General features: G+C 41.0%; 1 protein-coding gene and 1 pseudogene across 2 annotated transcripts; both read right to left on the bottom strand.

The window, feature by feature from the left end:
• Nucleotides 1-13,464: 13,464 nt before the first annotated feature.
• On the bottom strand, nt 13,465-48,588 carry Akr1d1 (aldo-keto reductase family 1 member D1). Of its 2 annotated transcripts, XM_052172469.1 has the most exons (9): nt 48,496-48,588; nt 45,845-46,009; nt 42,691-42,807; nt 28,980-29,057; nt 24,353-24,475; nt 22,113-22,222; nt 21,188-21,353; nt 16,128-16,210; nt 13,465-13,507 (listed from the first exon to the last, which is right to left on the bottom strand). In XM_052172469.1, the coding sequence occupies exons 1-9, from the start codon at nt 48,586-48,588 to the stop codon at nt 13,465-13,467; spliced, it is 978 nt and encodes a 325-aa protein (XP_052028429.1). The 2 variants fall into 2 exon arrangements, with proteins under 2 accessions (XP_052028429.1, XP_052028430.1); XM_052172470.1 differs by lacking the exon at nt 24,353-24,475.
• Nucleotides 25,625-25,726, bottom strand: LOC127679626 (uncharacterized; annotated as a pseudogene).
• Nucleotides 48,589-72,089: the final 23,501 nt, after the last annotated feature.

Below are 72,089 nucleotides of genomic sequence, written 5' to 3'. Positions count from 1 at the left end.
GACCAATTTCCCTTATGAACATCGATGCAAAAATACTCAATAAAATTCTTGCCAACCGAATCCCAGAACACATAAAAATGATCATCCACCATGATCAAGTAGGCTTTATCCCGGGAATGCAGGGTTGGTTCAATATACAGAAATCCATCAATGCAATCCACTACATAAACAAACTCAAAGAAAAAAACCACATGGTCATTTCATTGGATGCTGAAAAGCATTTGACAAAATTCAACATCCTTTCATGCTTAAAGTCTTGGAAAGAACAGGAATTCAAGGCCCATACCTAAACATAGTAAAAGCAATATACAGCAAACCAGTAGCCAGCATCAAACTAAATGGAGAGAAACTTGAAGCTATCCCACTAAAATCAGGGACTAGACAGGGCTGCCCACTTTCTCCTTATCTTTTCAATATTGTACTTGAGGTACAAGCTTGGGCAATTAGACAACACAAGGAGGTCAAAGGGATACAAATTGGAAAGGAAGAAGTCAAACTATCATTATTTGCAGATGATATGATAGTCTACCTAAGTGACCCAAAAAACTCCACTAGAGAACTCCTACAGCTGATAAACAACTTCAGCAAAGTGGCAGGTTATAAAATCAACTCAGATTATGTTTTTTTTAATTCATTCTAAGTGAATTCCAGAAAGAAAATGAGAAGGAACAAAGAACTTGGTTAGCCACTTAACTGACTGACCAGTTAACTGATAACAAACAGCAAGCATAAGAACAGAAGAGAAAAGGTGGTTATTATGGTCTAGGAAAATCAAGTCATTAAAGAGAAAGTATGGAAGTTCTGAGAATCAGTGCAGTGTTGACCGAGGCAGTCCAAGAAGTTAGCCAAGCACATAAAAAATATGTGCTGGATAAATTAACAAATGCATTTTCTCTATGCTGTATAACAATAATATATTGTGAGAAAAATATGAATTTTCAAGATTGATCTTTGCTGAAAAGGAAAATATACAGAATCTCTATGCACAGAGATAAATATCTGAGACTAACATCCATAATGCATTTTTATTCTATTTATTTTTTATTTTAATTAATTAATTAATATATTTAATGCCTATGAGTACACTGTAGCTGTCTTCAGACACACCAAAAGAGGGCATCAGCTCTCATTACAGATGGTTGTAAGCCACCATGTGGTTGCTGGGAATTGAACACAGAACCTCTGGAAGACCAGTCAGTACCTTTTTTTTTTTGAAGATTTATTTATTATTACATGTTAGTACACTGTAGCTGTTTCAAACACTCCAGAAGAGGGAGTCAGATCTTATTACGGGTGGTTGTGAGTCACCATGTGGTTGCTGGGATTTGAACTCTGGACCTTCGGAAGAGCTTTCAGTGCTCTTAACTGCTGAGCCACTCTTCAGCCCTACCAGTCAGTACTCTTAACTGCTGAGCCAACTCTCCAGCTCCTCCCTAATGTACTTTTACATATTAAAATTATTTATTTATTTACTTATTATGATTATGTCTATTTGTATTAATATGTGTGGACATTGTGGAGGTTGGAGGTCAGAGGTCAGAGTTCACTGACAAATGTTCTTCCTGTTCCTCAATTCACCACCTTCTTTTTGAGTCAGGGTCTCTCAATGAATCTGGGACCTGCTCATTCAGCTAGACTAGTGGTTGTTCAGTAAGTCCTAGGGATCCTCTTGTTTTGTCTTCCCCAGCAGTAGAATTTGTACTGAAGGTACTTACTGCTGTGGTAATAGCAACAGAATTCAAGTCCTCAAGCTTGTATGCCAAGAGCTTAACTAACTGAGCCATTTCCCCAGCCTGCGAAATGTTCATCTCTTGACATGCATGTCAGGAGAGTGTGTATGTATAGATGTGAAATCAATATCCTTGATCTGCATGCTGCAAATTCATGGACTCCGTGTACTTTGCTCTGTGTGTGGATATGTCCCAGTATGTTGTACCTTACTATGAAGGGCTTGTGTGTGGTCGAACACAGGGCAGAACTGTGGAGTGTTCCAGCATTGCTTAGTTTTGCTAAGTCCTTCCTTGTGAAGGTTTTTTTACTTGTTTCCCATGAGGATATTTGTTTTTGTTTTTGTTTTTGTTTATAGTTTATTTGAGACAGGGTTTCTGTGTAGCCCTGGATGTCCTGGTACTCACTCTGTAGACCAACCTGGTCTTGAACTCAGAAATCTGCCTGCCTCTGCCTCCCAAGTGCTGGGATTAAAGGCGTGCACCACCACCGCCCAGCTCCTATGAGGATATTTCATGAAGACTTCTCTACACTTTAGAACCTCTGGTTGTAGAATGGGTAAGTGCTTAACACAACCCTGGAAGGAGTTATAGTTCTTCCCCAGCTCAAGAGCACAGGATTCACTCTAAGATATTTAAAAAAAAAAAATCCATCCAGTATTTGAAAAGCATGAAAGGAACTGAACTGTGTACTTTTAGTACTATGGGGGCATTGTCCAGCAGATTGTCTCACACGCTGCCTGGGAAACCCCAGGGTATCTTTGTTGGCTATATATGCATGCATATGAGTGTATGTGTGCATGTGTGCAGTGTGTTTGATTCTTTTTTTTTTTCTTTTTTGGTTTTAGTTTTTTGTTGTTGTTGTTTTTTTTTTTTTTGTTTTTTTTTGTTTTTTTTTTTTTTTTTTTTTTTTTTGAGACAGGGTTTCTCTGTGTGGTCCTGGCTGTCCTGGAACTCACTTTGTAGGCCAGGCTGTCCTCAAACTCAGAAATCCGCTTGCCTCTGCCTCCCAAGTGCTGGGATTAAAGGCGTGCGCCACTGCCTGGCCTCTGTTTTCTGAGGTAGAGTCCTATGCTAGCCTCAAATTCACTGCAATCCTCTTGCCCCAGGCTCCCAAATGCTGGGGTTACAGGAATGGGCTACCATTCCCAGCTAGTATACTTGATGTTCTGTTAACTATTTGTGTCAAGGGTCTGCCCTCAGAATCAGTGACTTATTACAGTAACTCACAGAACTCAGGAAAGCAGCTGTACTCATGGCTATGGATAATTATAACACAAGGGTATAAGTTGTAATTGGCTAAGGTTCAAGAAACACAGGCCAGAGTCTATGTGGGAAATCAGACACAGGCTTCTGCTGTTTTCTCCCAGTAGAATTGCACAGACAGTACTTAACTGCCCTGAGCAATCATGTATGACAATTCATATTCACTATCGCCAGCCAGGGAAATCCATCTGAGGTTTGATGTCCAGAGATCTTCTGTTCAACCACGTAGGCATAAAGCCCTGATATGGCTGAGCCTGGTCTGTCTCCAGACTCTGTAAGGTAAATTAAGACCATATGATTGAAAGTTCTCATATCATCATTTATTTCCATAAACTATCCAATGCCCCTGATAACCCAGATATGACAACCTTCTTCTCGAGAATGGTATTCCAGTGCCATCTTCCTTGAGTGGTTAAATGGGTGTCATGGATGTGTCTCAGGATAGCCAGCGTAGGCAGGTCAAAAAGACTCTGGGGTGGTAGTTTGTAGGGAAACCACGGCAAACTATCAGTAGCAGCATGGCTTGAGCAACGGAAAATGATTACTTTAGAATTCTCAAGGCTAGTTGTCTGGGATCAAGGTATTTGTAGGGTTGACAGTAAATTCCTTCTGAAGGAAAATCTCTTACCTAGTTTCAGAAAGATGGTAGCAATATTGGTATCTCCTAGCTCATAGAAGTGTCATCCTGACCTCCATATTCATGTCATCTGGCTTTCTCCCCATGACGTCTGAATGTCATCTTTAAATTTACTTTTAATTAATTTTTTATGAGGATATCAGTGATTTTTAGGTTAAGGGTCATCTTTCTCCAGTCTGACCACATATCATGACCCTTATCAAGTAATGTCATGTTTTGAGGCACTGGAAGTTGAGTTTTTAACATAAACTTTGGGCAGGGGAGAGAGACGAGTAATTTATACTGTAATAGATGAAATATCAGACTCAATTCTTTCCTGACTTCCCTATTTTCTGTCTCCAACTCTTTTTCCTCCATCTCTTCTACAGTTAGGATAGAACTTACCCTTCTTTTGATTCAGGAATATGTCCCCTAACAAATGGTAAGACCCTTCTTGAAAGTATCTACCTCTAGAAATGGTTTGTTAAAGATGTTAAGCCTAGCCTTGCCTTCACATGACCCCTCATGAAGAACTCTAAAGGGCTCCGGCAATGGAAGTAGGCTCAGATTTCTCATTCTGTACCCTTTTCTTTCTTATCTTCCCAAAGCTCAACCTCAGGCCCTTTCAATTTACTTTTATGAAGATGTGTCTCCCCTACTTTAGAAACAGAATGGAGATTGTGTGCTAGAACAAATTATCAGTATTGTATTAACTCTTGTGAATAAAATATTTTCCAGAGAACAACATTGATAACAAAATTGAAACAAAAATGATTCGTGTTGATCACATTTTTAAGTGATAATTTCTCAAAAATGTTTCTCTTTGGGCCATTTCATTTCATCTATTGATATTAAAAATGTATTATTTTTGAAGAATTCTCTCATCCTTTGGAAATGATCTAATATAAACAAATGCACTGTATTTTTAGATGAACTAAAAATAGATACAGTTGTAATCATTTAATTCACTTTTTATAAATTTATAGATAGTAAAATCACTTGCACTCTTTTAGAACTTGCAGCTTTGTCAAGATTCAGAGAGCTTCCCTAATATTTTCATAAGATCTTAGAAACTACTTTTACAAAGCTTTTCTTCCAGCATTTCTCAGATCCCCCTTTAAAAGAATTAATAGTAGTAGTAGTATTAATAATAATGATAATGATAATAAGAATAAGAATAAGAATTTGGGGGCTGGAGAGTTAGCTCAGTGGTTAAGAGTACTGGCTGCTCTTCCAAATGACTTGGGTTCAATTCCCAGCACCCACCTGGTAGTTTACCACTCTCTGTAACTCCAGTTCCAGGAGTTCTAACATCTTCATACAGATACACATGCAGCCGAAACACCAGCGCAGATAAAACAAAAATAATTTTAAAAAATTCAAAAAAAATGAAAAGAAATGGGATGTTTAAAAAATCGTTCATTTAAAAATCACCATCTTGCCTCCGGTTTCCAACTGTGACCTGGAACTTAACCCTGTGCCACAGCTCTCCATACCCGAATCCTGCCTGGAGAGAGCTGGTCTCCCATGATTGCTGGTACACCTAAGATTACAGGCTCACAGGAGGGACAAGCTAAAACCAGAGGTAAACACTTGATGAGAAGCAAATGCAAGAACATAAGTAACAGAAACCAATGTCACTTGGCATCATCAGAACCCAGTTCTCCTACCACAGCAAACCCTGGATACCCTAACATACCAGAAAAGTCAAATTACCATCTTCAGACCATTTTATGAGACAAAGCTTGATTTGTATATATTGATTATTTCTTGCCAACTTGCATATGTTTTGCTTGATGAGTGTGGGCAAGAGTGATTTTTTTTTTATATTCTTTGTTTCCATTCCAAATGATTTCCCATTTCCCGGTTCTCCCCTCCCCATAAGTCCCATAAGCCCTCTTCCCTCTGCCTGTTCCCCAATCAACCCCCTCCCACTTCTCTGTCCTGGCAATCCCCTACATTGTTGCATCAAGCCTTTCCAGGACCAGGGCCCTCTCCTTCCTTCTTCTTGGGAATCATTTGATATGTGAATTGTGTCTTGGGTATTCAGAGCTTCTGGGCTAATATCCACTTATCAGTGACTGTATTCCATGTGTGTTCTTTTGTGATTGGGTTACCTCACTTAAGATGATATTTTCCAGTTCCAACCATTTGCCTAAGAATTTCATGAATTCATTGTTTTTAGTTGCTGAGTAGTATTCCATTGTGTAAATATACCACATTTTCTGTATCCATTCCCCCATTGAGGGACATCTGGGTTCTTTCCAGCTTCTGGCTATTATAAATAAGGCTGTTATTAACATAGTGGAGCATGTGTCCGTACTGCATGCCAGGGAATCCTCTGGGTATATGCCCAGGAGTAGTATAGCAGGATCCTCCTGAAGTGTCAGGGCAAGAATGATTATAGTACAGTTCAAGTAGGGCTTATCAGTCACATGGAAGTTCAGGGCATTAAAAATGGAAGAAAGGGGCGGCGGCAGCAGCTGCAGCGGCAGTGCAGCAGTGGCTGGTCCAGCTGAAGGGCCATCAGCAGTGGAACCAAGGCGACACAGGGTCCAGTTAGGTCCTGCGCCCACGACCACTGACCTTCGCTGACCAGCCGGGCTACAAGCAGCTGCGGTTTTGCAGCGCCTTTCACTACACGGAAGCCACTTCAGAACTCGGCCTCCCACCAGTCAGGAGAGGCTTACCTCCATCTTGGTTTCGGACTCCAGAGATATCAGACAGACTGAGGTACACAAACATAATCCGAGGCTAACATCGCGGGGGTCTGAGCCCGACGGGCGTTGGCCTGCACCCAGGCCCTGGGCTGTTCGGGGGGCCATCGGGGTGCCAACCCAGCCAGGAACTTTTTTTGCCCTGGCCTGCGCGCACCGCCATTTTGCCTACAGGACGACAGAGAGCTCTGGCGGGCAGAGCTGTAACGGCCATAGCCTGAGGCTAACAAAGCGGGGGTCTAGGCCCCAAAAGGTCCAGGACTGACCCCAAGAACTGGGCGGCTTGGTGGGCCATCTGTGTGTCAACCCGCCCAGGAGGTTGTTAGCCCAGCAGACTCTCCCTGTCAGACGCCTGCCTTCCTGATCACCTGGCAGACCCAATTAACAGTCATAGCCCTAGGGGAACTTTGCTCCGACCTTGGCCTCCCAGGCTTTTGCCTGGACTCAGGGCCTGGGCGGCCAGGCTAACCTTGTGTGCGCCAGCCCGGTTGGGGGATCTGCTGCCCAGCAGAGTGATCGGAACACAGGGGAGGTCACAGCAGCATACACCATCTGCGCTCCCTGGGGGTGCACACAGGCTCCATCTGGTCCACAGACACAATCTGGGACAAGGCCTCAGGCGGGAGCCCTCAGCTCAACTCTCTCCGCTTCCGGATCCAGATCAGCCTGGGCGGCAGCACCATATCTCCAGGTCCTGCAAGAGGCTAGAGGGGCTTCCAGGCGGCCAGCTGGGAGAAGTCGGTGTGCTCTGGCGAATCCAGTGGGCCACAGCGGAAGCCTTCTGGTGCTTGCTTCGGGATCTGAACAGCCTGGGCAGCAGCACCCTGTCTACAGGCAGTGCAGGAGGTAAGCTGTGCACCAGAGGCCAACTGGGAAGGGGCAGCTTGCACTGGTGAGTCCAGCACTGACAAGACAAACTAACACCAGTGAGAACTAGACGGCAAAAGGCAAACGCAAGAACGTCACTAACAGAAATCAAGGCAATATGGCAACATCTGAACCCAATTCTCCTCTACCAACATGTCCTGGATACCCCATCACACCAGTAAAACAAGATTTGGATCTAAAATCACTGGTCATGATGCTGGTACAGGAACACATGAAGGACATACTTAAAGAAATTCAGGAGAAAATGGATCAAAAGTTAGAAGCCCTTGCAAGGGAAACACAAAAATCATTGAAAGAAATCCAGGAGAATACAAAAGCCAACAATGAGGAAATGCAAAAAACACTTAAAGAAATACAGGAGAACTTTGGTCAACAGGCTGAGGTCATCAAAGAGGAAACACAAAAATCTCTTAAAGAATTACAGGAAAGCACAAACAAGCAAGTAAAGGAGCTGAGCAAAACCATCCAGGATCTAAAATCAGAAGTAGAAACAACTAAGAAAACTCAAAGGCAGACAAATTTGGAGATAGAAAGCCTTGGGAAGAAATCAGGGGGCAGAAATGCATATATCAACAACAGAATACAAGAGATAGAAGAAAGAATCTCAGATGCTGAAGATTCCATAGAAACCATGGACTCAACAGTTAAAGAAAATGCAAAATGCAAAAAGCTTGTAACACAAAATAGCCAGGAAATCCAGGACACAATGAGAAGACCAAACCTAAGGACTATAGGCATAGATGAGAGTGAAGATTTACAACTTAAAGGGCCAGCAAATATCTTCAATAAAATTATGGAAGAAAACTTCCCTAACCTAAAGAGAGAGATGCCCATGAATATACAAGAAGCCTACAGAACTCCAAACAGACTGGACCAGAACAGAAATACTTCCAGTCACATAATAATCAAAACACCAAATGTACTAAACAAAGAAAGAATACTAAAGGCAGTAAGAGAAAAAGGCCAAGTAACATATAAAGGAAGACCTATCAGAATCACAGCAGACTTTTCACCTGAGACTATGAAGGCTAGAAGGTCCTGGGCAGATCTCATGCAGACTCTAAGAGAACACAAATGCCAACCAAAACTACTATATCCAGCAAAAATCTCAATCACCGTAGATGGAGAAACTAAGATATTTCATGACAAAACCAAGTTTACCCAATATCTATCCACAAACCCAGCCCTACAAAGGATAATAGGAGGAAAACACCAATACAAGGAGGGAAACTTCACCCTGGAAAAAGCAAGATAGTAACCTTTCATCAAACCCAAAAGAAGTTAAGCATTCAAATTTAAAAAATAACGTCAAAAATGATAGGAAGTAACAATCACTATTCCTTAATATCTCTTAACATCAATGGACTTAATGCCCCAATAAAAAGACACAGACTAACTGACTGGATACGTAAACAGGACCCTACATTTTGCTGCTTACAGGAAACACACCTCAGGGTCAAAGACAAACACTACCTTAGAGTAAAAGGCTGGAAGACAATTTTACAAGCAAATGGTCTCAGGAAACAAGCTGGAGTAGCCATTTTAATATCAGATAAAATTGACTTTCAGCCCAAAGTCATCAAAAGAGACTCTGAGGGACACTTCTTGCTGGTCAAAGGAAAAATAAAACAAGAAGAACTCTCAATCCTGAACATCTATGCTCCAAATGCAAGGGTACCCTCTTTCGTAAAAGAAACTTTATTAAAACTCAAAGCACACATTGCACCTAACACAATAATTGTGGGTGACTTCAACACTGCACTTTCCTTAATGGACTGATCAGGAAAACAGAAACTAAACAGGGACACAATGAAACTAATTGAAGCTTTGGACCAATTAGATTTAACAGATATATATATGGAACATTCTGTCCTAAAACAAAAGAATATACCTTTTTCTCAGCACCTCATGGCACCTTCTCCAAAATCGACCATATAATTGGTCACAAGACAGACCTCAACAAATATAAGAAGATCGAACTATTCCCATGCCTCCTATCAGATCACTATGGAGTAAAAGTGGTCTTCAATAGCAACAAAAACAACAGAAAACCCACATACACATGGAAACTGAACAATATTCTACTCAATGATACCTTGGTCAAGGAAGAAATAAAGAAAGAAATTAAAGACTTTTTAGAACACAATGAAAATGAAAACACAACATACCCAAATCTATGGGACACAATGAAAGCAGTGCTAAGAGGAAAACTCATAGTTCTGAGTGCCTCCAAAAAGAAAATGGAGAGAGCATACATTACCAGCTTAATGACACACCTGAAAGCCCTGGAACAAAAAGAAGCTATTTTTCCCCAGGAGGAGTAGAAGTCAGGAAATCATCAAACTCAGGGCCAAAATCAGTCAAGTAGAAACAAAGAGAACCATACAAAAAATCAACAAAACCAGGAGCTGGTTCTTTGAGAAAATCAACAAGATAGATAAACCCTTAGCCAGACTGACCAAAGGGCACAGAGAAAGTATCCAAATTAACAAACTTAGAAATGAAAAGGGAGATATAACAACGGAAACTGAGGAAATCCAAAAAATCATCAGATCCTACTACAAGAGCCTGTACTCAACACAACTGGAGAATCTGGAGGAAATGGACAATTTCCTTGACAGATACCAAATACCAAAATTAAATCAGGACCAACTAGACCATCTAAACAGTCCCATAATGCCTAAAGAAATAGAAGGAGTCATAGAAAGTCTTCCAACCAAAAAAAGCACAGGACCAGATGGTTTCAGTGCAGAATTCTACCAGACCTTCAAAGAAGAGTTAACACCAATACTCTTCAAACTATTCCACAAAATAGAAACAGAAGGAACACTACCCAATTCCTTCTACGAAGCCACAATTACGCTGATACCAAAGCCACAAAAAGATCGAACAAAGAAAGAGAACTTCAGACCAATTTCCCTTATGAACATCGATGCAAAAATACTCAATAAAATTCTTGCCAACCGAATCCAAGAACACATCAAAACGATCATCCACCATGATCAAGTAGGCTTTATCCCGGGAATGCAGGGTTGGTTCAATATACGGAAATCCATCAATACAATCCACTACATAAACAAACTCAAAGAACAAAACCACATGGTCATTTCATTGGATGCTGAAAAAGCATTTGACAAAATTCAACATCCTTTCATGCTTAAAGTCTTGGAGAGAACAGGAATTCAAGGCCCATACCTGAACATAGTAAAAGCAATATACAGCAAACCGGTAGCCAGCATCAAACTAAATGGAGAGAAACTTGAAGCAATACCACTGAAATCAGGGACCAGACAAGGCTGTCCCCTTTCTCCTTATCTTTTCAATATCATACTTGAGGTACTAGCTCGGGCAATTCAACAACATAAGGAGGTCAAAGGGATACAAATTGGAAAGGAAGAAGTCAAACTATCATTATTTGCAGACGACATGATAGTCTACCTAAGTGACCCAAAAAACTCCACTAGAGAGCTCCTACAGCTGATAAACAACTTCAGCAAAGTGGCAGGTTATAAAATAAACACAAGCAAATCAGTGGCCTTCCTATACTTAAAGGATAAGCAGGCTGAGAAAGAAATTAGGGAAATGACCCCCTTCACAATAGCCACAAACAGTATAAAGAATCTTGTGGTGACTCTTACCAAACATGTGAAAGATCTGTATGACAAGAACTTCAAGACTCTGAAGAAGGAAATGGAAGAAGACCTCAAAAAATGGGAAAACCTCCCATGCTCATGGATCGGTAGAATCAATATAGTTAAAATGGCCATTTTGCCTAAAGCACTATACAGATTCAATGCAATACCCATCAAAATCCCAACTCAATTCTTCACAGAGTTAGAAAGAGCAATTATCAAATTCATCTGGAACAACAAAAAACCCAGGATAGCTAAAACTATTCTCAGCAACAAAAGAAAATCTGGGGGAATCAGTATCCCTGACCTCAAGCAATACTACAGAGCAATAGTGTTAAAAACTGCATGGTATTGGTACAGTGACAGGCAGGAGGATCAATGGAATAAGATTGAAGATCCAGAAATGAACCCACACACCTATGGCCACTTGATCCTCGACAAAGAGGCTGAAAACATCCAATGGAAAAAAGATAGCCTTTTCAACAAATGGTGCTGGTTCAACTGGAGGTCAGCATGCAGAAGAATGCGATTTGATCCATCCTTGTCTCCTTGTACTTAGCTCAAATCCAAATGGATCAAGGACCTCCACATAAAGCCAGACACTCTGAAGCTAATAGAAAAGAAACTGGGGAAGACCCTTGAGGACATCGGCACAGGGAGAAAGTTTCTGAACAGAACACCAATAGCGTATGCTCTAAGAGCAAGAATTGACAAATGGTACCTCATAAAATTACGAAGTTTCTGTAAGGCAAAGGACACCATCAAGAGGACAAATCGGCAACCAACAAATTGGGAAAAGATCTTCACCAATCCTACATCAGATAGAGGGCTAATATCCAATATATATAAAGAACTCAAGAAGTTAGACTCCAGAAACCTAACAACCCTATTAAAAAATGGGGTACAGAGTTAAACAAAGAATTCTCACCTGAAGAACTTCGAATGGCAGAGAAGCATCTTAAAAAATGCTCAACTTCATTAGTCATTAGGGAAATGCAAATCAAAACAACCCTGAGATTTCATCTTACACCAGTCAGAATGGCTAAGATTAAAAATTCAGGAGACAGCAGGTGTTGTAGAGGGTGTGGAGAAAGAGGAACACTCCTCCACTGCTGGTGGGGTTGCAAATTGGTACAACCACTCTGGACATTAGTCTGGCGGTTCCTCCAAAAACTGGGCACCTCACTTCCAGAAGATCCTGCTATACCACTCCTGGGCATATACCCAGAGGATTCCCCACCATGTAATAAGGATACATGCTCTACTATGTTCATAGCAGCCCTATTTATAATTGCCAGATGCTGGAAAGAACCCAGGTATCCCTCAACAGAAGAGTGGATGCAAAAAATGTGGTATATCTACACAATGGAGTACTATTCAGCCATTAGAAACAATGAATTCATGAAATTCTTAGGCAAATGGATGGAGCTAGAGAACATCATACTAAGTGAGGTAACCCAGACTCAAAAGGTGAATCATGGTATGCACTCACTAATAAGTGGATATTAACCTAGAAAACTGGAATACCCAAAACATAATCCACACATCAAATGAGGTACAAGAAGAAAGGAGGAGTGGCCCCTGGTTCTGGAAAGACTCAGTGAAGCAGTATTCAGCAAAACCAGAACTGGGAAGTGGGAAGTGGTGGGTGGGAGGACAGGGGAAGAGAAGGGGGCTTACGGGACTTTCGGGGAGTGGGGGGCTAGAAAAAGGGGAAATCATTTGAAATGTAAATAAATTATATCGAATAAAAAAAATTAAAAAAAAATGGAAGAAAGGCCAGGGGTTCAGAATTCAAGACTGGTCTCAGCTGCACAGCATGTTTGTGAGCAGTCTGGACTACACAAGACCCTATCTTGACTCCCTACCCTCCTGAACAAAAACAATTTAAGAAAGAATCAGTACTTTTAATGTGCATCCTTCAAGCACATTAAAAACTGACTGGGCGCATTGGATGAAAACAAACTAAAAATAGAGTCATTGTGGCTTTGCTGATTGCCCTCACCCCCACCCTCATCCTGGGTCTCCAACCTGCCAGGCAAGCCCTCCATCAGGAACCTCTAGCCCTGGGACATCCTATTGTATGTTCTTCTTTAGGACTTTTGTCGACTTCCAGTTCTGTCTATACCCAAGGTGTATCAATAATGGCATGTGGCTTTCTGTCTTTGCTGTGTCTGTCTTGCAACTAATGGTCCAAACATTTGGTAAGTCAAGGTCATGGTCAGCACCTGGAAGCATGCTAACCGCAAAACCTCGTTGTTGTTCTGCTAAAGGGTAAACAAATCAGCCTCCCTAGTCTCAGATTTGTGGGTTAGAACTTGCTTTTATATTCTACTTTTGAAGTAAAGTTTAGTGATTTCCATTGACAATCTAGAAGACATTGATCCAAAGATATTAGCAAAGCATTTGCAAAGGACTATTTAGATAGATTTAAATCTTCTTTTTTATTCACTATCAGAGATAAGTTGAGTTAATACTACACAAAAGTTAAGCACGGTGTGTTCTGCTCATCTTAACCTGAAGATAGAAAGATGTTTATTTTTACATCTGGAGGGGATTAACGGGCTCACAATCTCAAATGAGAGGGGAGAAGAACTCCGTTGAAGAAATTTCCATGTTCAGTATTCGTCATGAAATGGGTATTCAGGATGGTCATTCCACCTGCCAAGACAACCCCGCCAGAGGGAGACAGTTTACTTTAATGGTGGCACAGCTGTGTTCCCAGCATCCTTATGGACTGTTTCTGGTCCTTTCCCCTTTGTTCCCCCTTGTACTTCCATCTCATTTCCTCTTAAGCCAGCACCTTCCCCTGGTGATGCACATAGCAGGTAGGCTTGGAAACGTTGGTTGTGGCTACATCATTTCACTCGTAACAAAACAAGGTGAGAGACTTCCTGCCTGTACTTGGCAACTGAAGTGTTACTGTTTGTAATAATAGTGATGACTATCGATCCTATCTTCTACTGTCACAATAGTGACCATAACGACGACGATGATGACAATGACGATGATGATGATGATGAGCCTAATTTTTAAATTACAGATGTGAGAGTGTCTACAACAGTCTGGAGTCTGTGTGTGTGTCTATCATGGAACACAGCCAAGATTCAGCTCTCAGAAAGTACTACAAAAATACAAAACAAGCATGGTTCTTCCATGTCAGAGGTCAACAAAACAGCATCAGAGAAGAGGCGTGGCTCGTTACCCTTCAAAGACAGTTTTTCTTTAAATTAATGGAGCTTAATCTTCACATTACTTTGTTGATTTTCTAATATTCTTTTACTGAAGAATGAGTCATTTCCCCTAATATTGTTAAAATTGGTACTAGTATTTCAAATGAAATCATATAATGTTTTAGTAAAAGAAAATCAATAGAATGGCAGATTTAGTCCATATTATTTAATTTAGTGATTTTTTTCAGTAGAAATAACATATCTTTAAGAGCTATTGATTAAGTACGGCTTAGTTTCCAGTAAGATATTATGCGTGCTTGCATTTTTTCTCATGTGTTCTGAGGCTGGGTGGTATGTTTTAATGCCAAGCAGTGTTCTCCCTGGAAAACTCACATTCAGGGGCTGCTTTATTACTGTAATTGAGAAAATCAATACTAGTGCATTCAAAATACTTTGCAACCATGAAAAGTAGTGAGATCAATTGCTTTCCAACTCTATGCATTTAGCTTAATGCTAAATGTAACTTAGTGCTGCCTAACTCAATGCTTAAGGAGAAGACTGAATAAAGTTACTGCCAACATGATTTGAGAAATCAAATGAGGAACAGAAAACAATGAAGAACAAAATATGTGCATATATATACACATTTGGCTACCTGTATATAAGCCACACTAGTTTTAATTTAAAAGACCTGCAATGTTTAGGGAACAATGTCTTGGGTGAGCTTGACAATAACTATACATGGTATATGCTCAGCTCAGGGAGTGGCATTATTAGATGTGGCTGTGTCTGTGTAGGTGTGTCACTGTGGGTGTGGGCTATAAGACCCTCATCCTAGCTGTCTGGAAAGCTGTCTTCCACTAGCAGCCTTCAAATGAAAACATAGAACTCTCAGCTCTGCCTGTACCATGCCTGCCTGGGTGCTGACATGCTCCTGCCTTGATGATAATGGACTGAACCTCTGAATCTGTAAGCCAAACTCAATTAAGTGTTGTCCTTATAAGAGTTGCCTTGGTCATGGTGTCTGTTCACAGCAGTAAATCCCTAACTAAAATACATGGTTTGGTAAAGTCTCATAGAAAAGAGAGCTGAGGGGTAGAGCTTGAATCTCTGAATCATGTTTTTAAAAGACTTATTTCATTATTTGTATGTGTATAAATTTTTTGACTTCATGTATCTGTAAGCACCACATGCATGCCTAGTACCTGGTAAAGCCAGAAGAGGGTGTCACAGTCCAGAAAACTGAAGTCACATATGATTATTAGCCAACGTGTAAATGCTGAGAATTGAACCCTGGTCCTCTGGAAAAGCAACCAGTGCTCTTAGCCACTGAAACATCTCTCCAGCTCTATTCATTTATGCATATTTATATTAGAAAAAAGCATCTTCAATGTATATTTCTTGCTGGCTTGGAACTCACTGGGCAAAATAAGCTTGAACTCACAGAGATCCTCCTGCTTCTGCCTCCTGAAGGCTGAGTTTTAACGTATGTACCACCACACTCAGTTTATTTATTTACTTTTATTTTGGGGTATTGTGTGGATGTGAACTTATGCACACTACATGCCTTTGCAGACCAGTGACTCCCTTGAAACTGGAGTTATGGTGATTGAGAGCTGTTTGATATGGGTGTTGGGAACTGAACCCAGGTCTTCTAAAGAGCATCAAGTACTTTGAACCACTGAGCTCTTTTCCCAGCCCCAAAGCTCTGGATCTTACAGGCAAAAAAGTATTTGACTTAAACTCTAGGTTCTCAGTTCACAACCTGACACTCTTTCTACTATAACACAAGCCAGCTTCTCTCATATATTTTTAAAAGGGAATTTGCTCCAACTTAGATATTGCTTTGATTTTTAGTTAGATGTAAACAGTGTTATTTCAAAATTTGTGTTGTTGCTCTAGCAGGCATAGCATGAAGTGTTAATTCTCCTTGTCTCCATACTATGCCTTTACCTAAGTGGCAGATATCCCCCTAAGCCCATCTAATGTTCAGAACACCCTGATCACCCCTCATCCTGGTGTATCTATGGGCACAGGTGAGGGTTCACAGGAGCCTTACTGTTAACACGTGACAAGCTCTGCCTGATCTTTGATCCTAGGACACTTACATGAGCAACTCCACAAAGCGGATGTTCTTATTCAAGGCTTCAATGTCCTTCATTTCTTCTTCCGTGAGAGAAAAGTCAAAGATCTAAATAGTGGAAATAGTAGACAGGGCATTTGTGAAGATGAATCAGAGAGTGGAGACAGTAAGGGACAGACTCAGTGGAGGCTCTTTGTAAAAAAAGCCAGCATCTCTGTGAGTGTCTGGGAGAGCCAGGCTCCTGTATGTGTGCATGTGTGTATGTGTGCATGTGTGCATGTGTGCATGTGTGCATGTGCGCATGTGTGCATGTGTGCATGTGTGCATGTATGCATGTGTGGTGCATCGAAAGGGAGGGTGGGGGACAACTTGACCTTTGCCTTGAAAGCAGTTTTGCTTGGGACCACTCAAACTTACCAGAGTATGCATTTAAAACATCTACTGCTCCACATGTGAAGAATTCTTATTTTTTATATAAAATATTGGATTTTTAAAATTCTAGACTATTGCCTTACACATTGAAAAAAAATTTCTAGCCTTTAAATCTGTATTTTTTTTGCATTTGTAGCTCCCTGATAGCTAGCTGAGAACATTGAACATTTCTTTGTGTTTCTTGGCCATTTGGATTCCTCTGTTGATAAGTCTTTGTACCTGTTTTTTTTTTTTTTTTTAAATTGGGTTATTTAGTTTGTTGATGTCTAGTTTCTTGAGTTCTTTATGTTTTGGATACTTGCCCTCTGTCAGATATGGGTTGTTGAAGATCTCTTCCCATTCTGTGGGCTTCTGTTTTGTCTTATTGGAATTTCATTTTACAGTTGTCAGAATGTCTATGATAAAAACTACAGGTGATGGGCTGGGGAGATGGCTCAGGGGTTAAGAGCACTGACTGCTCTTCCAGAGATCCTGAGTTCAATTCCCAGCAACCACTTGGTTGCTCAAAACCATCTGTAATGGGATCAGATGCCCTTTTCCGGGGTATCTGAAGACAGCTACAGTGGACTGTATATATATATAAAATCTTAAAAAGAAACAAAACCCACAAGTGACAGCTCATGCTGACAAGGCTGTGGGCTAAGGGGAACACTCCTCCAGTGCTGGTGGGAATACAAACTTGTACAACCACTTTGAAAATCAACATGGCAGTTTCTCAAAGTAGTGCAAATGATCTACCTCAAGACCCAGCTATACCACCCCTGGTCATATACCTAAAGGCCGCTCCATCCTATCATAAGGACACTTGCTCAGCTATGTTCATAGTAGTTTTATTTGTAATAGTCAGAAACTAGAAACTACTTAGATGTCCCTCAGCTGAAGAATGGATAAAGAAAATTTGGTACATTTACACAATGGAGTATTACTTAGCTGGTAGAAACAATGACATCATGAAATTTGCGGGCAAATGGATGGAACTAGGGAAAAAAAACATTCTGAGTGAGGTAACACAGCCCCCAGAAAGACAAACTTGGTATGTACCCACTTATAAGTGGATATTAGCTGTAAAGTAAATGACAATCGTGCTACAGTCCACAGACCCAGACAGGCTAAGTAAGGAAGAGGGCTTAACGGTGGAGAGGCACAAGAATCTCCCTGGGAAGAGGAAATAAAATAGATTTCCAGGAACTGAAGGGGTTAGGAACAGGAGGGATCAGAAGTGAGGAGGGAGAAAATACTGGGAAAAATGACTGGAATTTGGAGGCATTCCTGTGGCGAGGTGGAGCCAACGCAATGGAAATTCCATTCAAGAGAAACCCTAGCTAAGACTCCTAGTAATGGAGCCTGAACCAGCCATCTTCTGTAACCAAGCAAGGACTCAAGTAGAGGGATGAGGACACCAACCCAGCCATGAAATCATCGACCTACAGATTCTCCTGCCTGCGAGTGTACTGGGATCTGAGCCTAGCAGAAGAGTGCTCAAAGAGACAGACTTCATCTAGCAACTGACTGGAGCAGATGGGGAGTCCCACAGCCAAACAGGCAGAGCTCCAGAGCTCCGCAACAAGTCCTATCGACAAAGTGGAGGAAAGATCAGAGGAACCAGAGGGATCAGGAATGCACTGGGAGGACACAGCCCACAGAACCAACTGTCTGGAACTCGTGAGAACTTGTCTTCAAGGATCAGGGAGCCTGTATAGGTCTGACCTAGATCCTCTGCCTATGTTGTGGGTGAGTAGCTTGGTGGCCTTATGGAAATCCTAACGATGGGGGCGGCGCTATCCTTGACTTATTTCACTACCTGTGGACTCTTTTCTACTACTACACTGCCTTGCCCAGTTTCGATGTGATGTTGTGAGCTTTGTCTTGTTGTAGCTTATTACGCCATGTCCTTGGATGTCCCCAGGAGGCCTGCTGTTCTCTGAAGGGAGAAGGGCTTGACCAGAGGGAGATGGGAGGCATGGGAAGAGAGGTTGCGGGGGAGAGAAGGCAAACTGTGGTCAGGATGCAATGTATGAGAGAAGAATTTTTTAAAAGAATAAAATTGCTAATAATAATAATGTCTTGCTTTGTAGCTCAACCTGGAACATGCTAGGTATCTTGGGCTGGTCTCCACCTCACAATCTTCCTGTGTCAACCTCCTGGAGTCACAGGGGTGCACCACTCTTTCAGCTTCTCTCGTCACTTAAAACATCTTTCTAGGGGTTTGTTACAATTATTTTCTCACTGTGTTTCTCACATTTATTTATTTAGTGTGTGCATATGTATGTGTTTGTGTTCATGTGGAGGTCAGAGGATAACTTGCAGGAATAGGTTCTCTCCTTCCCCCATGTGGCTGCTCTGGATTGGAGGTTTGTTTGTTTGGCTTGGTTTGGTTTTTCAGACAGCATTTCACTGTGTAACCCTGGTTGTCCTAGAACTCACTTGGCTGTCCTGGGACTCACTAAGAAGACCAGGATGGCTTCAAACACAGAGATCTGCCTATCTCTGCCTCCCGAGCACAGAGATTAAAAGTGTGAGCTACCATGTGTACCTCCTATGAGTTCTTTTTTAAGTGATAAAAATTTTGGCAACAAGTGCCTTTAGCCACTGAACTATCTTACTTGCCTGTTCTTATTTTTTCCTAGCTTTTATACTTTGTTTATATTCTCATTTTATAATTATTCTGCATTAGCATTTAATATCTTTATTTTCATTTATTATCTATACAGTTTACCTGTTTATAATTGCAATTATGTAGTCAGTCTGTAAATCTATGCTCCTTTTAAGTCGGTATTATTATAGGATAATAGACATGTGGGGGGAAAGGTGGGAGGCGCCTCTTCACTCACCACCCTGCTTTGTTTCAGGCACAGCGTACAGATGTAGCATAGCTATCTTCCTTTACTTATGTATTAGTGGTCCTCGTGATCTGTTTTTATTTTTTATTCATTTACCTTTCATAGGATATATTAAATACATTTACTTAACTGCTCCTCTATAGATAATTTCTAACTATTCTTTTCAGAGAATTCTTTTCTCTGGTTATTTATTATCCGGATACTGGCGTTCGATTCCCAACACCCATGTGCTGGCTTGCAGCCACCCATACCTCCAATTCTAGGGGCTCTGACATCCTCTTCTGCCATCTGCGGGCACCGGGCATGCACATAGTGCACATATGAGCATGCAGGCAAAACACTGACATATACAAAGTAAAATAAACCTAAAAGTTAAAAAATTAATTACATAAACCCAGTGCCAAACAAACTAATAGCTCAAAAGAGGGGTCTTTCTGTGAATTTACTTTGTGCACATAGTAGGCCAGTCTCTACCCTTTGGCTCTACCATGGATCTGAGTGACAAACTGTAGCAGACCTTGTGAAATCACAGATTTCCTGGAATCAATAATGAGAGAAGATTCAGAGATCTATTCTAATTACAGGTGTAATATTTCCCAAATAAGGACAACACCAAGTTTAAAAATCTACTTTGGCAGGTATTTTAAAATATCTATATATCTATAAATATCTATCATCTATCTATCTATCTATCTATCTATCTATCTATCTATCTATCTATCTATCTATCTATAGATCTAATCTGAAGAAAAGAACAGCCAAAATTAAAGTGCCTTTTCAGATGAAAACTATCCTTTCTAGGATCATTCTACAAAAGACTCTATAAAATACATTCTGTGCTGTGCCATCATGTAAATTTGTTAAGTGCCTTAAAAAAAAAAAACAGCACTGATTCTGTTTCTTCTGGGAGTCAGTGTGCATAAGTAACTGGAACGTAAACTGCTGTGAATCAAATAAATCCACTTATGTTTATAAATTTTGGTTTTTAACCTAAGATGAACTTCCATATTCTCCAGTTCTGTGTTGTTTCTAATCACTATTTTTCCTTGTTCAGTGTGGATTGATTTTTCTGTAGTCTTTTTTATTTCATTGCACAAATCCTCTTACAAATATCTTGAGTGGAGATTTCATACTACAAAATTAAACTAACTGCCAGGTAATCACGCCTGTATCCTTGGAACTTAGAAGGTGGAGGAAGAAGCTTCAAGAGATCAAAGCCATCCTTAGCTACACAGAAAGTTTGAGGCCAGTGTGGACTGCATTTGACCCTCTCACAAACCCACATCAACCACCCAAGCTCTCGCTTTTCTTCTCAAAACCTCCATACCATATAGCTTGCTCTCAGAGCAAATGTTCCAAGAGGGATAGCGTGTCAACTGGACTAAATGTGGCTGAAAGCTGTGACCCCACAATGGCTGAGAATGAAGTCCCAGATCTTCTCACTCAGAAGTTCTGTTGACCCTGAGAAAAGCTGCCCACATAGACAGCCAGGGTGAGAGTTCGGTTTTAATGGGTCTAAAATAATAGAAATGAATTGAGAGGAGATCTCCTTCCCAATAGGTTTCCTGTAAACAGGAAGAGAGCAGTGGAAATGGCCAGAGAAAGTCTACATTGGCTTTTGGTCTACAAGTCTGTTGAGTGTTGGTAGGAGTTGCCGAGGCAGAGGAGTGCTTGACATGCAGGACACAGAAGGGGTGTTCATGAGATTGCTGCCGTGCTAAATGAGGGTCATCACAATGTTCAAGAACATTCTCCAGGGCTGTCAGAGCAGACACCGCTGTCTCTCCATATGTTCAAAAGGTATGTCTCTTACCTGAAAGTTTTCTTTGATCCTTTCGGGGGTAAAGCTTTTAGGGATGACAACCATCCTTCGCTGGATGCTGAAACGCAATGCGATTTGGGCTTGGGTCTTATTGTACTTTTTCCCCAGTGAGGTTAGGAGTTCGTCCTTCAACAGGGGTGGAGAGGATACGTTCACCCTTCAGGGTAGGGTGGTGGGGAAGAAAAGAAAATCCATGACATCTTTAGACGAAAGGCAAGAACTCATCAGTCACCCGCTGGTGTTCTCATTCATCGGTCACTGCCAGGACACTCAAGTCACCTCTAGTCAACTTCTCTGAATGCCACAAATAATGGAATCAAGAGGCGCTCTAGCATGAGAAGATCAAGAGAGGCAGGTAGGTGGGGCTGATTCAGAGGACACATAATAGACATGTCTATACACACACACACACACACACACACACACACACACACACACACACCAAGCTCTCTCTCTCCATGAAGAATCTTACAGAGAGCTTGGTCTGAAGTAGACATATAGAGAAAGGCAAAAAGACCAGAATAGAAGAAAGCCACTCAACTCTTGCAATCAGGGTAGACATTTTCCTAAAGCTCCTTGATTCTGTCAAAGGTAGTGCTACTGTGTACCAAATTCAACCACTTAAAAGTTTTCAGAACACAACCGCAGAAACTCTGTCCAATAATACCTCAACACCTACTGAATGTTTCTTACATATCAGGCAGCCATAGGAAATGTCATACATGCATGTAATCAAGAAGTAAATCCCTCAGTATGGAAGGTATTGTGAGTTTTCATCTGTTTACTGAGATCTTGACATGAACAGGCCATTTCTTGACAACCCCAAAGACATCTCCTACTCAGCTAATTCACACTGGCTTTGTGCCCTATCCACATAGAAAGAGACATTTCTTGAGGAGAATACAGGTATACTTACCATAATGGGTTGCGGCAGGTCCCTAAGGGGCTATAAGCAACAATGACGATGTCATGCTGCTGGCAGAATTTCAAGAGTTTTGTCTGGGTGAAATACGGGTGGCACTCCACCTGCGCGGTTACATTAGAGAAGAGAACAAAGCTAAGGCTTATCATCACATGCAGCTTCACAGCTATTTGAAAGCGTTATTCAGGCACTGTTGAGAGGACACAGTACATGCCACCAGGTCTTGTGACCTGAGTTCTAATCCCTGGGATACACATAGTGGAAAGATAGAACCAACTTCTGAAAGTTGCACTCTGACCTACACACACACACACACACACACACACACACACACACACACTAATAAAAATGCAATGGGAAAACTAAAAAACACACAAATATAGCTAGCTAGCTACCCAGAAAGGCTGGACAGTGGGCACTCGCTGATTCACTGACACTCCTTTGCTTACAAGAGCCATCATTAAAACACAGGAAACAAACATTTGGTAGGTTTTTTTTTAATAGAATTTTTTTTTGTTTTATTTTATGTATGTGAGTGTTTGCCTGCATACGTGTGTGTACACCACATGTGTGCAGCCATGCCCGTAGAGGCCAGAAGACAGTGCCACACCCCCGAGAACTAGAGTTGCAAATGATTGTGAGCTGCTGTGTCGGTGCTGGGACCTGAACCTGGGTCCTCTGCAAGTCTGATATGAATGTGTTACAGGCAATAGGATGTCCTATTTAAATCAGGCTTTCTCTTAGAGTAAGACAAACACTTTCTCGAACTTTCATACCCCTGGGAGTATTTCCCTGTGAATTACCATCGTTTACTTGGCTTATTTTCTGTTACGTCTTAGAGGTCTTTTCCCCCACCCCCCATCAAGGATTTTTGATTCACTTGTATTAGTCTCTTAATTCATAAATATATGGATTTTATTATATTGAAAAAAACCCATCATGTTTTATTTTTGCAAGCAGTCTTTTCTCAGTTCTAGAGACTTAGCCCTGGACTGTGTGCACGCGCCAGGAGCGTGCCGCCTTTCGACTGTGGCCCAGCCCCCCTTCCGGTACGTCTACACTACTCCAAGTTTCCTTTATGGCTTTTCCATGGCTTCCTTTTGTACACAGAAAACTAAGTTCTTCTATTGTATACAATAGATTTCTGCCTTTTAACCGAGGAGTGTGCTGTGCCATAAACCTCTTCCTGTTTCTAGAGAGTCGACCATTTTCCTCAGATTATTCAAAAGATTCATGTTTTCCCACGAGTTTGTGTGGTTTCATTTTAGAGAAGTTTGTATTTGTTCTCTTTTATTAATTTATACCTTAGGTCACATGCCACCCTTTAGATATTATTTAGTTTTTGAGATAGAATTGCTGGTCTCAAGCTCCTGGCCTGAAGGAACCTTATTTCCTTAATGTCCTAAGCCTTGTATTATTTTAAATCCTCTTTATTATGTCTTGATTTGACAACTCTTATTTCCTTCCCATTAACTTTCTTCTGCAAAAAACAAAACAAAACAAATATCTTGGGGGTTGGAGAGATGGCTCAGCAGTTAAGAGCACTGACTGCTCTTCCAGAGGTTCTAAGTTTAATGCCCAACAACCACATGGTGGCTCACAACCGTCTGTAATGGGATCTGATGCCCTCTTCTGGTGTGTCTGAGGGAAGTGACAGTTCATATACATTAAATAAATAGATAGATAAATAAATAGATAGATAAATAAATAGATAGATAAATAAATAAATAAATAAATAAAATCTTGGCTACATTTGCCTGGATTTGAGCTTTCAAAATAGCTTAATTTTTCGTTTTGTTTCATTTTGTTTCTTTGAAACACACTCTTTCTTGCTCTGTAGCCCAGGCTTGCCTCAAGGCCCACCTTCCTCTGCCTCTCCAGATGTGCCCACCGTGCCTGAGTGGGTTGTTTGTTTTGTTTTGTGTGTGTGTGTGTGTGTGTGTGTGTTTTTCTTTCTGAGGCAGGGTCTCACTCTGAACATTAAGGCAGGCCTTGAACTATGATGTATTTTGACCTGGCATCTGACTAGCTCCATGACCCAGACTGGCCTTGTATTGGACCCTTTTTCTTAAGGATGTGAATTGAAAGAAGTTAGAAGAGTGGTCTAGAGTCTTAGACTGTGATTTCTATGGAGCACCAGGAAGACTTCATGCTGCAAAGTCCAAGAGCCTTGTTATCGTCTCAAAGTTCTACTGGATGCCCCTCCCCACTCAGCGAAAACCACTCTGATCTACCTGGTTGGTGACTGGCTTGTACTTGAGTCCTGGCTTGTTCAAGATGAGCTCCAGCTGTCTGCGGTTAAAATTAGACACCCCGAGGGATTTCACCAAGCCAGCATCTTTGCAAGCTTCCAGTGCCTGTAGGGTAAATGCCAACAGTCAGGAAAGATGCTCTCAGGAGGCAAGAATGAATATTGTTTTACACACCTGCCCCATCCCCAAATAGATGCATATTATAAAAAGTAAAACAAAAGAAAATGCATTTTGATAGATCCTAATACATGCACATACCAGTAAAATCATTTATACCATCTGTTTATTAACACCTTCAGTAAAGTGTGGATAAATATTTAACATCCAGCTATCCAGGGCAGGGAAATAACAACCCAGTATATAGCCATTTGTCAATTCCTGTGGTGTCACCTTATCACTAGTCTGTATTCAAGCTGGCCAAGTGACATCCCTGACCATGCAGCTGGAAAGATATTTGCAGAATCCGGTTTTGCAAGCTGGTGTGAGCTTGTTTCCACACACCATTGAAAAGGCAATCCCTCCTACCCCCCCCCACTCCCCCCCTCCCGCCCCACCCTCCCACCCCCCCCGCCCCCCCCTACCCCCCCCACCCCCCCCACCCCCCGGCCCTCCTGCTACAATCCTGACAGCATGTTCTGTGGATCTCTTTCAGCGTTCCTTACTCTGTTCCACTGATTCCCGTGCTGTGTCAGTGTGGCAGGATACAATTTCTGTAACTATGTAGCAACTCTTAAATTTATTGTAATTCCTTCAACTTCTGCTTTAATCAATATTTTAAAGCTTATTTTTAATGGGTCTGGAGAGATGGCTCTTGAAGGGCCCAAGTTCACTGCCCAGCATCCATGTCACGCAGCTAACGTCTGCTTGTAACTCCAGCCAGCTACTGGCCTCCATGGGCTTCCGCACATGGCATATGCTCATGCAAAAACAAATAAAAATTGTTAAAAATTATTCTTTGGAATCTCATACATGCATGGAATGCTCCCTCATCATGCTTCCTTCTTTTTTTTCTAAGTTCTTTGGTGGCATTGCAGATATTTGTATTTCTATATAATACATTAGTTTTTATAATAACATTAGTTTTTCTCTTATTTCAATGAGTGATTTTAGTTTTAATGAGGATTTACTGAGTCTTTGGACAAGTTTGGTGAGAATTAACATCATAATAAATTGAATATTAAGAGATGCTGTATATTTCTCCATTCATATAGATCTTTGATTTCTTTTAGTTATACAGCATAGTTTTTTAATGTTGAAAGCTTATGCATATTTTATTAAATTTCTATCTAAATATTTAATAGTTTTTTAAAGACTCAATTTCTACACTTGATCTTAGCCAAAAGGCCGAGAAGCGATAAGATTCAATTTCTAATTGTGTGAGGCTAACATATGGATTGCATATAGTTGGTTTTATTTCCCTTTTGTCTGATGAATTATTTATATGTGTTTATCTGTTTCTAAATATTTGATGTTTTCTCAGATGTCTTTTTGTTCTTGGTTTCAGATTTAATTTTAGCGTAATAAGATGGCATACTTTGCATCACTAGAATACTTACTGAGATATTTTGTGGATCAGAAAACAATTATGTTACATTTTTCCATGGGTACTAAAGCTAGCATTTTGGTTTTTTGTTTGTTTTCTTTTTAGGTTTATTCATTTTTATTTATGAGTATGGGTAATTTGCCTTCATATATCTGAGCATCACATGTGTGCAGTGCCCTCAGTGGCCAGAAGAGGGCATCAGATCCTCTATAATTGGAATTATGGACGGTTGTTAGGGTCCATGCAGGTGTTGGAAACCAAATCTGGGTCCATCACAACAGGAACAAGTGCTGTTAGCCACTGAACCATGTCTCCAGCTCTCTGCTGAATTTAGGTGGAGAGTTTTATGAGAGTAAATTATTGCAAAAGGTTGACCACACATGAATTTCATAAATCCCACAGATTTTATGTGTACTTAATTATCTTAATTAGTAAGAGGCTTTGAACTCTTTAATTACAAACATGGATTCTTCGCTTTCTCTTTTCTGTTGTTTTAGCGTGGGCTTCATGCCTAAGTTCCTTCCTAGAAGCTGGAACAGTCAACCCAGATTTCCCTGGATTAAGGCTAGTCTAATATCTTTTTTTCTATATATTTTTTTCTATTAACATGCTTCTGTCTTTTTATTTAAAATTGTTTCATACACACACAAAAGCTTACATGCATGTGTGCACACACATAGAGGGACTTGGTTTTCTACATTTTGGCAAACTCTACCTTTTTATTAAGTAGCTTACACCACACATATTCTATTATTATTGACATCACTATGACTTGCAGATGAGTATTTATTTTCTGATTTACATCATTCATTTCCCTTCTTTCCGTGCCTTCTTTTTCAGTAGATTACATTTTTTAAATTTATTATATGTAAGTACCCTGTAGCTGTCTTCACACACTCCAAAAGAGGGTATCAGATCTCATTACGGATGGTTGTGAGCAATTATGTGGTTGCTGGGATTTGAACTGAGGATCTTCGGAAGAGCAGTCTGTGCTCTTAACTGCTAAGCCATCTCTCCAGCCCCGTAGATTACTTTTTATTATTTTACTTTAACTGATGGATTTACTATATGCTGAGCGGTTTAATTTTTTTCACCTATTATTTCTCCTTGATATTCCTAAACCGCATTATAACCACTGTGGGAAATGTGAAAGAAATGTGTTGTCTTTTCTCTCAAAGGAGAAAATAAGACAAGGAAGACACCAATTTAAAAGACAACTGTAAAAATACCACTAAAAAAAAAAATCTTTTCTTAGGTCAGCGTTTTCCTGAATTCAAAATATGTGCTCAAGTTTACGCTCTGTGTAAGGCTGGGTCCTGCTTTTCTATCAGCTGCATGCTAACTTTTAAGTCAGCCAGGCACATAAGAATATGAGGCCGGCCTGGCCACACCCATCAAATGAGGCTCAGGACCTGGTGAGCTAGGAGCAAAGCCAGTATGACTGCTTACTTAGCTTAGCACCTACACACCTTTCTGCAGAAGTAGAATTTTCTTTTATTGTGTGTGTGTAATCTTTGTTTTCTTTTTTTCTTTTTTCTTTTTAATATTTTTATTTTCTATATTCTTTGTTCTGCACTGCTAAACTATCTCAAAGTATGTGGCTGTTTCCGTGAGGCCCCAGGCCTGTGCCCAGCCCCATGCAAGCACGGGTTTCTTTCCTTTCCTTTCTGTACTCAGGATCTTTCCTTCTTCACACACTGCCATGTTTTTCCTTCTATCCCCTTCCAGGGGATTCTAATTTTATTCTCTCTATTGCTTAGCTTTTCCTTTCACATTGAAGTGGTGGCTGTTGTTATTGTTTTTTTTTTGTTGTTGTTGTTGTTCATACTAAGGGTTTTTCTCAATCTAATTCTTAAATTCTGTATTTTTTCTAACTAATGTGCATGCCCATGTGCTTTTAAATGTTTCCTTGTTAGTATTTTTACTTGTTTGCTTAAGTTGACTTTTTTGTTGTTGTTGTTTTTGTTCTTTATTTGTGTAGCTATTTCTTTTTTAAGGCCTTTTAAGACAAAAAAGCTTCTTGATGCTTTGTTTTGTTTACATTGGGATATAACTGGGATAAGTTTTCTTCTGAAGCAAATGTGCTGCTGATTTGGGCCATGAACTGGTTTTCCATTCCAGCCAGCCACTTAGAAGGGAGGACCAGACTCTCAAGTTCATAACAACAATAAAGTAAGTGTATGGCCTCTTGGATACAGGTCACGACTATCAGAAAACCCTCCAAACAGCTCTGTAACACCATCAGCTGTTACCCCCAGAAAGAAATAGGCAGCAATCCTTACTCATCCTCATTTTCTTGGCTTTGGATTGGCAGATGCAGCTGGGAGTAAAGGCAGGGTGAGATAAATTGCTATGTCAGGGTAAACCATCATTAGTGCTGTGTAAGCACTAATCCACCCCCAGATCAGCGTAGAACATCTCTTCCCTTCATACACTCACAGCAGTTTTCTTGTGTTCCTAAACCCTCCCACTCATATAGTCCCAGGGAGAAGAGCCAGTAGATGGTCCACAAATGGAGCTAGAATGATTTTTTAGCTTTACACGGGCTATTTTTAATTTCTTTTAGACATCACATTAATTTTTAAAACTCAATTTTTAAACTCATTTATGTGTTAAAGTGCTATTTTAGTAGAACACATTCTCTGTATTCCCTTTTCCATTCCTGGTAATTACTGTCTTCAGTAAGAATTAAGAATTCTTCACCACCAAGGCTTGCTGCCAAGCCTGATGCCCTGAGTACAATTCTCCAGGACCCACATGGTCCCACAAGATATACCTTGACCTACATGGTATATGTGTGCAAGCACACACACACACACACACACACACACACACACACACACACACAAACACACAGAATTTCAAGATTAAAAGAAAGACTTATTGAGCACCTACAAGGGGGAGGTTTAATACGTCTGCATGTAAGGCTAGAAATTGTTACTTGCTATTGAATGTAACGGCTTCAGCTATCAGGGCTTGTGCAGAAATAATAGGGGCCTTGGGTACAAATGTAGGCCTTTTACAATAGCTATCCACATTTTACAATAGAGGCCCACGTGAACTCACCTCCCACGTGGCACACAGATTTGATTTGTGGTATATTATTCGGCCATTTTCATCTTTAGGATAAATTTCCTTTCCAGGCTGTAAAACACAAGACATTTATTTATACTTAAGAATTAAAAATAGATAATTTGAGTTCTCAACAGGCCAATATACTGTGGCCTTGCAAATCAAATTTACCAATTTATATACTTTTCTAGTAAATATTACATGTACATATAATATTGTGATAGCATATAAAACATGTATATTTCATAAAATCACATACCATATTATACATCACTTTATCTTTTTAATATATATAGAGAATATGATATTTTATAATTTTGGGGGTACATGAAAGTAGTACAGCTGGCAGGAAAATGATCCAGGTGAGCTAAGAATGAAACTTGACTCAGCCCAGATTAGCTGGTGTTGGGCCAAACTCCTTGAAGTCTGGAATCAGTTGGTTTATTTTAGTCATATTTAAGCACCACAATTTTGGAAAAATGTTTCCTGATGACAACTCAGTCACAAGTTACAACAAACTTAAGATATATTTACATGGAAACTCTTTACAAGGCACATATGGCTTCTTCTAAAAAGATAGGTTCTGTTGGTTCCAAAGCAATGTTCAAGATACAGCGGGGATGTCTCTAGGATAAACACAACACATTCTAGGGGCTATGGGTGAAGCCTGGCTCTACAGATAGCAAAAAGTCACCAGGTTGCAAACTATACCCTTTCCCAGCATGCCAAGAGGAAGACAGGGAAAAATCTTCTTCCTTTGAAGAGATAAGCCTGTATGTTTAACTTTCCTGGCTTCTCCAGTGCTTATCTGTGTGAACAAGGACCTCTTGCCCTCAGCATCTTCTTCTTTCTAAGTTTTTCATGAAAAAATAATGACCATATTAGAGGACATGATTGAATGCATTACCTCTATGGCTAGTCTAATTATATAGGCACGCATAGGAGTATTATAAAGATATTTATCAGAGGACCAAGGAAAGGGGAAACCCATATTCGCTATGATGGGCATTCAAAGATCGCTTGAGAGATTTTATCTATCTCTTTGGTTTTTTTGTTTATTGGCTTGCTTTTTATTTTTTTTTATTTTTTATTTTTTCTGTGTGAAATATTTTTTAATTATAATTTTTTATTTTCTATATTCTATGTTTATATTCCAAATGATTTTCCCTTTCCCAGTTCCCCCCTCCCCATAAGTTCCCTAAGCCCTCTTCCCTCTGCCCATTCTCCTATCAACCTCATCTTACTTCTCTGTCCTGGTACTCCCCTAAAATGTTGGAACAAGCCTTTTCAGGATCCAGGACTTCTCATTCCTTTTTGGGAGTCATTTGATATGTGAAATGTGTCTTGGGTATTCAGAGTTTCTGAGCTAATATCCACTTATCAGTGACTGTATTCCATGTGTGTTCTTTTGTGATTGGGTTACCTCAGTTACCATGATATTTTCCAGATCCAACCATTTGCCTAAGAATTTCATGAATTCATTGTTTTTAATTGCTGAGTAGTATTCCATTGTGTAAATATACCACATTTTCTGTATCCATTCCTCCATTGAGGGACATCTGGGTTCTTTCCAGCTTCTGGCTATTATAAATAAGGCTGCTATAAACATAGTAGAGCATGTGTCCTTATTGCATGCCGGGGAATCCTCTGGGTATATGCCCAGGAGTGGTACTGCAGGGTCCTCCAGAAGTGTTATGCCCAGTTTTCTGAGGAACAGCCAGACTGATTTCCAGAGTGGTTGTACCAACTTGCATTCCCACCAGCAGTGGAGGAGTGTTCCTCTTTCTCCACATCCTCGCCAACACCTACTGTCTCCTAAGTTTTTAATCTTAGCCATTCTAACTGGTGTAAGGTGAAACCTCAGGGTTTTTTTTGATTTGCATTTCCCTAATGACTAATAATGTTGAACATTTTTTAAGGTGCTTCTCAGCCATTCGAAGTTCTTCATGTGAAAATTCTTTGTTTAGCTCTATACCCATTTTTTAATAGGGTTATTTGGCTCTCTGGCAACTATCTTGGGGTGACTATAGCTAAACAAGTGAAAGATCTATATGAGAAGAACTTCAGGTCTCTGAAGAAGGAAATCAAAGAAGACCTCTGAAAATGGAAAAATCTTCCATGCTTGTAGATTGGCAGGATTAATATAGTAAAAATGGCCATTGTACCAAAAGCAATCTACAGATTCAATGCAATCCCCATCAAAATCCCAACTCAGTTCTTTATAGAGTTAGAAAGAACAATTCTCAAATTCATCTGGAATAACAAAAAACCTAGGATAGCTAAAACTATTCTCAACAGTAAAAGAACTTCTGGGAGAATCAGTATCCCAGACCTCAAGCAGTTCTACAGAGTAATAGTGTTAAAAACTGCATGGTATTGGTATAGTGACAGGCAGGTAGATCAGTGGAATAGGATTGAAGACCCAGAAATGAACCCACACACCTATGGTCACTTGATCTTTGACAAAGGAGCTGTAACATCCAGTGGAAAAAGGACAGCCCTTTCAACAAATGGTGCTGGCTCATGCTGGAGGTCAGCTTGCAAAAGAATGCGAATTGATCCATTCTTATCTCTTTGTACTGAACTCAACTCCAAGTGGATCAAGGACCTCCACATAAAACCAGACACACTGAAACTAATAGAAAAGAAACTGGGGAAGACCCTTGAGGCACAGGGGGAAAGTTCCCAAATAGAACACCAATAGCTTATGCTCTAAGATCAAGAATTGACAAATGGAACCTCATAAAATTACAAAGTTTCTGTAAGGCAAAGGACATTGTCAAGCAGACAAAACGGCAACCAACAAATTGGGAAAGGATCTTCACCAACCCTAAATCTGGCAGAGGGCTAATATCCAATATATACAAAGAACTCAAGAAGTTAGACGCCAGAGAGCCAAATATCTATCTCTTTGTATAAATAATTAACTTTTTTTTCCGAGACAGGGTTTCTCTGTGTAACCCTGGCTGTCCTGGGACTCACTCTGTAGACCAGGCTAGCCTTGAATTCAGAAATCTGCCTGCCTCTGCCTCCCAAGTGCTGGGATTAAAGGCATGTGTCACCACTGCCCAGCACAAATCATTAACTTGACCATCAATAATAATAAAAAATCTGACACATTAAAGCAACACATGCCAAGAAATTGTTGACAACAAAGATTATATTTGAACAACAAATAATCTGTAGTGGCTCTATTTTGTAAAACTGTGGTCCTCAATTCATCTATCTCTTGATTAATTTCTGCTAATATTTTTGCCATAATATTAATAGTTTTACTAATATAGGCCATCTTTGAGACTTCTCTTTGTATATTAGTAACCATTCCTGTGATTAACAATAAAACAACATAAAAACAATCTTTAGCATGGCAAACACCATCATACTATCTGCTCTTACATATGTGTCTTTTAAGAACCTGACAGAAAACATTGAGATTATGTAGTGACAAGCTGAAAGTTAATGTGCAATACAGTCAGTTAACATAGGAGCAACATTTTGGGTTCTGTGCCCAAGGACACACAAGGATAGTGTCCTTGTTGTTTCCCCAAAGTCTTAGTTTATGAATTAAAGTCTTGATGTTTCTCCCCACAAGTTAGCAATAGACTTACTAATCCATCTTGTCTTAGTTAGGGTTTCTATTGCTATGAAAAGACACCATGACCAAAGCAACTCTGATAAAGAAAAATATTTAATTGGGGTTGTCTTACAGTTCAGGAAGAGATAGCAACATTAGGCCTGGTGTGAGCATCTAAAACCTCGAAGCCCACCCCCAGTCGCATACTTCATTCAACGCTGTATCTAACAGAGCCACTCCCTATGGACTTATGGGGGCATTTTCATACAAACAATCACACATCTCCTTTTGATAAGTTTGTCATCCACTTTCAGATATTCCATTTGCTTGTATGGTGTTTGAGATTTTGTGCCAGACGCATCAAGGTGGGAACTGTGGGGTTTTGTTTATTTTCTGGAAAGACATAAACGTGATCTCACCTTGATGTTAGAACATCAGGCACTTTCCATTGATTAGTTTTTAGATCTTATTATTTAACAGATACTTTAGACAGGATCATTATCAGTGTTTAGTTGTAATGGAACTCTTTGAAAGGATATGTATAAGGTCCTATTTGACAAAGCCAAAATCTAAATGTAACACAATGCTATGTTTCTGGGTCTCATCCTACACCTGGGGCTTGAATCAGGGTAAGACAGTGTACCTCTCTACAGTGAATTTTGAGCATAGATTTCTACATACTTGACAACACAGACTATCCCAAACATGGATAACAGTAGCTCCTGATGTCAATTTGATGTTTACTCACCATTAATTATACACTAGAAACTTGGGATACTGGTCAAATTATTCCTTAATGGAACCTGACATGATGGTGCAAGACTTTAAATTCCAACACTTGGGAAACAGAGGCAGCTGAGTCTCTGTGAGTTCAAAGCTATCCTGATCTACATAGTGAGTCCCAGGTTAGCCAGGGCTGCTCAGTAAAACCATGCCTCAAAATAAATAAATAAAAAAGTTTACAAAAAGATTTAAAGATTCTTTAGATTGTGGGAAACAGTGCTTTTAATAGAGGATTGCTCTCATGAGCCTCCTTTAACTTCTTTTCTTGCCGGAGTCTTGAACATTTATCAGAACCAAAGGCAGGCATGAAACTAAAAAAATAAACAAAATCTATTTAATTAGCAATGGCCAATAACTTTTAAAGACTTAAAGTTAATGCTTTAAAATTTGAGATTTTTAAAATTCAGGACTGTACAGAGCCATATTGGGGAGTCATACCACATGGTAGGAACTTGACATTAGCCCAGGACAATCCCTGGCTTCAGGCAGGAATATAACTTCAGGACAATAAGGAATTAGGTTATAGCAGGAATTTTTATCCTAGGGTGGAGAAGCTCAGAGTGAAGGTTAAGCTCATTGTTCCTCCAGGTCTGTGAATTCCTGAATTAAGCAGGTAACCCACCCAGCTGCCTGAGCAGTCGAGACAAGGACCACCAGGAAAAGCTAGACTACTTCGGCCGGAACTCAGCCTGGAGTCTGGGGGGAAGGGCTTGCCCAAACTGTTAATGCAACAAAGACACATGCTCCATTATGTTCATAGCAGCCTTATTTATAATAGCCAGAAGCTGGAAAGAACCCAGATGTCCCTCAAAGGAGGAATGGATACAGAAAATGTGGTATGTTTACACAATGGAATACTACTCAGCAATTAGAAACAATGAATTCTCAAATTTTTTAGGCAAATGGTTTGATCTGGAAAGTATCATCCTAAGTGAGTTAGCCCAATCACAAAAGAATACACATGGAATGCAATCTCTGATAAGTGGATATTAATTAGCCCAGAAGCCCTGAATACCCAAGGCACAAATTGCATAACAAATGACTCCCATGAAGAAGTATGGAGAGGGTCCTGATCCTGGAAAGGATTGATCTAGCATTGGAGGGGAATATAAGGACAGAGAAAAAGGAAGGAGGTGATTGGAGAATGGATGGAGAGAAGAAGGTTTATGGAACATATGGGGAGGGGGGGATCTGGGAAAGGGGAAATCATTTGGAATGTAAACAAAGAATATAGAAAATAAAAATATTTAAAAATGTATAGCATTTAAAAGAATCTGACACACAGAACATCCAGGGGATTAAACTAAACTCTAAATTAAAATATGCATATGAAAAATTAAAAAGAAAAAAGGTCTGACCACCATTAAAGTTGGGGCCTCGATCAGTAAAATATTGTCCTGGCCTTCTTTCTTTTCGCCCCTTCCCCATCTATCCCTCAGCTTCGGTTCCAGCAACCCAGTTCGTAATAGCTGCAGGCAGCTATGGAATGCAACAGATTGGCGTCCAGATGCGGGGCTGGACACAAGAAGGCTTCCTGAGGTCACCATGTCTTGGCAAAGCTTCGTGGAAAATGGAAAAAGATGGCATCCTGCATGGTGAGCAACTACAGGTGCTAGAGGATACAGGCTAAATGAGGCAGTATGGACCCAGCACTGAAGTCGCTTAGGGGCAGACAGTGGAAAATGGGGTAGGAACTTTTTAGGCATTTGTCCACAGCTTTTAAGAGCTGATTCAGGTGAAAAAGAAAAGAGTTTAAAAATAGGCATATGTCCACAGCCTCCAAGAGCTGCTTTAAGAGGGAGATGGATGTAATTGCTTAACAAGCGCGCTTCTTTTTCTGTGTATCTTTGTTTGTCCCAGTGCACCGGCCATTTGTCGATGTGTACATTTATGTCCTCTCCATGTTTTTATGTGAATGACTGTTTGTTTCATGTTAAAAAGAAAAATTGGTAAGGATTTCATCTGCTGGCAGCCTATCTCTTAATCTAGCCGCAGTTCATACAGAGGGGACTGATTTAAAGCCGCGCAGCAGCGCAGCTCACTCACCCAAGAGGCAAACATGGCTGGGGGAAAAGCCGCTTTTAAAAGCCTAGAAGCCTCAAGGTTTGGGAAAACTTTGGTTTAACTTATGAAATTTGTGTAATTGCTTTATTCTTGTTTCTAATTGGTCTTAGAGAAAAGGCTCAGATTAGAAGATGGTTATGTGGAGACGCATATAATATCCTTGCCAAGGACTCAAGGTGGGTCCTTGGGCAATAACAACAACAACAACAACAAAGAGAATTTACATTTGAGTGAAAGCTAGTGAGGGAACTTGTGTTTTTGCCTTACAGGCCTCACCTATGGAGTGTTTGGCTAAAAGAACATTCTTCAAATACTTATCCAGGTGTGGTTTAAAATGCAGTTCAAATCTAAGAAAGGTCAATAGGCTATAAAGGCATTAACATTTGGCCTGTCTACTCCATACAAAATTATTATAGATTTAAAGGGTTGTTTTTTGCTTTACATTCTGATAATTATAAAAGCATTTGCTTCTAACTTTAAATAAACAATAAAGCAATTTCATTAGAAGGTTTTTGTCTCAAGGAATGGCTAATAGCCTTACCTCATGTGAGAAAAAATGTTTTGTCTCTGTTTCAATACAAGAAGCTAGGATCTTAAATTTTTCAGTGTATAATGTTCATGGAATGTTGTTACAGGCCTTTGCTCCTAACTATGGACTTTTTAGAATTTTTACATAAATGATTTTTAAAGATTGTTAGGATATATTAATTGGCTTTATCTTATATTAACCTTAAGCTTGCCCTGGGAGGACCTAAAAAAGAAAAGTATAGTCCCCCGTACAAGATCTGCCAAGACCAGACCATTTGACATGCTGATATGGATGAAGGAAAATTTCATCAGGTCTAATGAGTAGATGAAGAGCTATAGAGAGTCATTGGCAACTGAGAGAGGGAGAACCTCAGCTTGTTTGTTTGTTTGTTTGTTTGTTTGTTTTTAAGTGACAAGAACCCAATCCTAAGTGGTTATCCCAAAACTCATGCAAATAAAGGCAATAATAACTAGGGTTAGTAGGTTTGACACACATGTGTGTGCGTGCGCACGCACACACATACACACAAAGAGAGAGAGACAGACAGAGACAAACAGACAGACAGGCAGACAGACACACACACACACACACACACACACACAGTCAGCCAAACATACAGAGAAAGAGAAGCAGACACACACACAGACAGACACACACAGAGAGACACACTGACACATAGACACACACATATACACGAATGTATACACATATGAATGATGAGGTCATAAAATTGAGAACAAGTAGATTGGGGACATGGAAGAAGTTGAGGGTAGAAATATATATTGTCTCATCTGTTAAATCCTAACCTGTGATTATCAATGCTGTTGCAAAGACCCCGAGCCCATACCTCCACTCAAAAGGGAAACAGCCTTTCCAGCTTCTGGCTATTATAAATACTGCTGCTATGAACATAGTGGAACATCTGTCCTAATTGCATGCTGGGGAATCCTCTGGGTATATGCCCAGGAGTGGTATAGCATGGTCCTGCAGAAGTATTATGCCCAGTTTTCTGAGGAACTGCCAGACTGATTTCAAGAGTGGTTGTACCAGCTTGCAACTCCACCAGCAGTGGAGGAGTGTTCTTCTTTCTCCACATCCTTGCCAATACCTGCTGTCTCCAGAGTTTTTAATCTTAGCCATTCTGAATGGTTTGAGGTGAAATCTCAGGGTTGTTTTGATTTGCATTTCCCTAAAGACTAATGATGTTGAACATTTTTTTAAGGTGCTTCTCAGCCATTCAAAGTTCTTCGGGTGAAAATTCTTTGTTTAGCTCTGTATCCCATTTTTAATAGGGTTATTTGATTTTCTGGGGTCTAAATTCTTGAGTTCTTTATATATTGGATATTAGCCCTCTGTCAGATGTAGGGTTGGTGAAGAACTTTTCCAAATTTGTTGGTTGCTGATTTGTCTTTTTGATGGTGTCCTTTGCTTTACAGAAACTTTGTAATTTTATGAGGTCCCATTTATCATTTTTTTCTAATTTTTTTCTATATTCTTTGTTTACATTCCGAATGCTTTACCCTTTCCCGGTTCCCCACTCCCCATCGGTCTCATAAGCCCTCTTCCCTCCGCCCATTACCCAATCACCCCCTCCCATTTCTATGTCCTAGTACTCCCCTACAATGCTGGATCAAGTATTTTCAGAACCAGGGCCCTTGGCTGGTTTTGTGTGTCAACTTGACACAGGCTGGAGTTATCACAGAGAAAGGAGTTTCAGTTGGGGAAGTGCCTCCATGAGATCCAACTGTGAAGCATTTTCTCAATTAGTGATCAAGGGGGAGGGCCCCTTGTGAGTGGTACCATCCCTGGGCTGGTATTCTTGAGTTCTATAAGAGAGCAGGCTGAGCAAGCCAGGGGAAGCAAGCCAATAAGAATCATCTCTCCATGGTTTCTGCATCAGCTCCTGCTTCCTAACCTGCTTGAGTTCCAGTCCTGACTTCCTTTTGTGATGAACAGCAATGCAGAAGTGTAAGCTGAATAAACCCTTTCCTCCCTAACTTGTTTCTTGGTCATGATGTTTGTGCAGGAATAGAAACCCTGACTAAGACAAATTGGTACCAGTTTAGTGGAGTATTCCTGTGACAACCTGACCATATTTTGGGGAGGACTGTGGAAGGACTTTGGAACTTAGAGCTAGAAGAGCTATTAGGATGTTAAGAGCTCTGTGGAAAGTTCTGTAGGAGCTTGGAAGACAATGTTAAGAACAGTGCAGAAGATGAAGGCCTGGCTTGTGAAATTTCAGAGGGAAGATTAAAGACTCTTACAGTGGTCATGTTTTGATTGTGAAGATTCTGTGGTTTTGGTTAGCTGGGGCTGAAGAATCAACTCTGAGTAACAAGATACCAGAACCACTAAAGCAAACCTTTGTGTTACTGGGACTATTGATGCTGGTTAGCTGAAGCTAAGAAATTAGTGGTGATTAAGAAGAGATCAGCATCACTGAGGTGAAATCTTCTTGGAAGTGTTTTCTGAGCGCAGAGAGGCTGTGTTCCAGAGATAGCCACAGTTGTATTTTGTGCCATGGCTGGACTTGGTACTATGTAAGAGTTACTCAGGTGGTTCTGGTTTTGAAGGCATGAAGGGGTCATGAAAAGAAGCTGAGGCTTGGCACTGTGAGAGGCTGCGGAAGGCCATGGGTGAAGGTGCAACCTCAGTTGCAATTGATGGCCCAGGACTGAAGGGGTCACCCATAGGAGTTGAGGCTTGGCACCATAAAGAGTGCCTATGAGAGGCTATTGGTGAAGCCTAGAACAGCAGAAGTCAGCAGTGTTTTGGAGATGCCAGTGCCATGAGATGACCACCAAGAACAGCAGCAGCAATGGAGTACAGGCAGCTGGAGCCTAGAAGACAAGCTGTGTGCTACAAAGGGCAGAGCTGGAGAAGTGACCCAAGCCCTTGGAGGAGCCCAGAAGATCCTGAGTTGGATCCCAGACATTGAACCATTGGAGTTTGAGTTTTGCTTTTGGTTGTGACTGTGCCCTGATATGTTTCCCTTTTGAAGGAAGAAAGTATTTTATTGGAGCCCACAGTTAAGAGACTTTGAATTTTAAAGATATTAGACATTTTAAAGTGATTGAACTTTTAATATGTAAAGACTGTGGTACTTTTAAAGTAATTTAGATCTTGGGGATGAATAAGAAAGTAAGGGTTGAGGCTTAAGAGTGATGTGTTTGTGTGTCAAGTTGACAAGGTGTCAATTGTACTGGCTGCTTTTGTGTCAACTTGACACAGGCTGGAGTTATTACAGAGAAAGGAATTTCAGTTGGGGAAGTGCCTCCATGAGATCCAGCTGTGGGGCATTTTCTCAATTAGTGATCAAGGGGGAGGGCCCCTTGTGGGTGGTACCATCCCAGGGCTGGTACTCTTGGGTTCTATAAGAGAGCAGGCTGAGCAAGCCAGGGGAAGCAAGCCAGTAAGGAACATCCCTCCATGGCCTCTGCATCAGCTCCTGCTTCCTAACCTGCTTGAGTTCCACTCCTAACTTCCTTTTGTGATGAACAGCAATGCAGAAGTGTAAGCTGTATAAACCCTTTCCTCCCCAACTTGCTTCTTGGTCATGATGTTTGTGCAGGAATAGAAACCCTGCTCAAGGTTGGTTTAATATACAGAAATCCATCAATACAATCGACTACATAAACAAACTCAAAGAAAAAACCACATGGTCATTTCATTGGATGCTGAAAAAGCATTTGACAAAATTCAGCATCCTTTCATGCTTAAAGTCTTGGAAAGAACAGGAATTCAAGGCCCATACCTAAACATAGTAAAAGCAATATACAGCAAACCGGTATCCAGCATCAAACTAAATGGAGAGAAACTTGAAGCAATCCCACTAAAATCAGGGACTAGACAGGGCTGCCCCCTCTCTCCTTATCTTTTCAATATTGTACTTGAGGTACTAGCTCGGGCAATTCGACAACATAAGGAGGTCAAAGGGATACAAATTGGAAAGGAAGAAGTCAAACTATCATTATTTGCAGATGACATGATACTCTACCTAAGTGACCCAAAAAACTCCACTAGAGAACTCCTACAGCTGATAAACAACTTGAGCAAAGTGGCAGGTTATAAAATCAACACAAGCAAATCAGTGGCCTTCCTATACTCAAAGGATAAGCAGGCTGAGAAAGAAATTAGGGAAATGACTCCCTTCACAATAGCCACAAACAGTATAAAATATCTTGGGGTAACTCTTACAAAAAAACCCAGGATAGCTAAAACTATTCTCAGCAACAAAAGAAATTCTGGGGGAATCAGTATCCCTGACCTCAAGCAATACTACAGAGCAATAGTGTTAAAAACTGCATGGTATTGGTACAGTGACAGGCAGGAGGATCAATGGAACAGGATTGAAGATCCAGAAATGAACCCACACACCTATGGCCACTTGATCCTCGACAAAGGGGCTGAAAACATCCAATGGAAAAAAGATAGCCTTTTCAACAAATGATGCTGGTTCAACTGGAGGTCAGCATGCAGAAGAATGTGAATTGATCCATCCTTGTCTCCTTGTACTAAGCTCAAATCCAAATGGATCAAGGACCTCCACATAAAGCCAGACACTCTGAAGCTAATAGAAAAGAAACTGGGGAAGACCCTTGAGGACATCGGTACAGGGAGAAAATTTCTGAACAGAACACCAATAGCGTATGCTCTAAGATCAAGAATTGACAAATGGGACCTCATAAAATTACAAAGTTTCTGTAAGGCAAAGGACACCATCAAAAGGACAAATCGGCAACCAACAAATTGGGAAAAGATCTTCACCAATCCTACATCAGATAGAGGGCTAATATCCAATATATATAAAGAACTCAAGAAGTTAGACTCCAGAAAACCAAACAACCCTATTAAAAATGGGGTACAGAGTTAAAGAATTCTCACCTGAAGAACTTCGGATGGCAGAGAAGCATCTTAAAAAATGCTCAACTTCATTAGTCATTAGGGAAATGCAAATCAAAACAACCCTGAGATTTCATCTTACACCAGTCAGAATGGCTAAGATTAAAAATTCAGGAGACAGCAGGTGTTGGAGAGGATGTGGAGAAAAAGGAACACTCCTCCACTGCTGGTGGGGTTGCAAATTGGTACTCTGGAAATCAGTCTGGCGGTTCCTCCAAAAACTGGGCACCTCACTTCCAGAAGATCCTGCTATACCACTCCTGGGCATATACCCAGAGGATTCCCCACCATGTAATAAGGATACATAGCAGCCCTATTTATAATTGCCAGATGCTGGAAAGAACCCAGGTATCCCTCAACAGAAGAGTGGATGCAAAAAATGTGGTATATCTACACAATGGAGTACTATTCAGCCATTAGAAACAATGAATTCATGAAATTCTTAGGCAAATGGATGGAGCTAGAAAACATCATACTAAGTGAGGTAACCCAGACTCAAAAGGTGACTCATGGTATGCACTCAATAATAAGTGGATATTAACCTAGAAAACTGGAATACCCCAAACATAATCCATACATCAAATGAGGTACAAGAAGAAAGGAGGAGTGGCCCCTTGTTCTGGAAAGACTCAGTGAAGCAGTATAGGGCAAAACCAGAACAGGGAAAATAAAAATAAAAAATTCAGGAGACAGCAGGTGTTGGAGAGGATGTGGAGAAAAAGGAACACTCCTCCACTGCTGATGGGGTTGCAAATTGGTACTCTGGAAATCAGTCTGGCGGTTCCTCCGAAAACTGGGCACCTCACTTCCAAAAGATCCTGCTATACCACTCCTGGGCATATACCCAGAGGATTCCCCACCATGTAATAAGGATACATGCTCTACTATGTTCATAGCAGCCCTATTTATAATTGCCAGATGCTGGAAAGAACCCAGGTATCCTTCAACAGAAGAGTGGATGCAAAAAATGTGGTATATCTACCACACTATTCTGGAGTACTATTCTGGCTAAGGGTTTATCTATTTTGTTGATTTTTTCAAATAACTAGCTCCTGGTTTTGTTGATTCTTTGTATGGTTCTCTTTGTTTCTACTTGATTGATTTCAGCCCTGAGTTTGATGATTCCTGTCTTCTCCTCCTGGGTAAATTTGCTTCTTTTTGCTCCAGGGCGCTGTGTCAGTCTCATGCTCACACTCTCTGGGCTGCCTCACCCACTTCTCCTCTACGAGGACCAGTTCTACTGTGTTGCCCAGGCAAGGTAAAAGATCCACTTTCCCAAGTCCAGTTCTGTTTCTTATTTTCTCTTTTTCTCAATTAAACTTTAAAGCATTTGTTACTCAGCAACTATATATATCGGAGTGTTAAGTAAATAGTGTGTCTATAGATGGAAAAAGTTCCAAAAGGACTGTATTTGTAGTCCAGAAATAAACGTCATCCTCATATTCTGCCTTGGTTTTGGCTTCACAAATCTGATCCCTCTTTTTAGTCATCTGTTGAGGGGGATGGGAGTTAAGACTTTTTTAAAAACTATATTATAGTACTTTGCTCTGTGATATGTGAAGACAGTTCTATGGCTATGAGGTTAGAATATGGGTATGTCTAGATACTGGTCAACCAAAATATGGGCCACAGTGCTATTTTGATGGAAAACAACTGCAGCTGTTAAAACATGTATCATAGAAAACACATTGAGTTAAGAAATGTGGGCCCAAACTTGTAATCATTATTTGGTGAGTTTTTGTCAGGTAAGGTCAGTATCCTCCCATCTATCGTAGCAAACATTATAGCATTCTGTGCTACTAATGAATGATTAATATGGAATACACCTCTAAAATTTAGGTACTTGAGCTTACCTTAAAACCCATGGGCATTTCAATGATATAAAGGTCTATGTAATCTAGCTTGAGGGCCTTTAGTGTCCTTTCCAGGGCTGGGCGGACCATCTCTGGGACATGCTCTGTACTCCATAACTGAAAAGAGAATCATGAAGGATAGTGAAATACTATCTACAACTTCCACATTCACATAGCAAAACTCTCACACTCACCTCATCTGCTCCTTTTATATTACAGAAGCATGTTTACACTTGAGGGTAGGAAGACTCGATTAGACTCTTGACACCACTATGACAATCCACTACTCCACAGTCTCATTTGGCCTCACACCCCAGGGAACTATTGCCAACCATTGCTACGGCTTTACTCTGAGTTCAAAGTGTTGGATGGTGGATGAGTAAGGCTAGATTTCCATGCCAGTGCAGGAAACAGAGTGGTAATCAGATAAATTAGTACATCTTCTCATAGCATAAGTTTTGCTCCAAAGAATTTTTTTGTATGTGAGGGAGGGGGTTGACCTTATATATTTATAACAGAATATAAAATTAGAAAATTAGACTCCGCCGGTTTAATTCTTGTCTTAAAAGCACAGATATAGTGTTTCAGGATATTTGATCACACTGTGAATCCCGAGATTGTGTTATTACTGAAAAGCCCTGTTTCTAGTTGTTGTGTGGTTCAGCCTTACACACACCTTTAATCTCTCTGGCTGGAATACAGACACACTTTTAATCCCAAACAATGAAGGTAAAGTTAGTTTGAAGAAGAAAGTACACATGTTTGAAAGTGATGTCTAATTAAGCAGTAGACAAAGCGATGAATCCGAGAAAGATTTGAGAGAATATGAGAGCAGGGCCAACTCTCACAAGAAGAGAGGAAAGGGGAACTGCTTAAGAGAGCAGTGCAGAAAGGACAAGGTAGTTTTACCAGGACAGTTTTACGGAGACAAGTTGCGGCAAGAGAACAAGCCAGACCAGGTGAAGACAGATAGATGCAGAGAATGAAAAGGAGCCAGATTAGAACAAATTGCCCAAGTTAGTATGAGGCCAAGCAGAGCAATTCAGAAGCTGAGAGAAGCCATATGAAATCAGCTACCTTGGAGAAAAAGTTGATCTTAAGCAGCTAAGTTGAGTCAGTCAGCCAGAGCGCAGAAATAACTCGAAAGGGTGAGCTTACTATTTTAGCAGTAAGTCTCAGAGACTGAAAATATTTTAGGCCTAGATAGGGTTGTACAGAGGCTAGAAACTTCTAGGACTAGGCCTAGGTTAGCAGACTGAGGCAAGAAGCCTTGGAGACTTGACAAACAGGAGAATAAACGACACACAACACAATGACACACACTTATACTATTAGCTGCTTGGTAGTCAATGGCAGAAGGGTGGAAGGTTCAAGGCCTACCTGGACTTCAGAGTCCTAGGACAGATTAACTTGGCAAGACTCCATCTCAAACTATAGTTTAAAGAAGGATTAATTGGTGGAGGGAGCATCGGAGGAAGAGGCTGGCAAGGTAGTTCAGTCAGTAAAGGGAATCTTACAAGTATGAGAAGCTGAGTTTAATCTCCGGCCTCAGGTAGCATAAGCGTAGGGGGAAGTGCTAGAAGGAAGAGATAGGTAATCCCTGGTCATGCTGGCTAGCTAACCTAACCTAGCCAACCCTGAGATCTCAGTGAGAGACCCTGTCTCAAAAACACAAGGTAGATGGCTATGAAGGAATGACAGCTGAGGTTAGCTTCTGACCCACATAGTCACACACACACACACACACACACACACACACACACACACACGCGCCTACCTGCATATACATGAACATGTACATATACACATCTACAGATATCACTTAAAAAAGGAATGTAGCTTAGTGTTTTAGTGCTTACCTTGCATGCATCCAGCCCTGGGTTCAAACCCTAGCAATGGGGAAAGGATAGGCATAGGATAGGAAAAATGTAAAGGAGAGAGAAAGGTGAAAAATATGCTTCCATTATCACCATGGGTTCCATTGGCATTATCACTGCCATTCCACCCAAGTGAAAAAAATGTTTTCCATCTTAATTTCCTTTTCCTTTTTCTTTCTGTGATGCTAGGGATTGAACCCAGGGCCTAATCATGCCAGGTAAAAACTCTCTACCATTGAGCTACAGCTTAATTCCTTTCTAAAATTGGAGATAAAGTCTTGAGTTACTTAGGCTGTCTTAACTCCATGTAGCCCAAACAGGCATTGATCCCTCTGCCTCAGCCTTCTGAGTAGCTTGGATTATAAACCCTCTTTAATGTTGGTTTTTTTTTTTTTTGGATTTTTGGATTTTTTTTTTCAAGACAGAGTTTCTCTGTATAGCACTGGCTATCCTGGAACTCACTCTGTAGACCAGGCTGGCCTCAAACTCAGAAATCCACCTGCCTCTGCCTCCCAGAGTGTTGGTATTACAGGTGTGTGCCACCACCGGCCAGCGTTTAATGTTCTTTTGTTCAACAAAAACATACAATATTGGTTTTGTGCTAGGCACAGTTCAAGTGTTTTATAAATATGAATCCATAAGTTTAGGAAATGCTTGGCTTTATCATTTCCATATCACACAGGGAGAACAGGTTCATAAGTGCCATATACCTCACAGCTGGACCATACTGCTATTTTTGTAAGTATTCTCTAGTACTATGCTGTGGGAAACACCCTTCCTCAAACAAGGCCCCCTCACAATCCTTACAAACAGTGTGCCAACTAGGTACTAAGCATACAAGGATATGCGCCTACGGGGTCATTCTTAGCCAAACCACCACAAAAACCTACCACAAAGTCTGTGCCTCCACCTCATATTTCCCTTGGGTGTTGGAGGCAAACCTTCATGGGCCAAAGCCACCAGCCCTTCCATAAACTCAGTTACACATGGCCTTCTGTTTACTTGGGGTTATATTTCAATGTGTCTGCTTTATTATGTTTAATTGGCATGCACATATACACAGGTGTATTGTTTTTAGCAAATTAAAGGATTGCAAAGGATAATTTGCCCACCACTTCCTCCCTTTCTTCCCCCTCTTCCTTCCTTTATTGTTTGCCAGAGTTTGATTAAGATTATTTCTAAGGCCTTGTTCATGCTGGGTAAGGACTATATCTCACTGAGCTCTACTCTCATACTATGCCCTGTTCACTGTATCTACATAGTAAGTCGTGACTCACCTTTCCGCAGTAGAAGATCTCTTCCCTCTTTACCTTCCCTTCTGCTATCTTTTCTCTGATGGCCTCACCAACTTCATGCTCATTATGATAGACATAGGCCCCATCAATGTGCCGGTATCCCTCGTCTATAGCCGTCTTCACTGCCACATAGGTTTGCCCAGGGACCTTATGAGATAAAAGGGGTGAGTATGGGGAGGAGAGAAATGGGTTTTTAAAGGATAGCTCATGATACATGGATTTATATAGTTCACAGAACAGTTCCCAGTGCCATGCTTAGATGATTGGAAGATCATAGAGGTAAGAGAAACATTGGCACACTGCTTCATTGAGCACTTTATCTGTGCACTCCAGGTTGTCCTTGGCACCGGAGCTTCAGAAATGTAATTTCACCAGTATTGCCAAAGCAGTATGCAAAGACCAAGGTCTGGACATGAATGATATGGGTTCATATTTCAGCCCTGGGTCTTGCTAACTGGGCTCAGTCTCATCTGGAATGATGTATTCAATTTCTCTATGCTCATCTCTCTTTCCCTATCTGTCAGTGGGCTTAACTGGTATTGATTTTGTAATGTGAGGATTATGTTAGAAAATGCACATGCTACAAGGCATGGAAGGAGTTCCGGGCACATAGTTAAGCATTTAGAACACTTTCAGTTATTATTTTTTAAAATTTACTTATATCTCCATACTGTCTGATATACACATCCCTCTCACAAAATTTTCCTAGATTAATAAGCACTATTTGAACATGCATCATATACAAGATAGTGGCATGAGACTCTAGAGTTAAACGAGCAATGGACTTTCCTAATAAACTTCTCAGGCCAGTGAGAAAGATTACAGAGTGCCAGTAGGACAAGAGGCTGTGTGTGAACATGTGCAAGCTAGGGTGTTGTGAGTGGGAAGAGATATCCTTTGATCCTTCAAAGTTTACTAGAGGGGGCTTCGAGATGGCTCAATTGGTAAACTGCATGATAATATGAGGGCCTGAACTTGGATTTGCCAGCTCCCACATAAAAGCCACACATGAAGGCGTGAGTCTGTATCCCCAGTGCTGGCTTGAGGAGCAGAGACAGACAGATTGATCCTTGGAGCTCGTTGGTCTGCCATTGTAGCACCGGGTGAGCTCTAGGTTCAGTGAGAGACACTATCTTAAAAAATTATCAGCCCAACTTGAGACCCATCTCATGGGCAAGTACCAATCCCTGACACTATTAATTATACTCAGTTATGCCTGTAGACAGGAGTTTAGAATGGCTGTCCTCTGAGAGGTTCCACCCATCAGCTAGCTTAGATAGATACAGACAGCCACAGTCAAACAATAGATGGAGCTTGGGGACTCTATGGAAGAACAGGAGAATCTGGAGTTCTAGGTTTTGACTGGACTGGCTGGCCAATGAGGAAATGGAATCTGCCTGTCCATGCCCTCATAGTGCGAAGGTCAGAGGCACATGCCACCATGCCTGGCTTTTTACATGAGTGCCGGGGAAGAGGGGAAAAGTGATGTCTGAGTTCAGGTCCTCACATTTATGAAGCAAATATTTTATCCACTATGCCTCTGCCAAGCCTTAGATCATGATCTGTATGCAGGGAGAGTACTGGCTGATGGACTGGAAGGACAAGTCAGCTAACCTATAAAGCCTTGGCGTGTAGGGTAAGGAATGAGAAATGTGTAATTGATAAGGAGTAGAAGCATGTGTGAGCACACAGGGGCTTCATAAAGACCGAAGTGCCACTCCTCTGACCCTCGATTTGAGTCTGCTTCCTAGTCAACATAAAGTCACCCATGCTGCTTCACTATGCTCACCACCTTGAGAGTCGGCGTTACCACAGGATCAAAGCACCTCAGGGAAGCAACCATGCAGAAACTTTTCTGTGTGGTGATGTTGGTTCTTCTCCTTTCACTGTTTTCAGATATTAGGCACAGTTCTAGCACCAAACTCTACCTTCTCTAATTCCACAGCTAGTCTGTTTTCTTTCGGAATTTAAATGCCTACATAGCAAGACAACTATCTTTATACTGGAAGCTTTTATAGACTCATGCTTACAGATGAGTCCAGCCTTCAGCCAACAGACCACATCTGGGCAAAGGTGACTATGAATGCATCTCTCCACAAACTCACAGACTTAAAATGCTGTGACTTTATTTTCACTCTTTTAAAGCATATATTCTGTGGATGATAACATCATATCACAATGGAAAAAGCTTGAATTAGATATGTCTGTGTGGCTGGTATTCATTAAACACTTGTGAGACTGAACCAAAGATTCTTAAGTAAAATCATAAAAAAGTAATTTATAAATCGTAAACTTACAAGTCCCAAGTCCCTAGCTTCACTCTGCCTGTTCATTTGACTTTCAAGGAGAAAGAAAAAAAACTGCATTCTGCAACTATAAAACCTTAAAATGTGACCAGATAGAATTCAACATTTGATTTAAAATCCATTTAGGCAGCATCCCCCCACCCACCCTGACACACACACACACACACACACACACACAGAGAGAGAGAGAGAGAGAGAGAGAGAGAGAGAGAGAGAGAGAGAGAGAGTGAGAGAGAGAGAGAGAGAGAGAGAGAGAGAGAGAGAGAGAGAGAGAGAGAGAGAGAAAGGGAGAGGGAGAGGGAGACAGAGACAGAGACAGAGACATACCGGTCTAGGATCAGAATAGGTTCCAAGCCCAATGACTGGAATGCTGGTCCCATCATTTAGGGATATTTGGTGGTTTGCAGTGCTGAGGTTCATTGTAGAGAAGGGATCTGAGGCTTCTAGGGGTGATTCTGAACAGAGCAGAAGCACATTATTTGAAAACATATCCCAGGGTCTATTGCATAAAAGAACTGAGCACTAGGAGGAGGAGTGGGGCGGGGAAAGATGATAGACAAACAGATTTCTCAATCCCCCTGAAATTTCTAGGCAGTGTGTGTAGGTTTTGAAACATCCTCAGAGGTTTAAAACTAGCAAACCTGTTAAAGGATTATGCTTAGTGCTCTGAAAAGAAAACAGTTTAAGGAAAGCAATCTATCTGGTTTCTGTCAGGGATATTTGTTGGCAAAAAAAAAACAAAAAAAAAAAAACAAACCAGATTTATCCTAAACTTCCTTAAATGATAAAGAAATTATCCCATATTGGGTGTGAGGTGACAAGGCTGGATCTCTAGTGGTAAGAACCATGAGGCCGTAACTCTTTATGTCTTTATTGAACCTAAATACCTTCCCAAATATAAACACCATTTCCAAATATAGTGGTCCTTTTATCTCTGAGAGATATACCTTTCCAAGGTCCACAACAGATGTCTGAAACTGCACATAGAGGTTACTGTTTTCTATACATACATACATACATACATACATACATACATACATACATCATGCTTTTGTCTCTTCAGTTAAAGCAATCATTGTACAGTTTCTCTTTGGCATTTGAATGACCAGAATCACTGATCTCTTACTTCAAAGTCATGATAACTAAGATTTATTTGAATTTGAGCATGTCATATCACAAGTGACCCACTGGTGGTGGTGCCCACATTGGGAAGCAGAGGCAGGTGGATCTCTAAGTTTGAAGCAAGTCTGATTTATAGAACAAGTTCCAGGACAGCCAGAGCTACACAGCGAAACCAGAAACAAAAGAAAAAGAAAAAGAAAAGAAAATTGTTGGGAGGTGAGCTGTGCACAGGTAGCCTGGTCCCAGGTGGAGCACTGACCTTGAACTCTGGCGACCTGGTAGGTGGCTTCCACCTACATGGGACCAAAGGATCACATCGCCTGGTGGCCCTGGCTCCTGTCGAAGTTAAGAGTCCCCACAGCCCCCTGTAGGAGAGGTGTGTGGCCATCAGTCACATAGGAGCAGCACCAAGCCTTCCCACATGCAAGTAAGGTTTCCCCAAGCTCTCAGTCCAAGCCAATGAGAAGTACCTGCTGTCAAACCCTGAATCAACCTCCAAACTGTATATAAATCCTATCCTGAATCCTATAGATGATTATTAAAGGTGGGTGAGAACTACTCTGTAGTCGGAGAGCTTCTGTCAAAAGAGCTGTAACACTTGGGAAGCAGTCTGCTCTCCTGAAACACCACCTGCAGCCCCACTCCTCCCAGGCTAGTTGGCCTTTTGTTGGCCCAGCCCCACCTGACTCAGTGTAGGATACTGGGGTAACCAAGGTGGTGACATGGTGAAAATGGAGGTGGAATCAGCTGTGGCACAGAAACGACTTCCTGCCCTGCTCTCACCCTCTTCCCTCTGCCAGAATTCTCGAACCCGGCTGGGTCAGAGACCTCCATATGTGGGCAGCCCATATCTGGCTCCCGATGTGGGGCTCAAACAGACAGGACTGCACTGAACAGATACTGCAGGAAGGTGAGCCCCTCCCACCACCTCTTGAGACAATCTATCTTTTCCTACTGTGCTTTCAGTCAGCACCATCACTTAGATTTGGACAAACTAAAGGGGCAACTGAACCCTTGTGGCCAGAGCTACTCTCTGGTGTTGGCTGAAGGTCCCTCTGGCCTTTGTCTAAATGCTGACAGCCGAAAGGGAGTTGACAAAGACTCTCTATCTCACTTCTTAAAACAAAAAGAAAACCTGGTAACACAGCAACCACTTAAAAGCCACAGGGCAGCTGCCAGTTCCTAAATCTGCCAGGAGGCTTGGTGTTTTGGACCACTGTGGAATCCCCAAAAGCCACATTGGCCAAGGGAACGTTCCCATTGGACAAGCACTTCTCTTTTCTATCACGGGCAACTCACTATCACATAAAACAAAACAAAACAAAATACCCAGGCTAGGAAAATATGTGCCCTACTAGAAAACACAACAGAATAAAGATATCCTCCTTGTTTCGGGAAGAAGTCCTTCAGATAGCGCCATGCATGGCCAATGATAATATTTATAGCCCAGACTCATGGATCCGAATAGCTTCTCTCATCAAAACCAGGGATACCTGAGAAGGAAAAACACCCTCCCATGATTTTTTGCTCATCTTAGCTACCACTCAGCAATGCACAGGACCATCTAAAATAGGACAGACTGATAGCCACACAGCTCCTGAGCCCCCTCAGTCAGATGAACCCAAAAACCAAAGACCAAAAATCCACTCTATTCCAGATCTCACAGCCCTTATCCAACTAATAAGGGAAATAAAATCCATCTACTCACCTCTGCCTCTTTATGCCTCTGTGACAAAACACTATTTAGTGACAAAACACTAAATAAACTGTCTCCTCCTCCTGCCCCTCCTTCCATAAAGGGCAAAGTTCCATTAAAAAAAACAAACAAACAAAGGAGCTACCACCTGCCTCTTCTCCCACTTTACCTCCGCCATCCAACCAGAGAGAGACATCTCTTCCCCATTCTTCAAGCTGTAAAAGTGAAATACCTTCAAAATTCATAGACAAAGCCCCACCTAGGTCCATAGCCACTTACCCCCAACCATCTACCACCCAACAACTTTGTAATTTTCGAGATTCTCTTGCAAAAACTAACCCCACCTCCCTTGCTATGCAGGAGTCTGAGATGGAACTAGAAAACCAAACCACTCAGGCATACCCAGTTAATATTAATCCCAGTCAAAGCAGACCACTCAACTGGTACCCACTCCAAGCCTCAGACTTAAAAGAACTCAGGTAGGTGGTGAAGGAACATGGCATCCACACACCCTGGACAAAATCTCTCCTACAGAGCCATATTGCCAACTTAAATGTCCCCCAAGATTGGAGAGATATTTATTGTTCTTCCCTTCCTGGCCCCCTGATTTTGGAATGGAAAGCCTTATTTCAAGATGAATGCTGTCAACAAGTCAGGCAAAACTGGGACAGAGGCAACACCTCATGGGGTTTTAATGAACTCTTTGGCCAGGAAGACTTTTCCATTGGAGCATCATATATGATGGTAGGCCATTGGAACCTTTAAACTCCACACAGAGAAGTCCTCGGGGCCCGACAGTAAGAAGGACGGCTGCTCTCATAGGACCCTTATGGGTGTCCAGGATCTCAGAAGGCTCCCCTCCAAAATTAACCATTAAAATAGACAATAAACCATTCAAGTACCTTATTGATACTGGAGCAGAAGGACAATTTTAAGATAGCAAGAGATCTCATGTGACTGGCAACTGATCCCTAGGCCCCAGGTCATAGGCATAGGGGGTACCCCTCATGTGTCCATTACTAAACGGGCTTACAAGTGGGAAGACCCAGATGAGGCTACAGGCCTTATATGCCCCCTGGTGACTTAAGTAGTCACCAATCTTCTAGGAAGAAATATTTTACAAGCCTTAGAGGTGGTTCTTACCACCCAACCAAAAAGAGACCACATTACAATAGAGGACATTACTTATTAAGAAAATAATAACCAAGGAGACCCTAAAACCCTTCTCCAAATCACCTCCAATTCTAGGGGCCACTATTATATTTAGTACTCCCTGTCTTGACTGGCTTTCTGATGAAGCCATCTGGGTCCCACAGTGGCCTCTATCAAGGGAGAAGCTTAGAGCCCTCACACAGCTGGTAGAAGAACAACTGTTGCTACAACATCTCTGCCCCTCAAGCAGTCCATGAAATACCACTGTGTGTTGTTTGCTGTAAACAGAGCTCAGAGGAATGGAGATTATTACAAGACCTGAGGGCAATTAAAACCACACAAGTCTGGGGCTCCCTCAAAGAGGGCTACCCCACATCTCAGCCATCCCTGCCAATATTCCACTGAGTTACAGACCTAAAAGACTGCTTTTTCCCATCCCTCTCCACCTCTAAGACTGCAAATGCTTTGCATTCTCAGTACTCCCCATTAACAACTCTGGCCCAGCCTAATGATATGAATGGACTGTTCTCCTGTAGGGAATGGCTAACAGTCCAACCATTTGTCAGGAGGCTGTAGCCACTGCATTAAAACTCTATTTAGACAAAGGATTCAATATCTACCATTATATGGATAATGAATTAGTAGGGGGGGGACTCTTCCACCTCCCCCTCCCAACTTAAGGACCAGCTAATACCTTCCCCATCTGCCCTGGATTCAAAGTAGCCCCCACAAAATACAACTTATTCTGCCCATTGCATTTTTAGGGACAGAGATCTTCCTTACCTCAGTATGCCCCCTCAAACCCACCCTTTCCTTCCTCAAAAATTAACTCTTGCCTCCCTCCAGAGCTTTCTGAGCAACCTCAACTGGCTTCAGCTCTGGCTCACCCTTCCCACAAGCACCCATCAACCCTCTTCAACCTCCTGAAAGGAGACAAAAGTCACTGCTCCCTGAGAACATTGTCCCCAGAGGCAGTCCAAGCTCTAAATTCTGTCAATGAAGCCCTAAAAGATATGGCTCTTGCTAGGTATGAGCCAACAAAACCTACACAGCTCCTCATCTTTACCTCCTCCCCTACAATTGTGGGAACTCTTTACCAACCTTCAGGGGTGCTGGAATAGCTCCATACACTTATGGAATTTTAAGTGAGGTAAATGCACCCCAAATATAAGTGAGGTAGATGCACTCACTAGCATGATTAAAAATGGCAGGGATAGAGCCCTGCAAATCCTAGGGAAAGAACCTGACACTCTTGTCACCCCTTCTCCCTCTCCAACTTCCAGTGACTAATCAAAAGTCACTCCTGTTTTTCAATCAGCTTAACAGGATTCCCAGGACAAATTGACAACCATTATTCTGATGAAAAATGGGCCTCTGGCCTCCCTCTGTTGTGATGGCTGCCCTCAAACTATTCTCAAAAGAGCCCATAGCTAGAGCCCCCTCAATATTTACCAATGGGGGAAAGGGGGAGCTGCAGCAGTAATACACTACTTCCCTCAAGATGAACCCCCTATTCTCCGATTCAAAGAGCTACCCCATCACTTCTCCAATATAAAGAATGATATGTATTGGCACCAGGGAGCTGGGAGACTCCACAGCCTTCTGTGCACAGCCTGCCAGGAGAGAGTGATCTCCCAGCAGTGCTTTCACTTCTGAGCACAGAGGTGAGATCTCCACCTTGTCTCTGGAGGGAAAGAGCTAGGAGCACACAGGGCCTAAGATCAGTGGAGCAGCTGGGATGGAAGTCTTCCTGCCACCATTTGCACCAGGGAGCTGAGAGACTCCGCAGCCTTCTGTGCACAGATGGCCAGGAGAGAGTGTCCTCTCAGCAGTGCTTTCACTTCTGAGCTCAGAGGAGTAAGGACACAGGCTTACAGGCCCACAGGAGGAACAAACTAAAGCCAAAGACAACAGTGCCAACTAGCACCAGAGATAACCAGATGGCAAAAGGCAAGCACAAGAACCCTACCAACATAAACTGAGGCCTAATGGCAACATCAGAACCCAGTTCTCCCACCACAGCAAGTCCTGGATACCCCAACACACCAGAAAAGCAAGAGTTGGTTTTAAAATTGTATCTCATGATGCTGAAAGAGGGCTTCAAGAAAGGCTTAATAGCTTCCTTAAAGAAATACAGGGGATCATGGGTCAACAGGCAGAAGCCCTTAAAGAAACACAAAACTCCCTTAAAGAATTATAGGAAAGCACAAACAATCAAGTGAAAGAACAAAACCATCCAGGATCTAAAAGTGGAAGTAGAAACAATAAAGAAATCACAAAGTGAGACATCTCTGGAGATAGAAAACCTTGGAAGGAATTCAGTAGGCATAGATGCAAGCATCAACAACAGAATACAAGAGATAGAAGAAAGAACCTCAGGTGCTCAAGATACCATAGAAAACATTGACTCAACAGTCAAAGAAAATGCAAAATGCAAAAATCTGGTAACCCAAAACATCCAGAAACTCCAGGACACAATGAGAAGACTAAACCTAAGGATTATAAGTATAGATGAGAGCAAAGATTTCCAACTTAAAGGGCCAGTGAATATCTTAATCAAAATTATAGAAGAAAACTTCCCTAACCTAGAGAAAGATGCCCATGAACATACAAGAAGCATTTAGAACTCCAAACAGACTGGACCAGAACAGAAAGTCCTCCCAGCACATAATAATCAAAACACCAAATTCACTAAGCAAAGAAAGAATATTAAAAGCAGTAAGGGAAAAAGGGTCAAGTAACTTATAAAGGCAGACCTATCAGAATTTCATCAGACTTCTCACAAGAGATGATGAAAGCTAGAAGATCCTGGGCAGATGTCATACAGAACCTAAGAAAACACAAATGCCAGCCCAGGCTACTATAACCAGCAAAACTCTCAATCACCATAGATGGGGAAACCAAGATACTCCATGATAAAACCAAATTTACACAATATCTGTCCACAAATCTAGCCCTACAAAGGATAATAGATGGAAAATGCCAACTCAAGGAGGGAAACTACACCCTACAAAAAGCAAGAAAGTAATCTTCTTCCAACAAACCCAAAAGAAAGTAACCACACAAACATATAAATAACATCAAAAATAACAGGAAGCAACAATCACTATTCCTTAATATCTCTTAACAAAAATGGACTCAACTCCCCAATAAAAAGACATAGATTAACAGAAATATTTCTCATGTAAATCTTCAATTTTATCAGAAAAATGTTTGTAATTCCCCTTTTAATTAATTTAGAAATGTTTTTTAGGTCTACCATTTTATCTGCATTATTTTTCACAATAATCTTCAATTTTAATGTCTTTCTATATATTTCCTCTATTTTATCAAAATGTTCACAATGTAAATCTTTTTTATTACAAATGTTTCTAATTTCTTCAATTAATTTAGAAAGTTTTTATATTTACCATTTTATATGTAAAAATTTCCATGAAATAGTCAATTTGTTTTTCTATATATTTCTTGAATTTTACCAGAACTTTTTTTCCATTTAAACGGAAATCTTCAATTTTATCTGAAAATGCTTATAAACCCTCCTTCAATCACTTAGAATTATCTTTATGCTTATCATTTTATCTGCATAATTTCCATGAAAATACTTAATTTTTTTCTATATTCTTTGTTTCCATTCCAAATGATTTTCTCTTTCCTGGTTCCTCACTCTCCATAAGTCCCATACACCCTCTTCCCTCCGCCTGTTCCCCAATCAACCCCTCCCACTTCTCTGTCCTACCAATCCCCTACAATACTGCATCAAGCCTTTCCAGGGCCAGGGTCCTCTCCTTCTTCTTGGGAATGATTTGATATGTGAGTTGTGTCTTGGGTATTCAGAGCTTCTGGGCTAATATCCACTTATCAGTGACTGCATTCCATGTGTGTTCTTTTGTGAATGAGTTATCTCAGTTAAGATGATATTTTCCAGTTCCAACCATTTGCCTAAGAATTTCATGAATTCATTGTTTTTAATTGCTGAGTAGTATTCCATTGTGTAACTATACCATATTTTCTATATCCATTCCTCCATTGAGGGACATCTGGGTTCTTCCCAGCTTCTGGCTATTATAAATGATGCTTCTATGAATATAGTGGAACATGTGTCCTTATTGAATGCCAGGGAATCCTCTGGGTATATGCCCAGGAGTGGTATAGCAGGGTCTTCCGGAAGTGTCATTCCCAGTTTTCTGAGGAACCGCCAGACTGATTTCCAGAGTGGTTGTACTAACTTGCATTCCCACCAGCAGTGGAGGAGTGTTACTCTTTCTTTGCATCCTCGCCAACACCTGCTGTCTCCTGAGTTTTCTTTTTAATATTATCTTTTATTCAAAATATTCTTTATTTACATTTCAAGTGATTTTCCCTTTCCTAGATCCCCCCTCCCCAAAAGTCTCATAAGCCCTCTTCCCTCCCCCCTGTTCCCCAATCCACCCCTTCCCACTTCCTGTCCTGGTATTCCCCTACACTGTTGCACTGAGCTTTTCCAGGACCAGGAGCCACTCCTTCCTTCTTCTTGGGCATCATTTGATATGTGCATTGTGTCTTGAGTATTCCAAGCTTCTAGGCTAATATCCGTTTATCAGTGAGTGCATACCATGAGTGTTCTTTTGAGACTGGGTTATCTCACTTAGGATGATGTTCTCCAGTTCCATCCATTTGTCTAAGCATTTCATGAATTCATTGTTTCTAATGACTGAATAGTACTCCATTGTGTATATATACCACATTTTCTGTATCTATTCCTCTGTTGAGGGACATCTGGGTTCTTTTCAGCTTCTGCCTATTATAAATAGGGCTGCTATGAACATACTGGAGCATGTATCCTTATTACATGCTGGGGAATCCTCTGGATTTATGACCAGGAGTGGTATAGCAGGGTCCTCTGGAAGTATCATTCCCAGTTTTCTGAGGAATCGGCAGACTGACTTCCAGAGTTGTAGTACCAACTTGCATTCCCACCAGCAGTGGAGGAGTGTTCCTGTTTCTCCATATCCAGTCCAGCACCTGTTTTCTCCTGAGTTTTTGATCTTACCTATTCTGACTGGTGTGAGGTGAAATCTCTGGGTTGTTTTGATTTGCATTTCCCTGATGACTAAGGATGTTGAACATTTCTTTAGGTGCTTCTCAGCCTGTCAATATTTCTCAGGTGAAAATTCTTTGTTTAGTTCTGTACCCCATTTTTAAGGGGGATATTTCGGTACAGTGACAGGCAAGTTGATCAATGAAATAGAATTGAAGACCCAGAAATGAACCCACAGAATTATGGTCACTTGATCTTTGATAAAGGTGCTACAACCACCCAGTGGAAAAAAGATAGCTTTTACAACAAATGGTGCTGGTTAAACGGGAGGTCAGCATGCAAAAGAATGCAAAGCGATCCAATCTTATCTCCTTGTACTAATCTCAAGTCCAAGTGGTTCAAGAACCTTCACATAAAACCAAACATACTGAAACTAATAGAAAAGAAACTGGGAAAGACCCTTGAGGACATGGGCACAGGGGAAAATTTCCTCAACAGAACACCAATAGCTTATGCTCTGCGATCAAGAATTGACAAATGGTACCTCATAAAACTATGAAGTTTCTGTAAAGCAAAGGACATTGTCAAAAGGAAAAAATGGCAACCAACAAATTGGGAAAAGATCTTTACCAACACTATATCCGACAGAGGGCTTATATCCAAGATATACAAAGAAGTCTCCTGAGTTTTTAATCTTAGTCGTTCTGACGGGTGTGAGGTGAAATCTCAGGGTTGTTTTGATTTGCATTTCCCTAATGATTAATGATGTTGAACATTTCTTAAGGTGTTTCTAAGCCATCTGAAGTTCTTCAGGTGAAAATTCTTTGTTTAGCTCTGCACCCCATTTTTTAATAGGGTTATGTGATTCTCTGGAGTCTAACTTCTTCAGTTCTTTGTCTATATTGGATATTATCGCTCTGTCAGATGTAGGGTTGATGAAGATCTTTCCCAATTTGTTGGTTGCCATTTTGTCCTTTTGATAGTGTCCTTTGCCTTACAGAAACTTTGTAATTTTATGAGGTCCCATTTGTCAATTCTTGATCTTAGAGAATAAGCTATTGGTGTTCTGTTCAGGAACTTTCCCCCTGTGCCCATGTCCTCAAGGGTCTTCCCCAGTTTCTTTTCTACTAGTTGAGTGTGTCTGGTTTTATGTGGAGGTCTTTGATCCACTTGGGGTTGAGCTTAGTACAAGGAGATAAGAATGGATCAATTTGCATTCTTCTGCATGCTGGCCTCCAGTTAAACCAGCACCATTTGTTGAAAAGGCTATCTTTTTTACACTGGATATTTTCAGCTCCTTTGTCGAAGATCAAGTGATCATAGGTGTGTGGGTTCATTTCTGGGTCTTCAATCCTATTACATTGATCTACCTGCCTGTCATTGTACCAATACCATGCAGTTTTTAACACTATTGCTCTGTAGTACTGCTTGAGGTGGTCTGGGATGTTGAAGCTGATTCCCCTGGAAGTTCTTTTACTGTTGAGAATAGTGAGAGTTTTAGCCATCCTGGGTTTTTTATTTTTGTTATTACTCTTTCTAACTCTATGAAGAACTGAGTTGGCATTTTGATGGGGATTGTGTTGAATCTGTATATTGCTTTTGGTAAAATGGCCATTTTAACTATATTAAACCTGCCAACCCACAGGCATGGAAGATGTTTCCATTTTCTGAGGTCTTCTTCGATTTTCTTCTTCAGAGATCTGAAGTTCTTGTCATACAGATCTTTTACTTGTTCGGTTAGAGTCAAACAAAGATATTTTATATTGTTTGTGGCTATTGTGCAGGGTGTCATTTCCCTAATTTCTTTCTCAGCCTGATTATCCTTTGAGTATAGGAAGGGTACTGATTAGCTTGAGTTGATTTTATAACCAGCCACTTTGCTGACGTTGTTTATCAGCTGTAGGAGTTCTCTGGTGGAGTTTTTTTGGGTCACTTAAGTATACTATCATATCATCTGCAAATAGTGATAGTTTGACTTCTTCCTTTCCAATCTGTATCCCTTTGACCTCCTTATGTTGTCTAATTACTCTGGCTAGGACTTCAAGCACTATATTGAAAAGATATGGAGAGAGAGGGCAGCCTTGTCTAGTCCCTGATTTTAGTGGGATTGCTTCAAGTTTCTCTCCATTTAATTTGATGTTGGCTACCAGTTTGCTGTATATTGCTTTTACTCTGTTTAGGTATGAGCCTTGAATTCCTGTTCTTTCTAAGACTTTTAGCATGAATGGATGCTGAATTTTGTCAAATGCTTTTTCAGCATCTAATGAAATGACCATGTGGCTTTTTTTTCCTTTGAGTTTGTTTATGTAGTGGATTGCATTGATGGATTTCTGTATATTGAACCATCCCTGCATCCCTGGGATGAAGCCTACTTGATCGTTTTGATGTGTTCTTGGATTCTGTTGGCAAGAATTTTATTGAGTATTTTGCATCGATATTCATAAGGGAAATTGGCCTGAAGTTCTCTTTCTTTGTTGGATCTTTGTGTGGTTTTGGTATCAGCGTAATTGTGGCTTTGCAGAACGAGTTGGGTAGTGTTCCTTCTGTTTGTTTTATGGAATAGTTTGAAGAGTTTTGGTGTTAGGTCTTCTTTAAAGGTCTGATAGAATTCTGCACTAAAACCATTTGGTCCTGTGCTTTTTTGATTGGAAGACTTTCTATGATCCTGTCTATTTCTTTAAGGGTTATGAGACTGTTTAGATGGTCTATTTGATCCTGATTTAATTTTGGTGTTTGATGTCTATCTAGGAAATTGTCCATTTCCTCCAAATTTTCCAGTTGTGTTGAGTATAGGCATTTGTAGTAGGATCTGATGATTTTTTGAATTTCCTCAGTTACTGTTGTTATATCTCCCTTTTCATTTCTAATTTTGTTAATTTGGATACTGTCTCTGTGCCCATTGGTTAGTCTGACTGAGGGTTTATCTATCTTGTTGATTTTCTCAAAGAACCAGCTCCTAGTTTTTTTTATTCTTTGCATGGTTCTCTTTGTTTCTACTTGATTGATTTCAGCCCTGAGTTTGATCATTTCCTGTCTTCTATTCCTCATGCGTGAATTAGCTTCTTTTTGTTCCTGGACTTTCAGGTATGCTGTTAAGCTCCTAGTGTTTGCTCTCTCCAGTTTCTTTTTGGAGACACTCAGGGATATGAGTTTTTCTTTTAGAAATGCTTTCATTGTGTCCCATAAATTTGGGTATACTGTGCCTTCATTTTCATTTAATTCTAAAAAGTCTTTGATTTTTCTTTAATTCTTCCTAGACCAAGGTTTCATTGAGTAGAGTATTGTTCAGTTTCCATGTGTATGTGGGCTTTCTGTTGTTTTTGTTGCTTTTGAAGACCACTTTGACGCCATAGTGATCTGATAAGAGGCATGGGATTATTTCGATCTTCTTATATTTGTTGAGGTCTGTCTAGTGACCAACTATATGATCGATTTTGGAGAAGGTCCCATGAAGTGCTGAGAAAAAGGTATATTCTTTTGCTTTAGGATGAAATGTTCTATATATATCTGTTGAATCCAATTTGTCCAAACCTTCAATTAGTTTCACTGTCTCCCTGTTTAGTTTCTGTTTTCCTGATCATTTTCCTCTCATTGAGGGGAGTGGGGTGTTGAAGTCACCCACAATTATTGTATTAGGTACAATGTGAGCTTTAGTAAAGTTTATTTTATGAATGAGGGTGCCCTTGCATTTGGAGCATAGATATTCAGAATTGAGAGTTCTTTTTTCCAAAAACCCAGCCCTACAAAGGATAATAGGTGGAAAACACCAATACAAGAAACTACACCCTGGAAAAAGCAAGATAGTAACCTTCTTCCATCAAATCCAAAAGAAGATTGTCTTAGTCGGGGTTTCTATTCCTGCACAAACATCATGACCAAGAAGCAAGTTGGGGAGGAAAGGGTTTATTTGGCTTACACTTCTGCATTGCTGTTCATCACAAAAGGAAGTCAGGACTGAAACTCAAGCAGGTCAGGAAGCTGGAGCTGATGCAGAGGCCATAGAGAAATGTTCCTTACTGGCTTGCTTCCCCTGGCTTGCTCAGCCTGCTCTCTTATAGAACCCAAGAACACCAGCCCAAAGGTGGTACCACTCACAAGGGGCCTTCTCCCCTTGATCACTAATTGAGAAAATGCCCCACAGCTGGATCTCATGGAGGCACTTCCCAAACTGAAACTCCATTCTCTGTGATAACTTCAGCCTGTGTCAAGTTGACACACAAAACCAGCCAGTACAACTGACCCCTTGTCAACTTGACACACAAACACATCACTATTAAGCCTCAACCCTTATTTTCTTATTCATCCCAAAGATCTAAATTACTTTAAAAGTCCCACAGTCTTTACACATTAAAAGTTCAATCACTTCAAAATGTCCAATATCTTTAAAATTCAAAGTCTTTTAAAAATTCAAAGTCTCTCAACTGTGGGCTCCACTAAAATACTTTCTTCTTTCAAGAGAGAAACATATCAGGGCACAGTCACAACCGAAAGCAAAACTCATACTCCAATGGTTCAATGTCTGGGATCCAACTTACAATCTTCTGGGTTCCTTCAAGGGCTTGGGGTCACTTCTCCAGCTCTGCCCTTTGTAGCACACAGCTTGTCTTCTAGGCTCCAGCTGCCTGTACTCCACTGCTGCTGCTGTTCTTGGTGGTCATCACATGGTACTGGCAGCTCCCCAACTTGCTTCTTGGTCATGATGTTTGTGCAGGAATAGAAACCCCGACTAAGACAATCTTCTTTTGGATTTGATGGAAGAAGGTTACTATCTTGCTTTTTCCAGAGTGTAGTTTCTTGTATTGGTGTTTTCCACTTATTATCCTTTGTAGGGCTGGGTTTGTGGAAAAAAATTGGTTTTGTCATGGATTATCTTGGTTTCTCCACCTATAGTTATTGAGAGTTTTGCTGTGTATAGTAGTCTTGGCTGGAATTTGTGTTCTCTTAGAGTCTGCATGAGATCTGCACAGGATCTTCTAGCTCTCATGGTCTCTGGTGAGAAGTCTGGTATAATTCTGATAGGTCTTGCTTTATATGTTACTTGGTCTTTTTCTCTTACTGCTTGTACTGGCTAGTTTTGTGTGTCAACTTGACACAGGTTGGAGTTATCACAGAGAAAGGAGCTTTAGTTGGGAAAGTGACTCCATGAGATCCAGCTGTGGGGCATTTTCTCAATTAGTGATCAAGTGGGGAGGGCCCCTTGTGGGTGGTACAACCTTTGGGCTGGTGCTCTTGGGTTCTATAGGAGAGCAGGCTGAGCAAGCCAGGGGAAGCAAGCCAGTAAGAAACATCCCTCCATGGACTCTGCATCAGCTCCTGCTTCCTGACCTGCTTGAGTTCCAGTCCTGACTTCCTTTAGTGATGAACTGCAACATGGAAGTGTAAGCACAATAAACCCTTTCCTCCCCAACTTGCTTCTTGGTCATGATGTTTGTGCAGGAATAGAAACCCTGACTAAGACAAATTGGTACCAGCATAGTGGGGTATTCCTGTGACAACCTGACCATGTTTTGGGGAGGACTGTGGAAGGACTTTGGAACTTTGAGCTAGAAAAACCATTAGAATATTAAGAGCTCGGTGGAAAGTTCTGTAGGAGCTTGGAAGACAATGTTAAGAACAGTGCAAAAGATGGAAGCCTGGCTTGTGAAATTTCAGAGGGAAGATTAAAGACTCTTACAGTGGCCATGTTTTGATTGTGAAGATTCAGTGGTTTTGGTTAGCGGGGGCTGAAGAATCAGCTGTGAGTAACAAGATACCAGAACCACTAAAGCAAACCTTTGTGTTACTGGGACTATTGATGCTGGTTAGCTGGAGCTAAGAAATTAGCAGTGATTAAGAAGAGATCAGCAAAAGGAAAAATACAAAAAGAAGAACTGTCAATCCTGAACATCTATGCCCCAAATGCAAGGGCACCCTCTTTCGTAAAAGAAACTTTATTAAAACTAAAAGCACACATTGCACCTAACACAATAATTGTGGGTGACTTCAACACTGCACTTTCCTCAATGGACCGATCAGGAAAACAGAAACTAAACAGGGACACAATGAAACTAATTGAAGCTTTGGACCAATTAGATTTAACAGATATATATAGAACATTCTATCCTAAAACAAAAGAATATACCTTTTTCTCAGCACCTCATGGTACCTTCTCCAAAATCGACCATATAATTGGTCACAAGACAGACCTCAACAAATATAAGAAGATAGAACTAATCCCATGTCTCCTATCTGATCACTATGGAGTAAAAGTGGTCTTCAATGGCAACAGAAACAACAGAAAACCCACATACACGTGGAAACTGAACAATACTCTACTCAATGATACCTTGGTCAAGGAAGAAATAAAGAAAGAAATTAAAGACTTTTTAGAACACAATGAAAATGAAAACACAACATACCCAAATCTATGGGACACAATGAAAGCAGTGCTAAGAGGAAAACTCATAGCCCTGAGTGCCTCCAAAAAGAAAATGGAGAGAGCATACATTACCAGCTTAATGACACACCTGAAAGCCCTAGAACAAAAAGAAGCTATTTTGCCCAGGAGGAGTAGAAGGCAGGAAATCATCAATCTCAGGGCCGAAATCAATCAAGTAGAAACAAAGAGAACCATACAAAAAATCAACAAAACCAGGAGCTGGTTCTTTGAGAAAATCAACAAGATAGATAAACCCTTAGCCAGACTGACCAAAGGGCACAGAGAAAGTATCCAAATTAACAAACTTAGAAATGAAAAGGGAGATATAACAACGGAAAGTGAGGAAATCCAAAAAATCATCAGATCCTACTACAAGAGCCTGTACTCAACACAACTGGAGAATCTGGAGGAAATGGACAATTTCCTTGACAGATACCAAATACCAAAATTAAATCAGGACCAACTAGACCATCTAAACAGTCCCATAATGCCTAAAGAAATAGAAGGAGTCATAGAAAGTCTTCCAACCAAAAAAAGCACAGGACCAGATGGCTTCAGTGCAGAATTCTACCAGACCTTCAAAGAAGAGTTAACACCAATACTCTTCAAACTATTCCACAAAATAGAAACAGAAGGAACACTACCCAATTCCTTCTATGAAGCCACAATTACGCTGATACCAAAGCCACACAAAGATCCAACAAAGAAAGAGAACTTCAGACCAATTTCCCTTATGAACATCGATGCAAAAATACTCAATAAAATTCTTGCCAACCGAATCCAAGAACACATCAAAACGATCATCCACCATGATCAAGTAGGCTTTATCCCGGGAATGCAGGGTTGGTTCAATATACGGAAATCCATCAATACAATCCACTACATAAACAAACTCAAAGAACAAAACCACATGGTCATTTCATTGGATGCTGAAAAAGCATTTGACAAAATTCAGCATCCCTTCATGCTTAAAGTCTTGGAGAGAACAGGAATTCAAGGCCCATACCTAAACATAGTAAAAGCAATATACAGCAAACCGGTAGCCAGCATCAAACTAAATGGAGAGAAACTTGAAGCAATCCCACTGAAATCAGGGACCAGACAAGGCTGCCCCCCTTTCTCCTTATCTTTTCAATATTGTACTTGAGGTACTAGCTCAGGCAATTCGACAACATAAGGAGGTCAAAGGGATACAAATTGGAAAGGAAGAAGTCAAGCTATCATTATTTGCAGACGACATAATCGTCTACCTAAGTGACCCAAAGAACTCCACTAGAGAGCTCCTACAGCTGATAAACAACTTCAGCAAAGTGGCAGGTTATAAAAGCAACTCAAGCAAATCAGTGGCCTTCCTATACTCAAAGGATAAGCAGGCTGAGAAAGAAATTAGGGAAATGACCCCCTTCACAATAGCCACAAACAGTATAAAGTATCTTGGGGTGACTCTTACCAAACATGTGAAAGATCTGTATGACAAGAACTTCAAGACTCTGAAGAAGGAAATGGAAGAAGACCTCAAAAAATGGGGAAAACCTCCCATACTCATGGATCGGTAGAATCAATATAGTTAAAATGGCCATTTTGCCTAAAGCACTATACAGATTCAATGCAATACCCATCAAAATCCCAACTCAATTCTTCACAGAGTTAGAAAGAGCAATTATCAAATTCATCTGGAATAACAAAAAACCCAGGATAGCTAAAACTATTCTCAGCAACAAAAGAAAATCTGGGGGAATCAGTATCCCTGACCTCAAGCAATACTACAGAGCAATAGTGTTAAAAACTGCATGGTATTGGTACAGTGACAGACAGGAGGATCAATGGAACAGGATTGAAGATCCAGAAATGAACCCACACACCTATGGCCACTTGATCCTCGACAAAGAGGCTGAAAACATCCAATGGAAAAAAGATAGCCTTTTCAACAAATGGTGCTGGTTCAACTGGAGGTCAGCATGCAGAAGAATGCGAATTGATCCATCCTTGACTCCTTGTACTAAGCTCAAATCCAAATGGATCAAGGACCTCCACATAAAGCCAGACACTCTGAAGCTAATAGAAAAGAAACTGGGGAAGACCCTTGAGGACATCGGTAAAGGGAGAAAGTTTCTGAACAGAACACCAATAGTGTATGCTCTAAGAGCAAGAATTGACAAATGGGACCTCATAAAATTACAAAGTTTCTGTAAGGCAAAGGACACCATCAAGAGGACAAATCGGCAACCAACAAATTGGGAAAAGATCTTCACCAATCCTACATCAGACAGAGGGCTAATATCCAATATATATAAAGAACTCAAGAAGTTAGACTCCAGAAAACCAAACAACCCTATTAAAAAATGGGGTACAGAGTTAAACAAAGAATTCACACCTGAAGAACTTCGGATGGCGGAGAAGCATCTTAAAAAATGCTCAACTTCATTAGTCATTAGGGAAATGCAAATCAAAACAACCCTAAGATTTCATCTTACACCAGTCAGAATGGCTAAGATTACAAATTCAGGAGACAGCAGGTGTTGGAGAGGGTGTGGAGAAAGAGGAACACTCCTCCACTGCTGGTGGGATTGCAAATTGGTACAACCACTCTGGAAATCAGTCTGGCGGTTCCTCCGAAAACTGGGCACCTCACTTCCAGAAGATCCTGCTATACCACTCCTGGGCATATACCCAGAAGACTCCCCACCATGTAATAAGGATACATGTTCTACTATGTTCATAGCAGCCCTATTTATAATTGCCAGATGTTGGAAAGAACCCAGGTATCCTTCAACAGAAGAGTGGATGCAAAAAATGTGGTATATTTACACAATGGAGTACTATTCAGCCATTAGAAACAATGAATTAATGAAATTCTTAGGCAAATGGATGGAGCTAGAGAACATCATACTAAGTGAGGTAACCCAGACTCAAAAGGTGAATCATGGTATGCACTCACTAATAAGTGGATATTAACCTAGAAAACTGGAATGCCCAAAACATAATCCACACATCAAATGAGGTACAAGAAGAAAGGAGGAGTGGCCCCTGGTTCTAGAAAGACTCAGTGAAACAGTATTCAGCAAAACCAGAACGGGGTGGGTGGGAGGACAGGGGAAGAGAAGGGGGCTTACGGGGCTTTCGGGGAGTGGGGGGGCTAGAAAAGGGGAAATCATTTGAAATGTAAATAAATTATATCGAATTAAAAAAAAAAAAGAAGAGACCAGCATCACTGAGATGAAATCTTCTTGGAAGTGTTTCTGAGAGCACAGAGAGTGTGTTCCAGAGATAGCCACAGTTGTATTTTGTTCTGTGGCTGGACTTGGTACTGTGTAAGAGTCACCCAGATGGTACTTGTTTTAAAGGCATGAAGGGGTCATGAAGAGCAGCTGAGGCTCTTGGCACAGTGAGAGGCCACGGAAGGCCATGGGTGAAGGTGCAGCCTCAGTTACAATTGATGGCCCAGGACTCGAAGGGGTCATGCATAGGAGCAGAGGCTTGTCACCATGAAGAGAGCCTATGAGAGGCTATTGGTGAAGCCTAATTATAGTAGAAGTCAGCAGTGTTTGGGAGATGCCAGTGCCATGAGATGACCACCAAGAACAGCAGTGGAGTACAGTGGAGTACAGGCAGCTGGAGCCTAGAAGACAAACTGTGTACTACAAAGGGCAGAGCTGGAGAAGTGACCCACACCCTTGGAGGAGCCCGGAAGATTGTGAGTTGGATCCCAGACATTGAACCATTGGAGTTTGAGTTTTGCTTTTGGTTGTGACTATGCTCTGATATGTTTCCCTCTTGAAGGAAGAAAGTATTTTAGTGGAGCCCACAGTTAAAAGACTTTGAATTTTTAAAAGGCTTTGAATTTTAGAGAGATTGGACATTTTGAAGTGATTGAACTTTTAATATGTAAAGACTGTGGGACTTTTAAAGTAATTTAGATCTTGGGGATGAATAAGTAAGGGTTGAGGCTTAATAGTGATGTGTTTGTGTGTCAAGTTGACAAGGGGTCAATTGTACTGGCTAGTTTTGTGTGTCAACTTGATACAGGTTGGAGTTATCACAGAGAAAGGAGCTTTAGTTGGGGAAGTGACTCCATGAGATCCAGCTGTGGGGCATTTTCTCAATTAGTGATCAAGTGGGGAGGGCCCCTTGTGGGTGGTACAACCTTTGGGCTGGTGCTCTTGGGTTCTATAGGAGAGCAGGCTGAGCAAGCCAGGGGAAGCAAGCCAGTAAGAAACATCCCTCCATGGACTCTGCATCAGCTCCTGCTTCCTGAACTGCTTGAGTTCCAGTCCTGACTTCCTTTAGTGATGAACTGCAACATGGAAGTATAAGCTCAATAAACCCTTACCTCCCCAACTTGCTTCTTGGTCATGATGCTTGTGAAGAAATAGAAACCCTGACTAAGACACTGCTTTTAATATTTTTTCTTTGTTTAGTACATTTGGGTTTTGATACTATGTGACAGGAGCTATTTTTTTTTGTGTGTTTTTTTTTATTCGATATAATTTATTTACATTTCAAATGATTTCCCCTTTTCTAGCCCCCCCACTCCCCGAAAGTCCCGTAAGCCCCCTTCTCTTCCCCTGTCCTCCCTCCCACCCCTTCCCAGTTCCCCGTTCTGGTTTTGCCAAATACTGTTTCACTGAGTCTTTCCAGAACCAGGGACCACTCCTGCTTTCTTCTTGTATCCCATTTGATGTGTGGATTATGTTTTGGGTATTCCAGTTTTCTAGGTTAATAACCACTTATTAGTGAGTGCATACCATGATTCACCTTTTGAGTCTGGGTTACCTCACTTAGTATGATGTTGCTAGCTCCATCCATTTGCCTAAGAATTTCATGAATTCATTGTTTCTAATGGCTGAATAGTACTCCATTGTGTAGATATACCACATTTTTTGCATCCACTCTTCTGTTGAGGGATACCTGGGTTCTTTCCAGCATCTGGCAATTATAAATAGGGCTGCTATGAACATAGTAGAGCATGTATCCTTATTACATGGTGGGGAATCCTCTGGGTATATGCCCAGGAGTGGTATAGCAGGATCTTCTGGAAGTGAGGTGCCCAGTTTTCGGAGGAACCGCCAGACTGATTTCCAGAGTGGTTGTACCAATTTGCAACCCCACCAGCAGTGGAGGAGTGTTTCTCTTTCTCCGCACCCTCTCCAACACCTGCTGTCTCCTGAATTTTTAATCTTAGCCATTCTGACTGGTGTAAGATGAAATCTTAGGGTTGTTTTGATTTGCATTTCCCTAATGACTAATGAAGTTGAGCATTTTTTAAGATGCTTCTCCGCCATCCGAAGTTCTTCAGGTGAGAATTCTTTGTTTAACTCTGTACCCCATTTTTTAATAGGGTTGTTTGGTTTTCTGGAGTCTAACTTCTTGAGTTCTTTATATATATTGGATATTAGCCCTCTATCTGATGTAGGATTGGTGAAGATCTTTTCCCAATTTGTTGGTTGCCGATCTGTCCTCTTGATGGTGGACAGGAGCTATTTTTGTTATGGTCCAGTCTGAAGTTCTGTAGGCTTCTTGTATATTCATTGGCATCTCTCTCTTTAGGTTAGGAAAGTTTTCTTCCATAATTTTATTGAAAATATTTGCTGGCCCTTTAAGTTGTAAATCTTCACTCTCATTTATGCCTATAATCCTTAGGTTTGGCCTTCTCATTGTGTCCTGGATTTCCTGGATGTTTTGGGTTACAAGCTTTTTGCATTTTGCATTTTCTTTGACTGTTAAGTCTATGGTGCTTCTATGGTATCTTCGACATCTGAGATTCTTTCTTCTATCTCTTGTATTTTCTGGTTGATGTTTGCATCTATGACCCCTGATTTCTTCCCAAGATTTTCTATCTCCAAAGTTGTCTCCCTTTGTGATTTCTTAGTTGTTTCTACTTCTGTTTTTAGATCCTGGATGGTTTTGCTCAGCTCCTTCACTTGCTTGTTTGTGTTTTCCTGTAATTCTTTAAGAGATTTTTGTGTTTCCTCTTTCATGACTTCTGCCTTTTGACCCAAGTTCTCCTGTATTTCTTTAAGTGATTTTTGCATTTGCTCTTTATTGGCTTCTATCTGTTGACCCATATTCTCCTGAATTTCTTTAAATGATTTTTGTGTTTCCCTTGTAAGCGCTTCTACCTTTTGACCCATTTTCTCCTGTATTTCTTTAAGAGATTTATTTATGTCCTTTTTGTGTTCCTCTAACAGCATCATGACCAGTGATTTTAAATCCAAATCTTATTTTTCTGGTGTGTTGGGGTATCCAGGACCTGCTGTTGTTGGAGAATTGGGTTCAGATGCTGCCATATTGCCTTGATTTCTGTTAGTAACGTTCCTACATTTGCCTTTTGCCATCTGGTTATCTCTGGTGTTAGTTGGTCCTGTTGTCACTGGCTGGTGTTTGAACCTCCTGTGAGTCTGTAAGGGTATTTCCACACCACTGGATGACTAGATTTCCACTGGCACAGATTGCTGATGTGCTGCCATACTCTTGGGTGCCATTGGAGCCCTGGTGTGTCCTCCCCCAAGCAATGATATACTCGGGTTGTTTTTGTGAACCTGGTGCTGCCTGTCTGCTCCGTCAGGGAGTGAAGATAGCAGATGCTGCAGGCACCTTTTCCAAGTGCTGATCACTCTGCAGGGCAAACATCTCCCGACAGGGCTGGCACACAGACAGCCTTGCAGAGCTGCCCAGGCCTGGGCACAGGCAGAAGCCTGACAGGCTGAGATCCAAGCGAGGTTAGGCTCAGGATATCTCTGTGAACCTGTCACTGCCTGTCAGGACCGTCTGTCATCCAGCAGACAAGATGGCAGAGATCCCCTCCAAATGCCAATCAGCCTGCAGGGCAAATGTCCCCGACAGAGCTGGCACACAGACGGACCACAGAGCTGCCCAGGCCTGGGCACAGGTAGAAGCCTGACAGGCTGAGACCCAAGCGATGTTATACTCAGGATATCACTGTGTACCTGGCACTGCCTGTTAGGTTTGTTCGGCGTCCAGGAGATAATCTTTAATTTTAACATGTTTTTCTATATATTTCTTCAATTTTATCAGAAATATTTTCCATGTAAATCTTCAAGTTTATCAGAAAATGTTTATAATTCCACTCCACTTTCAATCAACTTAGGAATACTTTTATGCCTACCATTATTACAACTATGTAAAATTTTCCATGATAATCTTCAATTCTAACATGTTTAAGAAATTTTTTATTATTTTCTACATTCTTTGTTTACATTCCAAATGATTTCCCCTTTCACGGTTCCCTCCTCCCCATAAATCCCGTAAGCCCTCTTCCCTCTGCCCATTCCCTGACCAACTCCCTCCCACTTCTCTTTCCTGGTAATTCCCCTGATCCTAGAGAGACTTGATGTTTAAAATTCTTTTTTTTTTATTCGATATAATTTATTTACATTTCAAATGATTTCCCCTTTTCTAGCCCCCCCACTCCCCGAAAGTCCCGTAAGCCCCCTTCTCTTCCCCTGTCCTCCCACCCACCCCTTCCCACTTCCCTGTTCTGGTTTTGCTGAATACTGTTTCACTGAGTCTTTCCAGAACCAGGGGCCACTCCTCCTTTCTTCTTGTACCTCATTTGATGTGTGGATTATGTTTTGGGTATTCCAGTTTTCTAGGTTAATATCCACTTATTAGTGAGTGCATACCATGATTCACCTTTTGAGTCTGGGTTACCTCACTGAGTATGATATTCTCTAGCTCCATCCATTTGCCTAAGAATTTCATGAATTCGTTGTTTCTAATGGCTGAATAGTACTCCATTGTGTAGATATACCACATTTTTTGCATCCACTCTTCTGTTGAGGGATACCTGGGTTCTTTCCAACATCTGGCAATTATAAATAGGGCTGCTATGAAGATAGTAGAACATGTATCCTTATTACATGGTGGGGAGTCTTCTGGGTATATGCCCAGGAGTGGTATAGCAGGATCTTCTGGAAGTGAGGTGCCCAGTTTTCGGAGGAACCGCCAGACTGATTTCCAGAGTGGTTGTACCAATTTGCAACCCCACCAGCAGTGGAGGAGTGTTCCTCTTTCTCCACACCCTCTCCAACACCTGCTGTCTCCTGAATTTTTAATCTTAGCCATTCTGACTGGTGTAAGATGAAATCTTAGTGTTGTTTTGATTTGCATTTCCCTAATGACTAATGAAGTTGAGCATTTTTTAAGATGCTTCTCCGCCATCCGAAGTTCTTCAGGTGAGAATTCTTTGTTTAACTCTGTACCCCATTTTTTAATAGGGTTGTTTGGTTTTCTGGAGTCTAACTTCTTGAGTTCTTTATATATATTGGATATTAGCCCTCTATCTGATGTAGGATTGGTGAAGATCTTTTCCCAATTTGTTGGTTGCCGATCTGTCCTCTTGATGGTGTCCTTTGCCTTACAGAAACTCTGTAACCTTATGAGGTCCCATTTGTCAATTCTTGCTCTTAGAGCATACGCTATTGGTGTTCTGTTCAGAAACTTTCTCCCTGTACCGATGTCCTCAAGGGTCTTCCCCAGTTTCTTTTCTATTAGCT

Source organism: Apodemus sylvaticus, chromosome 2 (genome assembly GCF_947179515.1).
Source record: "Apodemus sylvaticus chromosome 2, mApoSyl1.1, whole genome shotgun sequence".
NCBI classification, from domain to species: Eukaryota; Metazoa; Chordata; class Mammalia; order Rodentia; family Muridae; genus Apodemus; species Apodemus sylvaticus.
Note: the sequence above shows the minus strand (reverse complement) of the source record. Positions and strands in the feature narration are given on the sequence as shown.

Excerpts from the sequence above, each read along its gene's own strand:
- Akr1d1 (XM_052172469.1), bottom strand. The coding sequence starts at position 48,588 with ATGAACCTCAGCACTGCAAACCACCAAATATCCCTAAATGATGGGACC. Across the intron at positions 29,058-42,690 it reads AAATGCCCATGGGTTTTAAG|CCTGGAAAGGAAATTTATCC; the intron begins GTAAGCTCAAGT and ends TGTGTTTTACAG. Across the intron at positions 22,223-24,352 it reads ACAAGCCAGTCACCAACCAG|GTGGAGTGCCACCCGTATTT; the intron begins GTAGATCAGAGT and ends GTAACCGCGCAG.